Raw genomic sequence first — 72,089 nt, forward strand, 5'->3', positions numbered from 1 at the left:
CATCAACATGACGTTAGACTGACGTTGTACCCTAATGTCGTGGGGACATTTAATTTTGTTGATGTTGTCGGAAATGTCAGAACCCAACAGCAGGCCAACTTCAATGTCCAACAATCAACCTAAAATTAATCAAATACTAATGTCTAATGATGTTACAGTTTGACTTTGTGTGGACGTTACCACTATGACGTCTATTAGACATTGGATTTTGGTTGCCATAACTTAAGAATAAATGTCAGAATTTAAAGTCAATATGACATTGGTTTAAGATGTTGGCTCGATGTTGGATTTTGGTCACTTTCTAACATTTACATTTACATTTACATTTAGTCATTTAGCAGACGCTTTTATCCAAAGCGACTTACAAATGAGGACAAGGAAGCAATTTACACAACTAAGAGCAACAATGAATAAGTACTAAAGGCAAGTTTCAGGTCTGTGAAGTCTAAGAAGGGAAGTATTAGTAGTATTAGTTATTATTAGTTATATATATTTATATATATATATTTTTTTGTACAGTTAGTGTGATATTCAAAGAGGCAATTGCAGATTAGGAAGTGAAGTGGAGACTAAATAGTTGAGTTTTTAGTCGTTTCTTGAAAGTAGCGAGTGACTCTGCTGTTCTGATGCAGTTAGGGAGTTCATTCCACCAACTGGGCAGATTGAGCGTGAGCGTTCGCGAAAGTGATTTCTTCCCTCTTTGGGATGGAACCACGAGGCGACGTTTATTCACAGAACGCAACCTAACACAACCTAAAATCAACCAACTATCAACGTCATTTGACGTCGTTATTGGACGTCAAAATAATGTTGTCCAGATGCTGGCTAGACATGGAATTATTGGTCACCTGACGTCACAACCTAAATCTAACCTAATATTATTATCTTATGACCACAACAGGCTGCACTAAATCCTGAAAACTTGCTAACAATATTGTTGCTATTATATACATATACATACATACATACTCACTGGCCACTTTATTAGGTACACCTTACGAGTAGCGGGTTGGACCCCCTTTTGCTTTCAGAACTGCCTTAATCCTTCACGGCATAGATTCAACAAGGTTCTGGAAATATTCCTCAGAGATTTTGGTCCATATTGACATGATAGAATCACATAGTTGCTGCAGATTTGTCGGCTGCATGTTTATGATGCAAATCTCATGTTCCACCACATCCCAAAGGTGCTCTATTGGATTGAGAGCTTGTGACTGTGGAGGGCATTTGAGTACAGTGAACTCATTGTCATGTTCAAGAAACCAGTCTGAGATGATTTGCGCTTTATGACATGGTGCGTTATCCTTCTGGAAGTATCCATGAGAAGATGGGTACACTGTGGTTACAAAGGGATGTATATGGTCAGCAACAATACTCAGGTGAGCTGTGGCGTTGACACATGGCTCGACTGGTACTAATTTGGACTAACTACTAATAAAAAATAAATAAAAAATAAAAAACCCCCACACCATTACACCACCACCACCAACCTAAACCGTTGATGCAAGGCAGGATGGATCCATGCTTTCTTGTTGTTGAAGCCAAATTCTGACCCACCATCCAAAAGTCACAGCAGAAATCGAGACTCGGACTAGGGAACGTTTTTTAAAAATCTTCTATTGTCCAATCTTGGTGAGCCTGTGCGAATTTTAGCCTCAGTTTCCTGTTCCCGTTTCCCATCTGCCTCAAGGTTCGACGTGTTGTGCGTTCAGAGATGCTCTTCTGCATACCGCAGTTGTACCGAGTGGTTATTTGAGTTACTGTTACCTTTCTATCAGCTGGATGGTTGTGCGTGATCTCAGTGGATCAGCGGTTTCTGAAATACCCAGACCAGCCAGTCTGGCACCAACAACCATGCATGTTGAAAGTCACTTAAATCCTCTTTTAGAAATTTGTGTTAACAGCAGTTGGACAGGAGTACTTAATAACGTGGCCGGTGTGTGTGTGTGTGTGTGTGTGTGTGTGTATGTGTATACATATATTTATATATATATATATATATATATATATATATATATATATATATATATATATATATATATATATATATATATAATTGTTCATCATGCAAGTAAGTTATCAAAGTTTTATGACACTGAAACTAACTTACTGAATTCTGACGAAAACCTTCACCATAAATTTTGGAGAACTTGGCTATTGTAATTTCCTCTACTCCTGTTTGTCATAAATTGGAAATCTCGCCCTCATGCAGTAAATCCAGGGGCGGCTCCAGGAGGGCGCGGCTGCCAGTGACGCGCTCCTCTAATCTTTATATCCAAAGACTGATTTTTGCCAAAGTACAACCAGTCAAAGAGCGCTATCAGGACACTTCCAGGTGTTTGCACGTCTGTCTGTGCCTCCCTCCCTCCCCCCCTCTCTCTCTTGCGTATGTCGCTTACTTCAGCACTGTTCTTTCTGTTCGTGCGCGCAGTAAATCAGATCGATACGGCCGCGCAGCGCGTTCACGGCTGATCAAACAGACCCGAGCTCTCCAGCGCACATCACCTGCTGCCTGCTAACGGTAAGTGGCATCTGTAACACCACAAACCTGACGGAAAAGGTAACCATAGTTTCCGTTGTTGAAAATATGCTAACTTGTTCCTGGTTAACACTGTCGACCAAAATGAAAGATATTTCTAAAAGCTTCCCGCAATGTTAGAAAAAGCCCAGCAGTCACGTATCATGACTTTACGCGAGTGACTGTAACTATAGTAACTGTCGGAAGCTATGGTTACCATTGTGTTTTTAAAAATCTGAATTATGTTTATGTTAGTGTTCATTTGCTACAAAAGTTTTGATGATAAACTTTTAACACCTTAAATGAGTTACAAACGCGTCTATAATACACTAAGATGTCGCTAGGTTTTGGGGAAAACAACCTATTGTTAAATCTGCTGCAGAAGATGAATGAGGTCACAACAATGCAAAGAGTTTCAATATTCGGCATATTTAGGTGACAAGCCAAAAGTGCTTCTCTGGACTCTTGCCTGAGAAATACCACAAGGGGGTGCTATAAAATCTCATATTCATAAATGTATGCATTTTACGTGGAGTTGTGGAATTTAGTGTACTTAGGCTATTATTATGATTTTTTTTTCTTATTGTTTTTTATCATCATCCCCATCTTCTTCTTCTTCTTACTACTACTACTACTACTACTACTACTACTACTACTACTACTACTACTATTGCTATTATTATATAAAGTGATTTAAGTCTTGAAAATAACGAGATAAAATTATTCTAATGGGAAACTGTAAGCCTTATATTAATATATTATTACTTAAATAATAATGATAATAGTAGTAAGTAGTAAAACTTTAATGTCCTTGACTGGAAATTTGTTATGGATATCACCATATTGACATTCCATAAAAACAAACAATACAAAATACAGTAGTTACAATAATTATAACGCTAATTAAAATAAACTCTTGTTAAGTGAACCCACTGAAACTGCTACAAAGGATTTCTTATATCAGTTCATACACTTAGGGACTCTTTACCTCCTACCAGAGGGAAGCAATTCATAATTCTTTCCACCTGAGTGAGGACACTATACTCATATAAAACTTTAGGATTAAAATATTCATCATGCCCAACAATTTTCCATCCTGTCTTTAAAAGATGCATCAGCTATTGTTTTACAGATTAACGCTGTACAGGTAGGTTGCCAAAGCACACTGTGATATCTAACAACGCTTTCAAAAACAGCTTTATAAAACAAAATCATAAGCTTCTTGTTAACTAGAAAAAGACATAACCTCTGTTAAAATTACAATCTCTGGTGTAAACGAGAGCAAAGCCACTTTATGTGTGTTTTCCATGTAAAAGAACTGTCAATGTTAATGCCCAAGTACTACTTTAGAGTAGGTCTCTGACTGAGTAATGGTATGGTCGTGTACAACCACTTGATGATGGTCACCTATACACTTTGGGTCAAATATCATCTCTTCTGTTTTTCTAGTATTTATTTTTAATAAAAATAATAATATATAAAACAGAATATATAATAATGTATCAAATTAAAGCTAATATATGTCAAAATAAATATTTATATTATTTTTAAATAAATGCTTTTATTAATCTCCCATAAGGTTTATTTCTTTGTTTTTATTTTTGTTTCCCCAAAGGACGTTCAGGTGAACAGACCAGTCTATCTATACAGTATTGATTAGATTAAGGTAAACTTTATTCTCATTACACATTTAGAAGTAAAAGGCAACGAAATGCAGTGCAGGTATAACCAGGAGTACAATACCAGCAAGTACAAGATATAGGTATAAATTATCAAGTGCAATTATAGAAAACTATGGGTAATATTTACAGATGGATGTACTATGAACATTATATACAGGTTGTATTAACTATGGTCAGAAATTTACAATATATGTAGAGGTTACTATTAATAATCAGAAGTATGCAGATACATATGAACATAATTTGAACAAATGAACAAATGTATAAAATGAACAAATGTATATGTGCAGTTTTAATGCAACAAATTGCAATGAATATGTACAATTTTAAATGTGCAAATATTAAATAGTGCAGTGATTATGCAGAGCATTGGTTAAGCACATTTGCACAGTGTCTTTGTTAAAGCATACCTGTACAATTAAGTACTAAATTATATTATTTATTTTTAGGTTAGGATTATGTTGTGCGTAATTTAGTAATAAATATTTTTAGGTCATTGAACATGTAACCTCATGTACGTTACCTCAAATTTTATATTAAGAAAAACCCCTTTTCCTCTGTAAAGAACCTGTTCGTCCTTGGGTGTAAACTTTTTTTTAAGGATGCCAATTTAGGATTTTTGTTTTAAGAGTTCTTTGCACAAGAACATTCAAATATTTAATTTTCTATTTATCTAGACCACAATAACAGTGTAACACTACAAACAGTGCCGCTGCTGTATTAAATGATTTAACTGTCCACTAAATTTCAGGTTATTATAATGTGTCTACACGTCATGACATGTTCTAGACTTTTTGCAGACTATGTTTATTGGCTCAGCGCAAACACAGACTATTGCCTAATGTTGATCTTGATAACATTATAATGACATTAGTGATAAGAGAAATGGGAAGATTTGGCAGAGATTCAGAGAGGGGTTGAAGTGAAAGTTCAATGACGGAAGGAAATCAGAATAATGTGGAGTTTAGCCACTGTGAATAGGGCAACTGTGGAAGCAGACCAGTCATGATAACCGCTGTGTAATTTACCAATCAGATACAAAAAAGAGATAATTTGAATAACATATTCATTAATTGTGTTGTTAAACATGAGCATCTGTTGTGGTTTTGTATTCTTATGAGATTTGATACTTGTAGGCCAAGGGCAAAGCTGGCAAAATATTTTTTTTCTGTGGATACATTATCCAAAACCACATCCCCGGTGTAACTAAAATAAGTGACTACTACAACATTCATTGGCTGTTTGGCATAGACAGTGCTCAGCATATTTTGAGAACACCCCATTTTGAAAATGAATATTGTTATCCATTTCTCAGTGAATATAGGCAACAAAACAGAATTAATAAAATAATTCTGATATTTTAATTAAAATAAGAGTTTAGTCAACAAATATATTTAGAAATTGAAAGATAAAACCAATAAATTGAAGCAAAATATTGCAAAAATATTACAACCTACAAAATTTCAACAAAATTTTTCAATTGTTTTGCTTCTCTTGATTTTTCCACTTTTTAAATGTGTAATTAATATTATTCTATAGCATATAAATTTGGGTATACTAATCTAATGTATATGCAGAAATATAATATTGAGGTGTACTTATATATGTTGTTAAAACTGCCAAAGGGTTTGAATGTGTACTCCTTTTTTTACTGCAGTTGTAAAAAATATAAGCTAACCTACAACAGAAAAATAAATAAATACAGTACATACATAAATACAATACTATTATTGATAGCTTAATCACACTTCACTATTTGAGTTATACAAGATTCACATGTTACTCGTATGTAAGTTGTACATAGGGCTGCACAATATATTGTTTCAACATTGATATTGCAATGTGCGCATCTGCAATAGTCACATCGCAAAGATATGGGATGTCCAGTCTGAAATATAGTTGACCATGAGCTCCAGAATTGTATTGAATCATTGTATTAATATGAAATTTATATGATTTAGACAAAAAAACATTTCATACTTAAAAATGTTGTCTTGTTTTTAGTCCAAATATTTCAAAGCCAACGCAAAATAATTTCACTTAACCCACTGACAGATACAAATATTTTCACTTATTTCTTCTGATGGTGAAAACTAAACAATTTTTGTATTTGCTTTTCATATATTTGGACTTAAAACGAGACAAAGAAAGCTTTTTTTTTTTTGCATTGTGATTAATTAATTTCTGTACCTGAATAGTGTAAGACTCCTCAGCAAACCATTAAATAGAGCTATTCAAACTGTCTGAAACTGTATCCATATCATAATATTTATCACAGAAAAATAAAGTATCACATTATCAGATTTTTCCAATAACATGCAGCCATATAATGACTTAAAATTAATTCAACTTACTGTAAGTAAAAAAAAATGAAGGCTTTATAAAAGGTCAAATGTTTTCAAAAATGTAGTTTTTTAACAAAAAGTAAAAAAAAACTTTTAAAAATGAGATCTTCTCTGTTGTCTATAAAAGTCTGTAGACTGATATTTATATGAAAAAAAGTTTTCTAAAAGCCTGAAAGCCTCTCTTAGGCTCCAACACTTGAAATCGATGCGTTGTGAAAAAGCACTTAATGTTTTTTTACTGTATTGTCAGTGTGTCATGCAAAGAAAAGGAATTCATACAATCTCCTTTCATACATAGCCAGATCTAAATGTACTGTATAACTCATATATACTTTATAATGAAACTATTATACTGTAATAGTGTAATTTTACCCTCTGTTGGCATATTGCTGGTGAATTGCTGAGAAAACTATGGTTGAGTACCGAAACCATTATCAATATAATCTTTATGTACTTGGACCGAGTCACTCTCTTTTCAATTCCACGTACATGTCTGAACTGTTGCTTGAAATCAGTGGTGTGGGAAGAGGATTGAAAATTTTTCTCTTTATATCAAAATGTTCTTTTTTATATCAAAAGAAATATCAGTATACTACATTTTGGATCAGAAACCTGTAAATTGTAGAACTGTAATTTGTAATTATTTGTTTTAGCACATCCTAATTTTTCTAACAAAGCAAACAAGGTATGAGCAGCTCACACAAATGCTTTGAATCATTTTTTACTACATATTTCACAGCTGAACTGGACCATTGTTCATTTCACAGTCTAAACAAATGGAGAGAGAGAGAGGGAGAGAGCAACAATGAATTGACAAGTGCATGTGTAAAGAGAATAATCAATATCAGCTACTCTATTTTAATGGAGTAGGACAGTTTTACCAATCATAACTTCTGAAAAAGCACAAAAACCATTGTTTAATGTCATCAAAATATGTTTGCAGGTCTTTTGAATTCATTAATATATATATATATATATATATATATATATATATATATATATATATATATATATATATATATATATATATATATATATTAAAGAATTGATCTTTTTCAGAAATCCTAAGCATCTTGCATTGTAAACTTGCTCATGATTTTTTTCTACCTGATATTCAACACACAATTGTTGTGAAAGCACATAAATATATTTTTGGGGTTTGTTTTGTAGAAAGGAGACTTAATCTGAAGGAATTTAGATGAATGTCCTTGTCCACTTGAGCAGCAGATGAGGACTTATCCTGCACATAATGGTCTGTTTGATGCACATGTTTAAAATAAATAAATGTTTTATATTCTATTCTAGAACATTATTAATGCAAAGTATGTACTGTATTTGTGCTGTTGGCTGTAGACTGCACTCTATTGAAAGAAATATTCGTTGTAATTCTACAGGAGTCTATAGTCAATGTAATTAATATATGCAAAAATAAACTATTTACTCATGATCCCTGTAAAATCTTTCAATGCCGTCTGCCTGATGTGCAATGACTGTTTTGCATATAAAAGAGATATTGGTTTTGGACTGTCAGCAGGGTTTACCAATGTTAAACACACACACACGGGATGATTAAATTTACAAAAGTGATTTTAAAAACATAGAAAGCATATTAAATACAAGTAAACTGTCCACTTTAATGTTTAAAATCATCTGAGGTGATAAAAGAAGTTTTTTCTCAACACATTTCTAAGCATAATAGTTTCAATAACTAATTTCTAATAACTGATTTATTTTATCTTTGCCATGATGACAGTAAATAATATTTGACTAGATATTTTCAAGACACTTCTATACAGCTTAAAGTGACATTTAAAGGCTTAACTAGGTTAATTAGGTTAACTAGGCAGGTTAGGGTAATTAGGCAAGTTATTGCATAACGATGGTTTGTTCTGTATATTTCGAAAAAAAAAATTGCTTAAAGGGGCTAATAATTTTAACCTTAAAATAATTTTAAAAAAAATGTAAAAACCGAGAGAAAAAATATTATCAGACATACTGTGAAAATTTCCTTGCTTGGTTAAACATAATTTGGGAAATATTTAAAAAAGAAAGAAAAAGAAAACTCAAAGGGGGGCTAATAATTCTATATAAAGCATTGTTTTCTATCATATTTTGTATGGTGAGGTAAAAAAATTAATGGAAGTGTAATTAATAAATCTGTGCAAATGTGTACCCCACTTTTAATCATGGACCAGTCCAGAAGTGAAATCAGCAAAGATTTCATTTTAAAAACGAAAAAGTTCATTTATTAGGTTTAGTTGTGAATTCATCTTAAGCAAACAAATCGTTTTAAAAGTTTTACAAGATGCTTTACATGCTATTATTATTTTGTATTAAGATAGAATGTAGAAAAGGAGATCGAATGAAATAAGAAAAAAATAATAATAAGTATTAAAAAAAAGTACTAAATGTAATTTTAGAACTTTTGGGCCCCGTGGTTGGAATTGCTTTGGGCCCCAAAATGACTAAATTCACCCCTGGCAATATATATTATCATTTAAAAAATATGCCTGTGGCCTGACAATTTTTCTGGTTTACTTAGCAAGAATAATGAAGTAGTTTTGTTCTTAGAATGTCCAGGAAAAAAAAATTGCATTGTATACCCTTTTATTGTTTTGATTCTTGAAAGCCCCTTTTCATCTCTGACTCCCATAAATGTGAGTGGTCTGTTCTGTTGACAGGTTTGTTGGCTTTGATAAGTGATAGGAGTCTTAGATCAAACTTTATATGCTTTATCAGTCTGTCTGATTTAGTACCCCCACGAATCATGCTTTATAACTCTCTCTCTTTTTATTATTAAGAGATTTTAAAAGGCCAGCTTTTCTTATCATCTCACACTCCCTATAAAGTTTTTTCCCCTGAGTTTTTTAGCCTGTTTCAATTAGGAGAGCATGAATGATCTTGCAATTGGAGGGGTTTCAAGTGTGAAGAATGCGCATATGTACACAAATGCATGTGATTATTTGCATGTAGGTTTTTCGAATGCAGACACAAGTCTCAGTTCCTGGGGAGATGTGGACTTTTATGTGTCCAATGTGAATAAATGGAACATTTAATTCTTGTGTAAGTTCAAAGAAACCTCAAGTTGGCAGGAGGACCTTATTAGGATGGAGAAAAGTTCTCCCAGGGCCCGTTTCTGAGTGCGTGTTGTGTAGGGGTTTCTTCGTCCTGTCCTTGGCCTTTTGTTCGCTGGTATGCGTGTCTGGATTGAAGCCAATCAGAGCTTTACAAAAGTTGCTGAAGGAAAGTTCTAAATTTCCACTGGCTTCCAATGAAATCTCAGTTCAAACGTCTCTAACAGCAGTCGTACTTATAAAATCAATATAATTATTGTTATTAGGTACTTTTAAAATGCCTCAGTGTTTTTGTTGCTTGTGTGAATTTCATTTAGTGAACTACTGTATGAAGAGCTGTTTGGTTATTTTAATGGATTTTTTTTTTGCTCCTGTACTTATACCATCTGTTGCACATGTATCGTATTTCTTTGTGCTTTTTGTGTTTCAGATTTTTTCACCCTGCTAAAATGCCAGTTAAAGATTTTGTGGCGATATAACAACGATAACAAATTATTATGCCTTAAGTAAAATTGTCACTCTTTTAAAAATACTTCCCAAGTGCTGTTTAACAGAGGGAAGTTTTGAACATAATATTTTTAATCGCTCATGTCCAGGCGACACAGTGTCTAAGTGGTTAGCACGGTTGCTTCACTGCAAGAAGGTCACTGGTTCAAGTCCCAGCTGGAAGCCCTTCTTTGTGGAGCTTTCCATGCAATAATTGGCAGTTCATTCCACTGTGGCGACCCCTGATTGAGCAGAGTCTAAGCCAAGAGTCTGCTTCTTTTGCGTGACGTCAGATAAACAGCAGTCAGTGACAGAGACAGACCACTGAAGTAAGGCCACTAGTCAAAAATACCAAGTAAGTTTATTTGATGTATTTAAGGTAGAGTTTATTCAAGCCTTTCTGAAATGAGAAAACAAATGCACAAATGCCGTTTGCAATACACACACATACACATATATGTGTGTTTACTGACACCATGGGGCCATAGTGATTATAGCGGTTAAGAATTAAATAGTGATTTTACTCTCTTTACTCTCTTAAAAACGTTTTAAACTTATAATATTAATCATTGAGGTGCAACTGATCACAGATAGTTGTAACATATGTTTTAATACCAACTTCTTTGCAAAAAATGATCCATGGACATGTGTATACATGTTATGATGGAGACATGGCACCTGTCAATCAATTTGGTGGGTGGGGAAATCACACCCCTTTGTCACGTCGTGGTCAGCCTCAAAATCACTGGGATTTGAATCCTATTTTAACGTCAGTAAATTTAAAAAAAGAGACTTTTTGGTGCTCTTGCTCCAGACTGGAGCTTATGTGAGATGTTAAAGTTTAGTTTATACAATGTCTGAATGCATCAGTAAAGTTAGTAACTGTGATTTCAAGGAAATTATATAAAAATCATAAAATTTTTACAAGCCATGAAACAGAATTTTATGAATCATCACAAATCATGGAAAACTAGACTCATATTTTCCACCTGGAAATATAAGTTTATTTCTTATAAAACACAAACTAAAGGAATAATATTACTTAATAATATGACTTATATTTAAACAAATATTTATATTTCTGTAAAAAAATATATAAAATATTGTAAAATAACAGTTTGATGATATGTATTTGAAAGTTATATTTAATGCAGATTTATGTCCTTTTTAGAGAAATATTGTTCAACTTCAAGGCAAGGTTAAATGATTTGCCCAGTGCAGATGTTAAATTGAGGTTGGAATGTGTTGGGTTATTTAACACAATCTTGCAACTTCCGTTAGTTTCCTTTGGTTAAGACAGAAATCAGCTACTAAAGTACTGCAATTTCACTCTGGACATCAGTATGGATGAAATAATATGCTAATGCTTGTTAAAACCACACCAAGTTAATTGTTAAATGTTTGACATTTAAGCCTTTAAAATGATCTAATTCTGGACATGAAAAAATATTTATATATATTTATTGTTACTATTTGTTATATTGCTCAACTTTTTAACATTACTCATTCAGTAATTATAAACATCTGGTATAGTCATAGAGTGACACAGACTACCCACATTTCTGACCAATGAATATTTTGTCGCTTCCTGTCTGCTTTGCAGTTCTGTTAAAAATGTGAAAAACGCCTTAAAGTGAGTCCTGTATACTACTGTTCAACAGTTTGTGGTCAGTTTAAGGCATTTGGTGTCAGAAAGGCTTGAAATAAACTGATCAAAAATGACAGGAGAGACTATAATGTGACAGAGTACTTCTATTTTAAATTGACACCTTCAGTTTACATTGGAATATTAAAGGGAAGGTTCACATATAAATTTTAATTCTGTCATCATTTACTCACTAAAATTTAGAGTATTTTTTTCTGAAGATAATAATTGGTCAAAGCGGCACGGTGGATTAGTGGTTACCACAGCAAAAAGGTCACTGGTTTGAGTCCTGGCTGGACCGGTTGGCATTTCTGTGTGGAGTTTGCATGTTTTCCCTGAGTCTGAGTGGATGTCCTCCAGGTGCTCCAGTTTCCCCCACAGTCCAAAGACATGTGATACAGGTGACTTGACGAAAATAAATTGGCTGTAGTGGATGAGTGTGTGTGAATAAGAGTGTATGGGTGTTTCCCAGAACTGGGTTGTGGCTGGAAGCGCACACACTGCATAAAACAAATGCTGGAATAGTTGTTGGTTCATTCCGCTGTGGCAACCTCTGAAAGAGAGACTAAGCCAAAGAAAAATGAATGAAAGAATTGGTCAAAATCACAAATGACAAGTGAAAGGTGACAAAAATAATGGCCTTTTTTGACAATGTATTTGAAATAGAAATACTTGGTGAAATTATAATCTTTGCTGTCACGTTTAATCAATTTAATTCAAACCTTTCTGGCACCAAATACCTTAAACTGACAACTAATTGGTAAACAATTGTATAGAGAAATCATTGTAAGACCTTTTTTCACATTTTAAACGCACTTCAGTGCAGACCGCAAGGACAAAATAATCTGGCATTAGAAACAACTGCTCTAAATGACAATACATTTATTAGAAATTTAGAAACAAGAACAGACATTACATTAAAAAATCTGACCAACCACAAGCTTTTGAATTGTACAGTGTAAAAGAAAATCTGTAAAATGTATGGCTGAAAACGGGCATCTGAGTGGTCAGAATTTAATCGTTAAACAAAGCAAACTAACTGTAAAAGAAATGTCAAACAGTGCACACAACTGCTAAACACCACCATGGTAACACATCTAAAATTAAGGGAATGCAGAACATTATTTATCAAAATGAGATAACATAAAATTTTAAACTATAAAGAGTACTATAAGTGAAGTTTCACGAACTAATTTCACGAGGAGCATATAATATGATTGACTACAGCTGATCCTTACCGCTAATCATTAGCTAGCCTATCAGATCATCCCAAAACTACTATAAATATCCTGCCTTAACTTCATTCCTTATCTTCATTTTTGGAAAACCCCCCTCTATCCTTCCCTTCTCCCTCCTCCTCAATTCTATGATCGGGCGACACGGCGTCTCAGTGGCTGGCGCTGATGCCTTGCAGCGTGAGGGTCAAAGGTTTAAGTTCTAATTGAGCCAGTCGGTACTCTCTGCGCGGAATTTGCATGTTCTCCCCGTGTTCGTGTGGGTTTTCCCCAAGTACTTCGGTTTCCTCCCACAGTTTAAAAACATGTACATAAGCGAACTGTAATAACAGTCACAAGCACTTAACGCATACATACAGAATCAATCAGAACCACCATATTAGCCAAAGTATACAGGTAAGAAATTAACTGCGGGGCTCTCGAGAAATATTGAACTATTGCTCATTCACCAGGCGGGAACCTTGGGCTCATCTATCTCTGACAATTCCCATAGTTCTGATCAGTAGCCCAAACTGTCTGTCAACATGTAGGTTAGTACATCTGTGCTCCCCGTTCCCGCAGATCCGCAGACCGGTAAAAACAAACGCTGAATCAAAACTTTTTAAAATCCTGAATCAGTATTGGAGTTACTTTTGCACGAGGAAGGAGGACACCATGGCTGAAGCATTTTTTTAGACAGGTAATGTTATGTTTTAAAACTATTTTAGTCACACAAAGTTGATGTAGATTGTGTTGTTTTACGAGTGGGTTATATGCACAGAAGAGTTGTTCAGCCACTAAATTCTTCCGGCGAAAGGATGATGTGGTTTTCAGTGTTATAAGGGACCTTTTACAACGCCGATAATGTAGATTTTTTTTAGTTTAGCAACAAAACATCAGTAAATAGTGGTATTCTGCCTAGCCTGCTTTTTTGAGGTGAAGTTGGTTTTGTATTCACATTGTTTCATTTTTGAACAATAGCTCCCGCTATATTTACCATGCTACTCGGAATATTTGGTCTGAAATAGGATGTAAGTATGGCTTGCCGGCCAACCACTAAGCATACAGTAGTCGCTTTAGGACAAAGTGCGTAAGAGAATGAGACCAGCGATCCTTGCATCCTTGCTACTCAACTGAAAACATGCTAGATATAATAGTTTCATGTTTGGAATTGTAGTATTATAAAGTACTGTAAAGTTTTCTAGCTGGCGAATGACATGAACTAGTGCAGGGGTGGCCAACCCAGTTCCTAGAGAGCCACCTTCCTGCAGATTTCAGTTGCTACCCATATCAAACACACCTGAACCAATTAATTAGGACCTGAACACCACGTGATAATTACAGGCAGGTGTGTTTGATATGGGTTGCCACTCTTGAACTAGTGAGTCTCTGTCATCTTAAAGGGGTGCGTTCGTGATTTCAGGAGGCGTGGCTTTGGACTGCAGGAGAGGGACTGTGTTTCAAAGATAATATGCTAACGGATAGCATTTTGGCAGATCACCTACTGCACCTTTAAGGAAACTTACTGTCATCCAGCTTACAGATTTTTACTGTTTACTTATTTTTGCAGCTTTTGAAAAATTTCTATTCATCTATTTAATCCATGATCCATTTAAATAACTGCCAGTTTTTGTTTTTTTACAGCTGTCACCTGGGCAAGTGCTGCTGTCTCAATGGTTAACTGGTTTGTTTCTAATTGAGATATTGCAGTCAACCTGAATGGGTTGTGAAATTGGTTATACTAAATACAGACTTTAATATTCTCTAGCTTCCTTTTTGAGCCAGGCATTGGCGTTTGTATCCAACACTAAATAGCGGACTTTGCCTCCTGATTCCAGTAGTCGGTCACATGCTACTGGTGTGTTAATTGCTGCTGTTTGTATGCACGTGTTCTACTTACATAGTGTCCTCTGACAAGTCTCTGGACTCATACGTAATATGCAGCATAATGTTTCCGGGTATATTCTTTATGGATGTGTGTTCTTCTCTCAGGCAGAACACAATGTTTCAGGAGTTGTCTCAGTAATAGCGTTGGCACAGTGATGTCTCTCTCACCTTTACTCTTTGTGTTTACTGAGGCAGCAGGCCAGATCTCTGACCCAAGACCCACAGATGCCCTTTAGCCTAGAGAACAGGGAACTCTGGGTAATAAAGTCAAGTTTGTTGTTTTGAGTATAACATAATTCATAGTTTTTGTTGAGAATTTTAATTACTATGTTTAAATACAATTTTTCATATTTCATTTCAGTGTCTGTCCCCACTGTAAGAAATGTTTGTAAATGAGCTGTTTTTCATATTTTGTGATTCATGTTGTATTTATTTATGATTTTAAAGTGCATTATGGAACCTTGATTTTTGCACCAACAACTTTTGATAATAAAAAGTTTGAAAAAGTGACTTTTCTTTTGACATTTTTAATAGTTTGAGGTCATATTTCTATATTGATATTGTTCTCTCTCTCTTTATATATTGTTACTTATATAGTATATTATTTCAAACTACCAAAATGTCTACAAAAGTCACTTTGTTAAACCGCAGATTTGTTTTTTCAACATCAAGAGTAGACAGAGCAGAGATCAAGGTCCCATAATGCAATCCATGTTTGTAAATAAACTAAAAACACATGTAAATCATAAAATGCGGAAACTGTTAATTAATGGAATTTTTTAGCGCTCATAAAATGAAATCAACAAATATTTTCAGTTAATTCACATTTTTAAAATGCATGGAAAAGTATACTCATGCTGTGTCTTGAATCTCTGGAAAAAATTTAAGCCATAAAAAAACAAAATCCTCATCGACAACCAGAAAGCACAAAAGCATCTCATCTTTTTTGTAAGTTAGAGACTCCACATTTAAAAAGTTTTACCTATTTACTCTTTAAAAATTTATTAATTAGATTTTTGTTCAATTATTTATTGATAAAAAGTAATTAAAATTACATTGTTGATGTAATTAGAAAAATTAAAACTACATTATTGATGCAGAAACCTACACATTGGTGTTTTATGTATGTACCGTATGTATGTATGCATATATGAACAGTATGTACTGTAAAAGACTTTGCATGTTCTTTCAAAGTCCATAACTTACTGCTTTTTAGCTTGGCTGCATTGTTAACAGTTTCCGTAGAATCTACAGAAACCTTCTGGCAGCAGTTTGCCAGTAACTTACTGTAAATTAATAACGCAAAAATACTGTATTTACATTTACAGCACCATTTACCTTGCTGTATATGTATTTACAGTATTGCATATCTTTACTATAAAAAATACAATAATTCTCAGTGCAACTTTAAAATACTTTAACATGCTGCGTAACTGTCCTACAGTAAAATACAGATCATATTATAGTTAAATTCTGTGTCATTTTCGAAAATCGTTAACATGGCAGTCTCTTTTTTCATTCATATATTTCTGAAAACACAGGAGCATGATACATTTTGTCACTGAAAACCACTTCCTTTTAAAATATGAGTATTTTAAATCAGAAAATTCCACTGAAAAATTTTATTAAATGAAATGTCATAGATCGTGGGACTGAAGCCCCCTGTGAAGCCCCTGACGTGCACCTGTTAAGCTTTTGTCTCTGAACTTTTCACATATTTAACTTTTTTGGAACACAATTGTTCCATTTTGTTGTCCTTTGGTGTGAAACTGCTATTTATTGAAAATGTCTAACAAGTTTAACAAGTCATGGAGAACATTTTTTATTATTAATTTAATGTAAAATTAAATATCACTATATTGAGAGAAGTGTTCATCAATGAAGAGAAATCAGTCTTTTAGATAAATCACACTTTTTTCATAATTTTTGCTGTCACAACATAGGAGGTACAGTAAAAATGTAAAAAGCCTCAGCTGAGTCAGTTGGCTTTTCTGTGTGGAGTTTGCATGTTCTTCCCGTCTTGGCGCGGGTTTCTTCTGGGAGCTCCGGTTTTCCCCACAAGTCCAAATACATGCGGTACAGGTGAAATGGATTGGCTAAATTGTCCGTAGTGTATGAGTGTGAATGAGTGTGTATCAATGTTTCCCAGTGATGGGTTGCAGCTGGACGGGCATCCGCTGTGTAAAACATATGCTGGATAATTTGGCAATTCATTCCACTGTGGCAACCCCAGTTTAATGATGGGACAAAGCCAAAAAAAATAAATGGAATGAATGAGAATCGATTAAGTTAGTCACTCCCTATTATTTTTTCAAACATCTTTAAACTACATAAATCAGTTTTTTTCTTCAATAATGGTGTTTTATCTATTTGTCAACTACACATTTATACGTTTTATATATAAAATATTTGCCACAAAAAATCCATTTATGAAGGCAAATGGGGGTCCAACCTGATCCTAGCAATTTGTACCTAATACAGTGGCCACTGAGTGTATATTCCTGAAGCCTGTTGGTTCTGGATTGGTTTCACACTTTTTTCAGTAACACTACATAAATTTGATATGCTGGCTTGCAATATTTTAATGATCCTCAAGCGTGGTCATGCACTAACAACTCTCTCTCTCACACGCTGGCTTGCTGTTTACTTTGGCGCTCTTCATAATTCTCATAGACTGTTTGTTCATCTCTGGTTGCAGTGTTACCTAAAGCAAGATGGACTCTGGACCTTTGTGACAAACTGATTAAAAAGAACTTTCTCCTCTGCATCTCTGATTAAATAAACAGATGAATTTGGTTCAGTGACTGACCTGACTTGCCTCTACTGTACGCTCCATTAACTGGCATCTACAAGCTATTGACTCCTCTTAAAGGTACAGAGCATTTTAACTTTACAGAATGACCAAATCTTTTTAGCATCGTTGATTTTCATGAAATCACAGACATTTGTAACTAGCATTTTTAGAGAGTTATGTGTAGAATATTGAAGCCTTGATCACACAGATATTAGACTTTTAAAAAGAATTAATAATAACAAAATAGTTGTAATAATTAATAAAAAATAATTAAAGTTTTTTTATGTTTAATGAATAGAACAGTGGAGATTATTGACTGGAAATTGGTTGGAGCAGAGAGAAAGGGGAAGGATTGGCAAAGGCCCTTAGCTGGGACTCAAACTCTAGTCACAGTGAGCAGTTTGGTCCTATGTGTCAAAGAACGTAATCACTGGTCAATTGGTGCAGACACAGATATTGTAATTTTAGAGTAGCATCTGTCAACGTTAAACAACTGGTATGTCAAAGGAAAAACATCACCGGTATCTCAATTACAGCAGTTATCCTGTCTGTCTTGGTGTGATGAGTCTCTAAAGGAGAGCAATGTAACCTGCCATTGAGGCCTTTTTTTACAGTACCATCGACAGCACCAGTCTCACTTTACATCATGTGCTTCTGACAGATTTAGAAAAAATTGCATTCCAATATGTATCATGTTCTTCTGTGACATTTATCTATTTGCCAGTCATTTTTTCAGTGCATCTGTTAATGTAAAGAAAAAGAAGGCCCTACTAATGATCTGTCTTTTTGAGTACACTGAATTGTCTTTATGTAGTCTGACAAGATCTGGGGCTGGAAAAACCACGAACATCACAAAGAACAAAGAGGTTTAGAAACCATTAAAGGAAATGCAGGCAACACATTGAAGACAGAATTATTAGCCCCCTGAATTATTATTTTTTTCAACACATTTCTAAACATAATAGTTTTAATAATTCACCTCTAATAACTGATTTGTTTTATCTTTGCCATGATGACAGTAAATAATATTTGACTAGATATTTTTCAAGACACTTCTATACAGCTTAAAGTGACATTTAAAGGCTTAACTAGGTTAATTAGGTTAACTAGGATGGTTAGTAAGCAAGTTATTGTATAATAATGGTTTGTTCTGTAGACTATTGAAAAAAAATTGCCTAAAGGGGCTAATAATATTGAATTTAGAGTTTAAAAAAAATTAAACTGCTTTTATTCTACTTGTAATAAAACAAGTAAGACTTTCTCCAGAAAAACAATATTATTAGACATACTGTGAAAATTTCTTTGCTCTGTTAAACATAGTTTAGGAAATATTTAAAAAAGCGGAAAAAAAAATCAAAGGGGGGCGAATAATTCTGATTTCAACTGTATGTGACACTTGAAGGAAATGTGAAGTCTTGTGGAATATGTGCTGTTCCATTCAAACTGCTTTTTTTTTTTTTGAGAAATTTATATTACTTGAACATTACAATTACAAATAATATTACTCTACCTGACAAAAGTCATGTCACCTATCTAGGTTTTAGGAACAACAAATAATAACTTGACTTCTTATTGAACATTTGGTATCAGGAGTGGCTTAAATGAAAGGCTAAGGCCTCCAGATTACGCTTATTTTACTAAATAAAATATGATCATCACTTGATTTTCAATTATTTAATTAGAACAGTAAGGTCTGACAAAAGTTTTGTCACTTAACAGAAATAATATTCAGTATAGAGTATAAAATCATGATGCAGTGAAAAAAGAATTAATATTTAGTATGACTCCCTTGAGCTTGGAGGACTGCATCCATTCATATCTGTAATGACTCAAATAACTTATTAATAAAGTCACCTGGAATGGCAAAGAAACTGTTCTTGCAGGACGCCCAAAGTTTATCAAGATTCTTTGCATTCATCTTCAATGCCTCCTCCTTCATCTTACCCCAGAAATGCTCAATAAGGTTCATGTCCGGTGACTGGGCTGGCCAATCCTGGAGCACCTTGATTTTCTTTGCTTGCAGGAACTTTGATGTGGAGGCTGAAATAGGAGAAGGAGCGCTATCCTAAGAATTCACCTGTGGTTTGTAATGTAATGAGCAGCACAAATGTCTTGATACCTCAGGCTGTTGATGTTGCCATCCACTCTGGAGATCTCGTGCATGCCCCCAATACTGAATGTAACCCCAAACCATGATTTTTCCTTCGCCATACTTGACTGATTTCTGTGAGAATCATGGGTCCATACAGGTTCCAGTAGGTCTTCAGCAGTATTTGTGATGATTGGGATGCAGTTCAACAAATGATTCATCAAAAAAATCTACCTTCTGCCATTTCCTAAAAGTAGCTAGAAGTCTAGTTAATATTTGTTGCTCTTAAAACTGGGATCGACGACAAGACTTTTGTCAGGTAGAGTACAAATATAAATGTACCAGATGGACATGTTTAAAAAAAAAAATTATAAAATATTTTACTAAAATTTAAATAAAAACATGAAATATAGACATGAACAGAAATGCTTTTATAGAAAATCTATAACAAATTACAAGATTATACGAAACTTGGACATATATTTATCATAATGTACAATAAAGCAGTAAATTAGCAGTTCTGAATTTTCAGTGCAGTCTTCATTGTCACATGATCCTTCAGAGATCATTCAAACATTAAGAATGTTGAGCTCGATCAGCACTTAACATGTTATAAATATTAAAAACAGATGTGCCGCTTAATATTTTTTTTGGAAACCACTATACAGTACATTTATTCTAGGATTGTTTTATGACTAGAACGTTCTGCAGAACAGGATTTATTTGAAAGATAATTTTTGTAACAATGTAAAAATTAAAAAAAGCATAGTTTTGATAAGTATAATGTACTCTTTTTTAAATTTTCTTAAAAAAACCAACTAAAAGCAAAAGTCATACTGACCCCAAACCTTTGAACGCTAGTGTGTGTGCCTAACAGGCAGTGTTTTTCTTCCTCTGACACAGTTGGGCCTGAGATGCAGTAGTGTGTCAGGCCAGGGTCTCTCTTGTGTTCTCCAGCATGAGCTCCTCCCCTGGACCTGCCCCTGTCCTGGACTCCAGCAAGGCCGATCGAGGGGCCTCGCCTGCCCTCTTACCCCGGCTCTACGCCTCCCCGCTCGGCATGGACAACCAGACCGTCTGCATTCCTTCCCCATATGTGGAGGCCTGTCAGGATTACTCTCCACCGCATGGGGGAGAGTTCAACCACGGAGCCCTAACGCTCTACAGCCCCGTCTCCTCTGCAGTGCTCGGCTTCCATCGTCCTCCTGTGTCCGAAAGCCTCGTCCCGCTTAGTCCCACAATCCTGTGGCCGCCTCACTCTCTGCACTGCCCGCCTCCGCTGGCCTACAGCGAAACACGTTCACACAGCGCCTGGGAGGAGGCCAAGACACACACGCTCAGCCAGAGCAGGTGAGAATAACTCAGTCTTTAAAAATAAGTCAGACTTTTAGTCCAGACTTATAAATAACTCAGACGTTCATATGAACTCAGACATTTATTATAACTCAGACTTTCATTTAGTCTTTAGGTGGCAGCTGTCACATGTATCTTTTGGTTGCCACAGAAACAGTAACAGCTTTGTAATGACATAAAATGTTTGTTTTTTTAATCACCTTAGCTGTTTGTTTTTTAGTTTCTTAAAATGTGTTATTTTTGGTCGTTTTTTTAATCATCTTTAATCAACTTGTTGAGAAGGTTATTTTTTTTTAGGACAGACAATAAAAACATTAGGAAGACTCAGAGTCTTTTCAGAATTGCAATCCTGACTCTAAGATTTGGTCATATTTGACACTTGCACATACACCTGGCGCAGTAAGGCACAAGATGTGTTTGACGCAATTTGTTTCTATCTTCAGACCAGCTCAACCCTAATTTTCACTTTATACGTCACATTGTATAAATAGCAAATCCATTTGCACCACTTTCTGGACTCATGGGTGTTCCAGTATAAAAAGAAAGTGGGTTAAAGCACATTGTTGGCGAGTTGCTATTTTGAAGAACTGAAAAAAACTGTGCTATTGACCAACTAAAAGCTGGTCTAAAGTTCAGCACAGAGCGCATTATTTATACACACAGTAATACACACAGGATGTATAGCAATACACAAATATCTTTACAAATGAAAAGAATTAAAGGTTTAAATGTTACAAATTTATTGATTATTATTTACTACATAAGTATAAAAACTACAACCTCCATGCCTTCTTTGTGTTTTTTTTCTCCAGTTTATTCATGACAATTTGCATTTGTATAATGTTATTATTAGCAGTATTATTTATTATAAGCATATTTATATTTGTTTGAATAAAAACAAGTTTAGATTTTTCACCTGTCAGGTTTTAGAGATGTATGTATCCCCATATGGGGCATAAGAACAGGATGTGTGTTTAAATATAACTTAGTTTGTTGTCCACATTTCATTATTATTGTTCATTTATTTGTTTGCTGGAAATTAGAACTAAATTTAGAAATAGATTTGAAACAAATCTTTGCTCTTAACAAACAAAATTTAATATGTAGGCTAATGGATGCACAGCACCGTTCTCTTATCCACAAAAGTAAAGGAGTAAAGTAAAGAGTAAAAGTAAGTAAAGAGGGTGAATGGAGGAGGCTTGTTCTTTATCCTTGCGCTGCAGATGCTCTGTTTAACTGTTTTCTCGCTAGTGAAGCTTTCAGTTTTTCCACCTACAAAGTCCGCAATGTAAATAATAAATGCGCCATGGTGCGACGCAACTGACTCTTAAAGGGAATGAGAGATGAGAATCTGATTGTTTAAGTGCACGTTATGTTCAAAACACAACCATAACTCATTAGGAAAATAAGTACAACCCTGTTTGACCATGCACCAGGGTGCAAAGTGTATTTTTTCATCTTTCAAATAGCAAAAGTGGATTCAGACACTCCCTTAATTTTTCTTTTCTTTTCTTTTCTTTGCATTTTTCTTTACACTTTGCACCTAAATAGAGCCCTATAAGTCTCAGAATTGCGGTCACTACTCTCAGATTTTGTCATAGGTCTGATTTGATAGGATTACAGAAAGCAGGGAAGACATTATTTGCTCCCACTATAAGTGTTTTTAACAAGTTTATGTTAATAACAATTTAAGTAATTTTTCGGCAGTTTTTTTTTTTTTTGCTGTTGACGTAGAATACTTATTTCTGTACAAAAATAATAAAATATAATGTTATTAGAATTAAATAAATTTATAATAATAATGATAAATTTGTAAAACATAAAATGGTAAACACAGATTTAAGTCCACATGAAATCATTAATTTTATTGTTAATTTTTTAGAGCACATTGTTGGTCTTAAGGTGAACAATAAATTCATGCAAGTTAAATAAACAGTTTGTTTCGGTAATCTTTAATCAAAATCTAACTGTTTGTATCCACTCTGCAATGGCGGTTCTTCACTGATGACATCAGTTTGATGGCTCGGGCGAGATATGTGCTTAGTCATGCTTCTATAACACTTAGTTTAATGTAATATAAAGACAAGAGGAGGAATGCAAAAGTAAACCCCTGCCCCCTACCCAATATTCAATTTCAGTTGAAAATGCATCATCATACTGGAATAAAAGTCTGAATCAACTTACATTGCATACTGACTTTAAAATCAAACATTTAACTCGTTTGTTTAGATTTTAGTATAACATAGATTTTTTATTCAGCTTGCGTCATATTATTTGTAACATTGTAAGCTATGACATCGTCTTGCTTTTTACTACAAAGATTACTTTTTTGTGCGTAACATAGTAAACAATGTAAACAACGGGTCTCCTGCAGAAACGGTGACATAAACAAACGAATAACCGTCCGTAATTCAACACTATTTTGTTGTTGGACTAAATGTGCTCTATTGGATGTTGGATTCTTACCTTTCAACATAAATCGGGATGTACAGCGATGAATGCGTGTGTGTCTTGTTATGACGATGATAAGTATGCACTCCATACATGAGCGTGTTCTGACAACTTACACAAAGTTAGCAAATATATTCTTTATAAGCTTCCCATTGACTACATAAACAACTAGCAATGGCTGCTTGAGGGTTGTAGGTTTAGACTGTTGTATAGTTTGTCAAGATTACTTGTGTTTTTTTATGTAATCTATTCGTAAATAATGAAATGTTAAAAAACAGCGCCCCAGTGCTCGACATCCTGAAGCTGTTTTGCATTTATTGTACATCAAATGAACCCCTAATAACGTTCTTAAAGTAAGACCAACACCACTCATATTTTCTTCATAACATGTTTTAAAAGCTTTTCTTCTTATCCTCTTTTACTTCATCTGTACCTTCATCTTTTCTAGTTCTGTCCTTAGTCATACAAAGCTGTTAGGACAGCAGCTAGAAGGTGACAATGGCTTGAATCCCTCCGCGAGCATTGTGGGTAAAGGAGACACTCACTTCTGCGCCGTGTGCCATGACTACGCTTCTGGATATCACTATGGTGTCTGGTCATGTGAAGGGTGCAAGGCTTTCTTCAAGCGTAGCATTCAAGGTAATGCTCATGGTCAACGCATTTAACATGTAATAAGTTGAATGCATGCTCTTCTCAAATGACATGGAAGTTTTCTAGCTTTTTGAGTATTAAGGTTTTAGTTGTTGTTTTTTTGTTGCTTGAATCTTTGGTAACACTTTTATTTTGATGGTCCATTTGAGTAATAGTAGACTGTCTGCTTAATATCTGTTGATACTGCTTCTTCAACAGACTTTTAGCTTACTATAAGAAATTTTGCAAGTACACAATCTACATTAACCCTAACCCCAACCCTAACTCTACCTTAACAGTCCACTTATAATCTAATGAGAATTTGTTGGCATGCAGATGCAATGTAACTCAAATTCAGCAAACGGACCATCAAAATAAAGTGTGACCGAATCTGTAAACAATACTGTACTTGTTTTGCGTGCATGTATGTCAGGGTCAGTGCACCGCGTTCCTCATGAGACCTTAAAACAAGTTTGTTTTGACCTTTCAATCAATAGACACTACTCAAAAGGTCAGATATATAAAACGGCATGCGATTAGTACGTCTCAGTCAAAACCACTCAGTATTTAAGTCTTTTAAGGACACACAGTCTGTTACTATACACTGCATTTATTTAAGACAGAAATGTAGTCTCTGATCAGTTTGGAGACGTTCCTACAATAATTACTTTGCTTAAAAGATTATTATAGAAGTATGTTTTTTAAATGTTGTGTTCACACTTTAGGGTTTCATTAGTTAATGTATTTACTAACATTAACTAATAATGAACAACAGCATTTGTTAATCAGTTCAACATTTACTAATGAATTATAAACATCCAAATTCATGCTTGCTAGCATTAGTTACCTTAAGTTAACATGAACAAACAATGAACAACAGTATTTTCATTAATTACTGTTAACTAACATAAACAAATACTGTAATAAATGTGTTGTTAATTGGTTGTCCATGTTAGTAAATGCATTAACTAACATTAACTAATACAACCTTATTATAAAGTTTTATCAAAATTGTGTATCAAGACGTGTAGCAATTTGTGCACTGTTAAGAAATTGAGACCACTTGAAAATTCTCACTTTTCCTTGATTTACCAATGTTTATTTGTTTTATTCTCTAATAGTTTAAATAACATTACTTTATATATATGTATATATATGATTTTTGGTGACAAATCTTATTTTGACACATATTTTGAGAAAATAACAAAAAAATAAAAAATAAATAAAAAAACCTCAACCATACGCTCTGGGCAAATGTACTACAATTTTGTTGACATAGAGGTAAAAACATCAACTACTTTAAACTGCTTTAAATGCATCAGATATATTTTTTACAAATGTTTGCATAAATTTGTTAGTAAACCTCAGTCCTGATCAAAACTGCTAAATTGTTTAGAAAATTACTTGATTTTAACTCTTTAATTGCCAAATTCATAAATGATGTCACTGTGATTTGGTGAAAAAAACACACAAAATGACGTATTTTCAGTATAAAAAGTAATTATAAACAGTTTTTTTTTTTTAATTACTTTTATCAAAGTCTTGGACGTGTGAAACAACATTGCCTTTCATGCATTCTTTTTCATTGATTTAAATTTTTTCTCCCTAATTTACTGTTGGTGGCAATTTTTGCCCCATTGACTTCAATTAAAAACATATTTTTTTGATTACAAAAACCATGACACTATATAATTATGCATTTTTGATTGTTGGTGGTTTTCCCTGTTGGGAAGAGAACATTAAAATTTTTACTGTTGATCTTCAGTTGGCACTATTAACCATTTAGATAGGCATGTGCAAAAAAAGCTTAGTTTCGGGATTTTATATGGAGTATAACAGTAAATTTAAGTGTGTGTATGTCTGTCTGTGTGTGTGAGAAAGTGACCTTTACCCACTTACCTTGATGCGTCTGAGAAATGCGTCTCAGCTCTAAGAACTACATGGAGTAAACAAAAACAAAGACTGTGTATTTATGCAGCATTAAATGTGGTTATAATGGATGTCAATAAAGCAAAAACAGCCACCAACAGTAAATTTGTGATGAGCCCAAGGCTCGAACCCGGGTCGCTGGTGTAGTAGACCAGTGGTTTAACGATGAGCCACAGGGAGAGTTGGTGAACCCAATTGCTAAGGCACAAAGTCTAGTTCAAACAAAGGTGTTTATTAAGGAAATCCAAAATCATCAAGAAAAAGCCGCCAGGCAAAAACATAGGAACTCCAAAAGCTAAGCAGTTAACAAACATAAAGTTCTCCGTAGAGCAACTGGTACTATAGCCAAAAAAATACAAAAGGTAATAACAAGAGGACTTACGGCAACAGCGGTAGCACATCAAACTCAAAAACCAAGTGACAAGTGAAGACAAGAGGGTAGAATATATAGGCTAGTCTTAACAAGACACAGCTAAACCAAATTAACACAAATGAACCACAAACAGAAACACTGGGGAAAATGGCGACATCTTGTGGAGAAAACAAATAATAGCTCAGAATATGACAGGACCCCCCCCTCTAGGAACGGCTCCTGACGTTCCCACCAAGACCACCCGAACTGCGAGCTTGAAAATCCCGGATCAACTTGGGGTCAAGGATGTCCTTAGCGGGAATCCAGGAGCGCTCCTCGGGACCATACCCCTCCCAGTCCACAAGATACTGTCGAGACCGTTGCACCCTCCGAACATCCAGTATCCTGCGGACTGTGTAGGCAGGCTTACCCCCAATGTTGCGAGGAGGAGGAGGGGATCTGTCAGAGGGAACAAAAGAAGAACACAACACAGGTTTTAGGAGAGATACATGAAAGGTGGGATTAATCTTAAATGACCTAGGTATTTCTAGCCTATAAGAAACTGGGTTTACTCTCCTGATAATTTTAAATGGTCCGATGTAGCGTTGGTTAAGCTTGGGGGACTCTATCCGAAGGGGAAGGTTCCGAGTGGAGAGCCAAACCCGTTGACCAACTCGAAGGGAGGGAGCAGATCTGCGTCTAAGGTTGGCCTGCCTCTGGTACTGGTTAGAGGTTTGGATGAGTTTTCGGCGGACTACTCTCCAGGTCCGACGGCATCGATTAATATGCTGCTGTACAGAGGGAACAGCCACTTGAATCTCTTGCTCAGGGAAGAGGGCAGGGGAGAATCCAAACTGGCACTCAAAGGGGGATAACCCAGTGGAGGATGAGCGCAGAGTGTTGTGAGCATATTCAGCCCATAGGAGGTATGAGGACCATGATGAAGGGTTGTGACCCACCATGCACCTTAACGTGGTCTCGAGACTCTGATTAATCCTTTCTGTCTGTCCATTAGACTCGGGATGAAAACCAGAAGACAAACTAATGGATGCACCCAATGACTGACAAAAAGATCTCCTGAACCGGGATGAGAACTGGGGTCCCCGGTCCGACACAATGTCCTGTGGAATTCCAAAGACTCGAAAAACATGGGAAGTAATGAGGTCTGCTGTCTCCTTAGCAGATGGGAGTTTTGGTAAAGGAATGAATCGGGCAGCCTTGGAGAACCGGTCGACAATGACCAGAATAACGGTGTTTCCATGGGAGGGTGGGAGGCCAGTAATGAAGTCCATTGAGAGGTGGGACCATGGTCGGTGAGGAATAGGCAGAGGGTGCAGAAGACCTTGGGGGGGAAGATGTGAGGTTTTTCCCCGGTTGCAAACAGGGCAGGCCCTAACCAATGATATTACGTCCTTTTTAGCTGTAGGCCACCAGAAGCGTCTTTGCAAAAAGTCCAAGGTGCGGGAAATACCTGGATGGCAGGTCAGCCGGGAAGAGTGTGCCCATTGAAGAACTTGAGAACGAACAGCCTTTGGAACATACAATCGGTTAGTAGGGCCGCCACCTGGGTCTGGATCTTGAATCTGGGCTTTACGGATGGCTGACTCAAACCCCCATCTGAGGGGTGCAAGAATCTTGGATTGGGGAATGATAGCTTCTGGGTTCCTCTCCCGGGGAGTGTTACTGTATATTCGGGACAGAGCATCTGGTTTTAGGTTCTTGGATCCAGAGCGGTAGGATAGAACAAAGTCAAACCGGTTAAAGAAGAGGGACCACCTGGCTTGACGGGGAGTAAGGCGTTTAGCCTGCTGGATATACTCCAAGTTCTTGTGGTCAGTCAGTACTTGAAACGGATGCTTGGCACCCTCCAGCCAGTGCCTCCATTCCTCCAATGCCAACTTTACAGCCAGTAGTTCTCGGTCTCCAACGTGATAGTTACGTTCACAGGAACTGAGACGATGGGAAAGAAATGCACATGGATGAAGACAGTTATCTTTCCCCCTTTGGGATAGCACAGCTCCCACTCCCACATCTGAGGCATCAACTTCGACCACAAAGGGTAATTCTGGATTCGGGATAGTAAGGATGGGTGCAGAGGTAAATCTGCGTTTGAGTTCCCTGAAAGCCGCCTCAGCCTCCGGATTCCAGGAAATTCTGGCTGAACCCACTTTTGTAAGGGCTGTCAGGGGAGCCACCACGGAGCTGAAATTCTGAACAAATTTCCTATAGAAATTGGCAAATCCTATGAACCTCTGAACCTCCTTTACAGAGGTAGGAGCTGGCCAGTCCAACACTGCCTGGACCTTCTTGGGATCCATCTGTACCTGCCCTGGTTTAATGATGAAGCCCAAGAACAAGACCTCAGTGGTGTGAAACTCACATTTCTCGGGTTTAACAAATAGATGGTTCTCCTGAAGACGTCTTAATACCTTTCTGACGTGACTCTCATGCTCTTGGAGAGAACTCGAGAAGATCAGGATGTCATCTAAGTAGACAAAAACAAACTTGTTCAGCATCTCCCTTAGGACATCATTTATGAGAGCCTGAAAAACTGCAGGAGCGTTAGTAAGGCCGAAGGGCATGACCAAATACTCATAGTGGCCTGTAGGGGTATTAAATGCCGTCTTCCACTCATCGCCCTGCTTGATCCGTACCAAGTGGTAGGCATTGCGCAGGTCCAGTTTAGAAAATATGGTGGCTTTCTGGAGTAACTCGAAGGCAGTGGCCATAAGGGGAAGGGGATAACGATTCCGGATTGTTACCTTATTGAGAGCTCTGTAATCTATGCAGGGCCGGAGACCTCCATCCTTCTTCCCCACAAAGAAAAAACCTGCACCTGCCGGAGATGTGGAAGAACGGATGATCCCTGCTTTAAGGCCCTCCATGATATATGTCTCCATGGCCGTTTGCTCAGGAGGAGACAATGAAAACACCCGACCACGAGGGGGGCACTGGCCGGGCATTAGCTCTATGGCACAATCATATGGTCTATGTGGGGGTAAGACAGAAGCTTTCTGTTTGCTGAAGACCGAGTGAAAGGAGTGATACTGGGGTGGGACTCGAGAAAGGTCAACAGGGTCTTGAGACTCGGGATTATTACTAGGTGGATCTAAGCAAACTTTGTGACACAGGGGGCCCCAGTGGAGAATTTCGCCATTAGACCAATCAATGTGGGGGTTATGAAGAGTAAGCCAGGGATAGCCAAAGATCAAGGGCAGGTCAGGGGACTCAATCAAATAAAAGGATATCTCCTCCTTGTGGTGGAACACAGAGACATGCAGAGGAACAGTAAGATGGGTAACAGCTCCGGGAGCTATCGGTCTCCTATCCAAAGCGGTCACCTCCAGAGGGTTATCTAACAGTTTAAGGGGAATCTTGAGATTAGTTGCTAGTGTCTGATCCATGAAGTTCCCCGCTGCTCCAGAATCAACAAGTGCTTGAAGTTGATGTTCCTTAGACTCAAATGTTAAAGTGATGGGTAAGAGCAGACTGGAATTGCTAGGAGAGACGAATTGGGTCACTCCCGAGACAGCTCTCTCCTTACTGCCTGGGATGGTGAGTTTTCCTTCAACTCAGGACAATCAGAACGGAAATGACCAGACCCACCACAATAGAGGCAGAGACGGCTCTTCATACGGCGAGTGCGTTCCTGAAGAGTTAGCCGGGCACGGCCTAGTTGCATAGGCTCTGGGGAATCTGGTTCTGAAAACTGAGGTGACTCAGTAGCATATGGGGTATTGGGGAGGTTGGGAGAACGTGAAGGAACATAGCAGGGGGTTAGTCTTCTTTCTCTCAGGCGGTTGTCCAGGAGGATAGCTTGGTCTATTAAGGACTCAAGGGTTTTAGCTGGATCTCGGGTAGCCAACTCATCTTTGAGGGCCTCAGACAACCCATTCTGAAAACAAACGATGAGGGCCTCATCATTCCAGCCTGCTCCTGCAGCAATTGTTCGGAATTGAATGGCATATTCTGCGGCACTTTTACCTCCTTGACACAAGGTGAGTAGGTGCTTGGAAGCCTCTCGTCCTGAAAGGGGATGGTTAAATACACGCCGTAATTCCTTCACAAAAGCTGAGTAATTAGTACAGCAGGGAGACTTAGCATTCCAGATTGCTGTTGCCCAAGCAAGTGCTTTGCCAGATAATAGGGTGAGTATATAAGCGATCTTAGCCTGATCTGAAGGGAATGTGGAGGGTTGAAGCTTGAAAGTGAGGTCACACTGAGTTATAAACCCCTCACAGGTTTCCGGGTCCCCTGAAAAGCGTTGCGGAGGGGGAAGACGTGGTTCAAACTGAGGTTGAGGGGTATGAATGACAGGTGTTGGGGTTGAAGCTTCTTCTGGGGATGTAGTTGGACGTTGACGCAGACTGTCAGAGAGTTGTCGCATGGAAGTCATGAGTTCTGATAGTAACTGGGAATGCTTCTCCATAAGTGCTTCTTGCTGAATCAAGGCCGCCTCATGGCGCTTGACTGTAGCGTCATGCTGAGCAACAATAGAGACCATTTCTTGGGCAGACGCCTCAGCAGGGTTCATGTTTGACTTGGTTTTTCTGTGATGAGCCCAAGGCTCGAACCCGGGTCGCTGGTGTAGTAGACCAGTGGTTTAACGATGAGCCACAGGGAGAGTTGGTGAACCCAATTGCTAAGGCACAAAGTCTAGTTCAAACAAAGGTGTTTATTAAGGAAATCCAAAATCATCAATAAAAAGCCGCCAGGCAAAAACATAGGAACTCCAAAAGCTAAGCAGTTAACAAACATAAAGTTCTCCGTAGAGCAACTGGTACTATAGCCAAAAAAATACAAAAGGTAATAACAAGAGGACTTACGGCAACAGCGGTAGCACATCAAACTCAAAAACCAAGTGACAAGTGAAGACAAGAGGGTAGAATATATAGGCTAGTCTTAACAAGACACAGCTGAACCAAATTAACACAAATGAACCACAAACAGAAACACTGGGGAAAATGGCGACATCTTGTGGAGAAAACAAATAATAGCTCAGAATATGACAAAATTAGGGAGAAAAAATTAAAATCTAACAATGCATCAGGGCCAATGTTGTTACCAATCGTACACATGTCCAAGACATTCAAGAAAGGTAAAAACAATCCAGTCCACATTGAAAATATCTTATTTTGTGTGCTTAATCAGTGACACAATTTGTGAACTTGGCAATTAAAGAGTTAAAATCATGTAATTTTCTAAGCAGTTCAGTAGTTTTGATCAGGACTGAGGTTGATTAACAGATTTACGCAAAAACATTTGTAAAAAAAAATATTTATCTGATGCATTTTTATAACAGTTTAATTCAGTGGATGTTTTCATCCCTAACATAACAAAAGGTAGTCAACTTTAACAGTGCACAAGGGTTAATTTGTTTAAAATCTGAGTTATTCCACCAAGCGTGGATTGATTTCTTTATTATGAATTACAAAATGTATAGGTCATTGGCATCTTTTTGCAATTTGGATCCATTGTCACAATATGCTAAAATGCCCTAAATCACAACATTTTATTTTTAAATTTGGAAGAAATGTCATCTGTAGTTTACTGAATAATACATTTATGTATTTATTCAAACACAAACTGTATTTATACATCATAAATATGAAAAACTGATAATTTTCCTGTGGTTTCATAGCTCTATGTGTGCACAAAACTGTTTGACTGTAGAGTGCTCTATGTGTTTTATTATATTGCTTAAAAAATCCTTTCAAACTTCATTATTAGCATCATATTTCTGGAAGCACATCTTATACAAATAATTTTGCATAATTAAAAAGACAAATTTTAGACTTATGTAAACATCTCTTATATCAGTCAATATCTGATGTTAATTAGTTCTGACATATTGTACAATATGAATATTAGGCAATAATCTTGGATGACATTAATAATCTGGATTCACAGTTCTAGAATTGTAATTTCAGATATTGACTTTTTATTGTCTTCAGGTCACAATGACTATATTTGTCCAGCCACCAACCAGTGCACTATTGACAAGAGCAGACGCAAGAGCTGTCAGGCCTGTCGACTCCGCAAGTGCTATGAAGTGGGCATGATGAAGTGTGGTATGCAGCTGACTCTCCGCTTCTGTGTGTAGCCACATACTGTATTTATATAGAGAAACCTACAATACTGTATGCATATTTTTTAATATTGAACCTCCCTTTTAAGGCAAGACACTGCAGTTGAATAGGGTGAAACGTTTACTAATAATTACCATCATACTTTCCCACCAGACAGATTACCTGAAGAATTGCAAACATTTTTTTGTAATAAAAGTAGTTTGAATATGCAAATTAGGTATTGTTTGCTAACTTTTCTTGCTCAAACATCTCAACACTACATGACATCAGATTCAAAATTCCAGTTTCATCTCACAGGGTCGAGAGTTTTTACAGAGGGGTTTTGGGGAGTCTCTTTATCAATGTGCAATTCAGAAATGATTGCAAACATACAGTTTATTGGAACAAAGTAATATATAATACGCAAATTATCTATGGACATAAACCCTTGTTAAACCTTCAGCGTACATATAAAAATTAAACTTAAATATTATCCAGCATATGTTACAGGGGATGCCCTTTCAGCTGCAACCCAGTACTGGCAAACATCCATACATACTCATACACACATACACTATGGCCAATTTAGTTTATTCAAGTCACCTATAGTGCATGTCTTTAGACTGTGGGGGAAACCCAAGCACCTGGAGGAAACCCACTCGAATACGGCGAGAACATGCAAACTCCACACAGAAATGCCAACTTCCAAGACGGGGACAATTAAGTGTAAACAAACAAACAAACGGACCCAGCTGGGACTTGAACCAGCAACCTTCTTGCTATGAGGCAACAGTGCTAACCACTGAGCCACTAGTTCTAGTGCACATTGTTAAGGTGTTCTTAAGGTGAACAATTAATCCATGCAAGTAAAACAGTTTGTTTTGGTAATTTTTAATCAAATCTAACTGTATCCGCTTTGCAATGGCAGTTCTTTTCTGATGACATCAGTTTGACGGCTCGGACAAGATATATGCTTAACCATGACTCTACAACCCTTAGTTTGATGTGAGATAAAGAGGAGAGGAGGAATGCAGAAATAAACCCCACCCGATATGAATTAAACTGTGGAGATATATGGTTCAGCTGGTAAAAATATGAATCGTGACTGAAATTTACATACAGAAACTTACTTTTTAGTAGAACATCAAAGTGAAATAAACAAAATAAAAATAAAAAATACTGTATTTTGGAGGTTTTCTTTCAATTAAACTTATATTAAACACACTGTAAAAAAACCAAAAGCCCTAAATGTCAATATTGCCACCAGCTTCAAATGTTATCGCTCGAGTGAATGGGCGTTATCAGTAGTTATCAGCTGATAGATATGGGCCTTCTGTGCCTGCTAGTAGTCATCCATCCATATTGTTAATCGGATATACAAATAGAGAAGACTCCAGATCCAGATCTGTTTTTACATTACTGTTACGGTTGGGTTTTGGGTTGGAATAGAGTAGACGTTAATGAAATACATTTAAAAGGACATTAAATAAATAGTATAAATTCTCGTTAACTTCCAGCCACAGCTGAATGTGATTAACCATGTGTACGGATAATAACAGCCTTCTGAGCCTACCAGTAGGCACAGAAGGCCTCTATTGGCCCATATCTATCAGTAGATAATCACTGATAACGCCCATTAAATTGAGTGATAACATTTGAATAAGCTGATATTGCAAGGTGCATAAATTTGTGATCTGGCACCTCTGAATTCTGATCCGGCACCTCATTTTACCGATCCCCTTCCTCATCCGCCCTCCTCCTCCTCCGCCATCCACTTTCGCCCTACTAGCACCCACCGCAACCCTTCCCCCCTCCCGGTCTCCAATTTTATGCGCTACACCACTACATTCTAGAGTAACATGCCGCATCCGTTACCCCAATCTGTTCCGGGACCTTGCAATTCACAAATTAAGCACTGAATACATGCAAATGACATATTATAAGGATTTTTACATATCTTTTCATGTATTTCATGTATATTTTCACATTTGTGAACACGTATATAAAATTATAACTAATATATTTGAAAAATGTATATACATATATGGAATTCTAATGGTTAAAATATATTTTGCTCATATGACATATTTTACACATGCTAAATCCAAATATAAACTTGTATCTTATATATGCAATTTGCGTATATTACCACAGATCTAATTTCTATATGGGTTGTTTGGTGCAGTGTCTTCCCTTTTCTTCTCCAGATATTTTAAAGTAGTTTGACTTGAGCCTTGTGTACACTATAAAAAGCGATCATTGACTTTAATTAAAAAGATGAGTAAACACCACCCTTAAATGATTAAGTAAATGAACTATGTGCATAATTATACAATTAAGTTAAGTAAACCTAATAGTTCTAAGAAGGAACAGAAATACTTTGCTTTTTTTTACGATTGATTTTTGGCCTTTATTAGGACAGTAGTCAGTCAAGAAGCAGGAAAGAAAGTGGGGGTAAGGTCAGGAAACGTCCTCGAGTCGTGTTTGAACTCAGGATGCCCTGAAGTGCTACGGCCTGAAGTGCGACAGCGCGCTAACCACTAGGTTATTTTTATTATTATTATTGCTTTTTATAGTGTATACTTATTCTGAAGAGATGTTACAATGAGTATGTTAATGTCTTAGACCAGGGTTCACCAATCTCGATCCTGGAGGGCCGGTGTCCCTGCAGGGTTTAGCTCCAACTTGCCTTAACACACCTGTCTGCGTGTTTCAAGTATCCCTAGTAAGACCTTGATTAGCTTGTTCAGGTGTGTTTGATTAGGGTTGGAGCTAAAATCTGCAGGACACCGGCCCTACAGGAACAAGTTTGGTGACCCCTGTCTTAGACAGTATGTGTGCACTTTTGATGCGTGTGTGTTCTTGTGTGTTTCGACAGGTGTGAGGAGGGAGCGCTGCAGTTATCGAGGTGCTCGACATCGTCGTAACCCCCAAATCAGAGACAGCTCTGGCGGGGTGGTAGGACTCAGAGGTCAATCCCAGCAGCATCTAGAGTTCCCCCTCAGTCCCTCTCAGCACCTCTTTCCTTCAGGGGGCAGAGCCGAGGGACGGGGCCTGAACTATTCCCCTGAACAATTGGTTAGCTGTATTCTAGAGGCGGAGCCACCTCAAATTTACCTGAGAGAGCCGGTGAAAAAGCCATACACTGAGGCTAGCATGATGATGTCACTAACAAGCCTCGCCGACAAGGAGCTAGTGCTCATGATTAGCTGGGCGAAGAAGATACCAGGTGTGTATATGGCACGTTATGATTTTGCCAAATACGATGCAATCCTGGATTAATATCTATGTTGATTCTGGAGCATTTTTTGTTCTAAAATGTAATCCATACCTAACCCTACCTCTAAACCTAACCATAACTGTAAATTATTCCCAAAATCAGAGGGGAATAATAGTTGGGTAACAATCATCTAGAAGTGCATACACCTAACCGTAAGCCTAGACTTAACACAAACTATCCCTTAATTCTGATTGGCTGATTGGAAGTTGTTCCAGGATCAACATAGATGTCAAAAATCTGAAATATTGTGCATCAAAATGTACAATCAAAAATTAATGTACATCAAAAAAATATGTTTTAAATGCCTTCTTAAATACCCTGAAATGTGCAGCTTTTGTCAGTGTATGATGTCATTTCAGTGTGGGACATATCATGTAACACCTCCCCTGTTTTATAAATCTGCAATAGGGTTTTGTTTAGCTTGGCCAGCAGGAGTTGTTGAGCTACGGCACATTAGACTCATTACAAACAGTCTTTAATAGCAGTGCTAATTCTGTCTAGCCACTAATGCTATAATATTCATTGCCATTCAGAGGGTTCCAATATGTTTTGTGGTCTGCACCAAGCATGGATTTGATCTGCTTTATGGTTTTCTATCTTAAGGAAGTAGAGGACATATGTGGGTGTACTGTGACAGTTTGTGTGACATTGACATGAAGCCAGACTTCATTCACCTTAATGGAAATCATATTTATACTGTCGGGATTGTTTATTTAAATAGTGCACTGTATGTAACAGAAATAATCTTGGAAGCATGGTGGCTTAGTGGTTAGCAGGTTAGCTTAGCAGCAAAAAGTGGGGTGATGGAGCGCGATGTTTATGAAAAGTGGGTGGCGGCACTGGCGGGATGAGTGGTTGGGCAGGCCAGAATTGCGGTGGCAGGCCAGATAAACCGTCAGGCCATCGGGAAACACCCGGTGCTCCATATGGCCAGTCCTCCCCTGGTTCAGGCTGAGCCAGGATATCATTTTTGTGTCAGGATGCCTTTCTGTTTCTGTGTGGAGTTTGCAGGTTGTAGCCATACCTGTGTTGATGTCCACCATGTGCTTCGGTTTCCCTTAATGTCCAATGCCATGCAGAATATGTGAACTGGATATAGTTAATTGGCCATAGTGTGAGTGTGTACATGAAATGGAGAGTGTGTTGGTCTGTTGGTTACTGTCATGGCAACTGAGTAATTGAGGGTTCATTATGTTGTTGTGACCCCTGATAAAGAAGGGAATAAATCAAAGGAAAGTGAGTGAAAGTCAGAGAAACTTGATCTTAAATGTTGTGTTTTCCTGTGTGTGCAATGCATTTTTCTCCTATGGGCTTGCCATGGATAGTTGAGCGTAAAGTACATAGCACAGTGTGTTTTAAAACCGCAGCTACTGGCATTGCTTTTCTGTTTTTCATGACTAATAAACGTAGAGAATTTCAGATAAACATGTGTTGGCTCTTGTTTATTATTTTATTTTTAAATGCAAGTGTTTAGGTGAACCTTCATTATGAACGTTTGATTATATGAAACATATTTGATTGATCTGAAGATGTGATAAGAAGCTGGAGTGCAGAGTGATGTCATAAGCATCAACGATCCATACTCTGAAGAAAGAAACTGCATGTTTTGAATTTTTATGTCTTCTAGATGCTAAATTTATGCTCACTAACTTAACGATAACTGTAGAAGTAACATATTTATAAAAGGGTGCATGTCCATTTAAATGTTTTTGCATGTTTGTGTCTCACCACGCTGCTGGGGTTCTAAAACAACTAAAATAATGTGCAAATAAACATGTACACGCACTATTACAACCCCCCAAAAAACTTATATATTGATTTCAGTGAAACTTTTAAGGTTATTTTACAATTAAGTTTATAGTTAATAATATAAATGTTTTAGGTCAGTGACAGCAGGTGTGTGTAAATGTGTTCTGGAAGTCATTTGTGTGTCTGTTGCTCCTCTTACAGGTTTTGTAGAGTTGACTTTGTCAGATCAGGTGCATTTGCTGGAATGCTGCTGGCTGGATATTCTGATGTTAGGATTGATGTGGAGATCTGTGGATCATCCTGGGAAACTCATCTTCACCCCTGACCTCAAGCTCAACAGGTGAACCCTGACACTGACATTAGCTACATTTACATTCACACAAATGCGATTGATGGCTCTGTCAAGCTGAAAATACTTCCTCTAAACACCTCAAACAATCCAGCGGAGGCTGATCTTAAGTTTGAATCTCTTTAAAAAAATGTTTTTTCTAAATGATTTGTGTAAAAGTAGGATCTGTTCAGAATACATATAATGCACTTTTACTCAAATATGGGAACTAGATTGCAACTAGATGTTGTTGCTGACTTTTATTTCAGTATTTATTTGACGTATTTCCAACTGAAGTGGAATACTGAGTTGAGGACCAGTTTCATTTTTGCATACAGATATGTTTTTATTTTAGCAAACTAACACTAAAGCATATAGTATCTCACCTAACTGATCAAACCATTGTCATCAGAGAAGGACCACCAGATCAGAAGCAAAAGGGTAGACTTTGATTAAAGACTGTCCAAAACAGTTTCAGTGGATTAATTGTTCCTCTTAAGCCTAACAATGTGCACTAGTACAATAAACATTAAAAATTATAAATTTGCATATTTTAATATAAACACAACTTCCAGAATCTGAAACTAGATTGGATTCATTTTGATTGGTAAATATAAGTCATGTTGAGTGCATATATGTTGTAAACATCATTTTGGGGAGGTGTTTTGGAGAAAAACATCTCTGTTAAGACTGTTCACAATAATTTCTCAAAACCAAAATTAAAGCACAGTTCTGAGAGGATAATTCAGGAGTATTTCCACTGCAGACAGTTTCAATTAGTTTTTGAAATCCAATGATTATTAGTGACTCCCCACAATGTGCTCATATCTAATCAGTCTGTTCCAGCAGTCATTTTCTGGCTTGCTTACTTTGGTTGCTTTATTAATCATGTAGCCCTTAAAATTATGCAAAGCTACTTTTTTTTTTTACAGCAGCTGACAAATATGACTGTTGAAATGTGCTAATAGCAAGCTAGAAATTTGGCAAATGTAATACAATTCTCACTTTTATGGTATAAAATCTAACACTATGCTAAATGTGCCATTAATAGAAGTTAATATTAGAATTCAGATTTCAAATGTGGTTTGGTATGAATTAGTTCAGATCTTATGAGGGTATTTTAATTTGTATTAAATAGATTTAAAAATGTTTCACCAAATATGTTGTGTAAAATATTTTAGATTAGAGATGCTTGAAATCTAAAGGCGTCTTTCAGCAGTGGGAGTGGGATATCTTGTTTGATGGTAACATTTGAAAAACACTAGTGTTTAGTGGATTTATTCATTGACCTTCAGATAATCAGCTGTTGTGTGTCCAGGCCAGGGCACACAATGTTTTTTTTTGTGAGATGTGCATAAATGTAACTTTTTGTTAAAGGGGCAGGTTTCCATTAGTCACCCTCCACTTGTTCCAAACCAGTTTGAGCTTTCTTCTGATGAATACGAACTATATATATATATATATATATATATATATATATATATATATATATATATATATATATATATATATATATATATATATATTTTTTTTTTTTTTTTTTTTTTTTTTTTTATTAAAAAGCAGTAAACATTGACTTCCATGGTATGTCAATAGCCAATAGTTTCCAACATTTTTCAAAATATCATCTTTAGTCTTCAGCTGAAAATAGAAACTCATAAAGGTTTTGAACAAATTGATTTTGAGAATACATCTTTGACTGACATCTGAGCCTGAAAATATTACAAGTGGAAGGAAATAACCTTGTTTGTCATAGTTAACATAGGCATGTTTTTGTTAGTTTTTTTATCAGTGTGTGGCATTTTGCATGTGTGTGTATGTGTGCTTGTTTTATTTATATGTGTGTCTGTGTAATTGAATATTCCTCTTCCTTGGTGATTATCTCTAGGGTCTTAACAAACCTTGGTGTGTTCTCATAACACAAGCTTAGTTTGTACTATTAATTTCTCACACACTTCTGAGTGTGTGTGTGTGTGTGTGTGTGTGTGTGTGTGTGTGTATGTGTGTGTGTGTGTGTGTGTGTGTGTGTGTGTGTGTGTGAGAGAGAGAAAGTGTGCGAGATAGCATGTACTTCCTTTGTCTTTCCCTTAAAACTAAGGTCATCTGTATCCATTCTAAATTCTGTGATCTGTATGCTATTAACTTGCATTGTCTTTTTCTTCCTTACGTCTATACCTATTTGTCTGTTTTTTATTTTCTGCTTATTCAACTCATAACTATAGGGAAACTAATTTCACCAATAAAAGTTTTAGTGGTTCTTTGGGGGTTAAAGGGGTAGTTCACCTCAAAATGGAAAATATATGATAATTTATTCTAGGGCTGAACAATATATTAAAAAATTGTCATTATTGCGATAATAGGGTATAGTGTTTCTTCCATTACTAAAAAACTTCCGGTAAACGATTAGTGTAAATTTTATACCTTTTTTTTTACAGCATCGATGTTGTAGTATAATTAAAATATAATCAGTTAAATAGACTTCAGTGTTCATTTAGTTGTTCAAGCATAAAATGCGACGAAAAGCCGTTTACATGCCTGTCAGGATCAGTAGGCTAGCACAAAAACTCCATTAAATATATTGGGGTAAAGTAAATGTTCATATTTTAAAGACATGGCGTGGAAAAAATGGCATTTATTGCAGTGCTTCTTGTACATTCTGAGACCCACTTTATAATTTATATCAGTCAGGCAGTGAAGTTTGTGGATTTTTAAAGAAAACAGACCTTAAACACACCGATTTTGTAACAGCCTACAGTTCACCGGAAGCACTAGACCCAGGTTACTAAAACATTAAAACGTCCTTCTGTGTCAGCGCAATAGCCTAGTGGTTAGTGCTCTGACATATTTTGCAGTAGCACTTTAGGGCGTCCTGAGTTTGACTCCCGGCTCGAGGACATTTCTCGTCCTTAACCCCTGTCTCTCTCCCACTTCACTTCCTGTCTATAATACTGTGCTAACCACTTAATAAAGGCCAAAAAAAAAAAAAAAAAGTCCTTCAGTATACTTCTGCATATATCCTAGTATATGCAATATCCAGAGAAGTAGGACATTTTATGTGCCAAACATTTGTATAGTTTGTTTATCCAAATCTGACCTATCAGAAGAGACCTTTACTATCTTTTCCCCCATCTTTCTAGTAGATGCTGTTATGATGTTGTTATAAAAAACAACAAAGGTTTCCACCAAGGTTTTCAGTCATTCGTGATGTTTTAAAGTCTAAATGTTTGCACCTTGACATTATTATTATTGATTGTTTAATTAGCTCAGAAAAATATTTATTACCTGCTTATTTTAGTATGTTCATAACATAAATAAAAGATTTTTTTTATTGCTTATAAACTAGCATTTTTAAAGTTGTTAGAAATATACGTTGGAAGAGGAAATTGAACACGCTGCAATTGAAGAAAACACATACTAACAAATTGTAAACAAATTACAAAAAAGATCAGCAAAACATGCAAATAGCATGGAACACAACGGAAACCAAAAATGTGACAGACCCAGGTGGGATTAGTTTATTGTGTCGGGACTTTTGCTGAGTGAAGTTGTAGGGGATCATTAAAAGACGAGTTTTTATTTTATTTTAACATCCTGATTACACGATTCCCATGTCTTTTATTTATTATAAGCCTAAATAACCATAACCTAAATAGCCAGGTCCGTCACATTCTTTGGTGTTCTTGAAACATTTTCCTTGTTTTCCGTGCTATCTGCATGTGATGTGAGAAAATGCTAGAGGGGTCTGGATGCAGACCTGGTGCAGTGCAATCTGAGCTGCATCTAATGCTTTTTTAATGCGCTCACCTAACCCCACCCCTGACCCTACCCGTCACAGTGACGTCACTCACGCCATTGAGTGCATTGGGTCTGACATTGCATCGCTGAGTGATGCAGTCTCAGCTTGCATCATAAAGGCTGCATCCAGATACTATTGGAAAATGCAGCGCATATTCCTAATTTTTTTGCGTTGTGAGAATTTGCAACGTTTTCTAAATTTGTTTGCATTGTGAGGATTTGCAACATGTTTGCTGTCAAACCAATAAAGATCTTTTCTTAATTTGCTGGTGTTTTTTTGTAATTGCATGCGTTTTCATATCGGGGTGGTCCAGAGTGTATTTTTAGGCTTGGTTGTAAGATGCAAAACAATGTGTGCTCATGCTTCATTTGTGGAAATCACGTTACTTTTTCATATATCATACTTCAATTATATACTGCTACTCAGCTAACATGAAAACGACTGTCATATTTTATAGTTCTCCGATTGGCCCGCCCTTAAGAGGCTCTGATTGGTCAGCTAACATTATGTGCTGTGATTTGCTGATCAGCTTCAAGTCACTCAGAAAAGCATCATGCTTCTTATAGCATGCGTTGTGCCTCGGCTGTGTAAATACTGTCAGTCAGAGAAGCCGTTGGCCGCAGCAGTTTGTGCCTGAATCAGACATAAAATGAAGAGGACACAGCTGAACAAGTGCCTTTCGCATATATTCGGATTGTAAGCATGTGTAAGTAATATGAAACGTTCCCATATGTTTTGCGAGTTCCTTATTTGAGATGTAGAATGCAGGGAAAGCTGCCGCATAGAGAGACACTGCAGCGATGGTAAAAATTGTGGGTGTTTACATCGGTTTGACGGATAAATATAAATTTGTAGCTAAATTGTTAACGGTGTTAACAGCACATCGACTTCCGTAGTAGGAAAAATAATTACTGTCTTTTGTCCCAGCAACCTGCATTTTTCAAAATATAAATAGTCGATACTGTAAATCACGAGATTTATGATTCAGGTGATTGTCCATTTCTCCTTAGTTTCTTTCTCAGTAACTCTCTCTTTCTCTCTGTTTCCTTCATTCAGGGAGGAAGGGAATTGTGTTGAAGGCATCATGGAGATTTTTGACATGCTGCTGGCCACCACCTCTCGATTCAGAGAGCTGAAGCTGCAGAGAGAGGAATACGTCTGTCTCAAAGCCATGATCCTGCTCAACTCTAGTATGACACTCCTCTGATTGTCTGTGTGTACGTTATTAAGAGTATGTGTGTACTCTTATTGTGAGAGAGTTAAAAGATTATTTGCACCTTATTTCTTTCATCATGTAATTATAGCATGTTCACTATAAACTGCTACGTGTCTGTCGTAAAAAAAAAATATAAAAACAGATGCTTTTAATCTGCATAACCGGTCAGTGGTCTTCTGCCAATGACGCCCTCTTGTGTTTTAACCCTAAAAAGCCTGCTGCATTATACTTGATACTTTCATTTCAAGTCCTCTAAATTATCAGCATGATAACATGAGTTATGTTGATTTGTAAAAAAAAAAAAAAAAAAGTATGTTTTCAGTCCTCTGATTAATAGTTCATACTGTTACTGTAAATTATACTTATCTTCTGGACATACTAAATCTGTTCATCTGGAGTTATTTTATTGTAAATACAAAGTTAAAAAACGGTCAGTGATATGTTTCTTTATTATTATTAACAAATTATAGACTAAACATTATACTGTACATTACAAAAAGCTGCAAAAAAAAGTTTAGCCTATCAAAATCAATTCTCATTAACCTTTTCTTCTCTGTAAAATGTAAACATTGTGATTAAACACTGATTAAAGAACAGCAAATGAATCTCTCAATTAGATTTGTCGTTTGATCACTTTAAATAACAGAGGTGTCACTTTAAAAATGCACTGATCCATTATGAAAGCATTTGATTGTTTCCCTAACCTTTTATGCTTATTAAGACAAAATTAGTTGTGTTTAGTAGAAAAACGGGAGGGTTGACAGGTATGGTTCTGGAAAAATACTTATATTGCATAAAAACCATCCAATATTGCATCTATGACCATTTCTCAAAAGATAATCTTGTGTGATTCAGAGGGACGAATGGACAGAAAATATATTCCCTTCTAAAGGCAAAATTTCTGAATTGATGAGAATCTTGTGACATAAGATTAACATATATTTTAAATCATTATTTCAAGATGAGATTTTAATTTCAATTAATCATAATTATATTTTTGAGAGAATGAGAGGTAGTTTATTTGTAAAAACTAAATAATTATGTCAGCATCAATCACATTGCATTGTTTTCCCCTAAAATGAAAGCTTCAAAGCTATGATAATAAAACTATGCGTTAATTGAGTCTTTTTTTAAATGACACATTTCAAGAGACAGAGTGACAACTTATATTTATATGCGTTTATGTAAGTAGTCATTTATACTGTTATAATATCCTTGATTTGCATTAGAAGTTATATATAATTACTCTTTTTGCCATTTACAGTGCTCAGCATATATAAGTACACCCCCACAAATCTCTCATTTAAAATAATATTTTTTATAGGAAGCTTCACAATATTATATTTGTCCACATGTATTAGTTTAGTAAGTACTGAAGTCAAATCTGGAGCTAATCAAATAAAATAATTTACGATAATGGTTAATAAATGAGTACACCCAAATTTATATGTTAGGGAAAAATATTAAATAACACTATCAAAAATAGCAAAAATCAAGAGAAACTAAAAATATGTAAAAATTTTGTTGAAATGTTGTAGTTTGTTACTTTTTTTCTATATTTTCCATGATTGTATTATTGTTCCATTTCTAAAGATGTTCTGTGAGTAAAATATTATTTTAATAAATATATGTTTAATAAATCTGTTTTGTTCAAATCGACCGATATATATTATCCATGTTCACTGAAAAACAGATAAAAATATTCATTTTTTTAAATGGGATGTACTCATTTATGCTGAGCACTGTATATAAGCAACATATTGCATATTTTCTTGCACAATTTGGGCCTCTAAATAAGGGGGCATTTTTAAATATATTTAAAATATTTAGCTAAAATTATCCATAAAGTTTTCCATTAAAATGTGTTGTTTTTTGTAGATGTATTATTATTATTAGTTTTTAATGATTTCTTATATCAGGCTTGACAGGATTTAATATCTGCCTGTTCACTAGCCTATGAAATTTGAGTTTCCTCTGGGTGCTCCAGTTTCCCCCACAGTCTTAAGACATGCGCCATAGGCGAATTGAATAAACTATATTGGCCTTAGTGTATAAGTGTGTATGGAATATTCCCAGAGATGGGTTGCAGCTGGAAGGGCATCCGCTGCATAAAACATACGCTGGATAGGTTGGCATTTCATTCCGCTGTGACGACCCCAGATTAATAAAGGGAATAAGCTGAAAAGAAAAAGAATAAGTGAATGGTGTATGGGTGTTTCCTAGTACTGGGTTGCAGATGAAAGGGCATCCGCTGCATTAGACATATGCTGAAATAGTCGGCGATTCATTCCCCTATGGTGACCCTTGATAGATAAGAGACTAAGCTGAAGGAAAATAAATGAATGAATGAATTTCTCTGTGTCGTCTTCAACTGCATCAGGTCTTGTCCTGTTTTGTGCTGATAAACAGATAACTGTTCGAGTTTGCCACAGACTCCTGAGGATGTGGAGAGTCGCGGGAAGGTGCTGAATCTGCTGGACTCAGTGACCGATGCTCTGGTGTGGATCATCTCCAGAACGGGTCTGTCCTCACAACAACAGTCCATCCGGCTCGCTCATCTGCTAATGCTGCTCTCACACATCCGACACCTCAGGTATCACCGCACACCATACATAAATATACATATACAGTTTATATACAGATGAAGACAGAATTATTTGCCCTCTTGTGATTTTTTTATATGTATTTTTTTATATTTCTCAGATGATGTTTAATAGTGCAAGGAAATTTTCACAGTAGTTCCCATAATTTATATATATATATGTGTGTGTGTGTGTGTGTGTGTGTGTGTGTGTGTGTGTGTGTGTTTTAATGGAAAAGGCTTATTTGTGCACTTCCTGTTTGTTTTCAGTTAAATGATCAGATTATGTCTGTCTGAGACAGTCACAACTGTCAGTTTTGACAAAAAACAGAAATGATGAGGAAGAGGTGGTGTTGGTTAGGTTGTGATAACTCTCCTGAAACCCTTTTCTTGATCTTTATGATACATCCAATCAGCTACCAGTAGAAAAAAACAAGCCAAGCTCACTGTTTTTCTCATTTAGTATTTAGTTTCTCTAGGAACTGCGGCACCATACAAAAATAAAATAAAATTGTTCGCAGCTTCCAGTTTATGTGGACTTTAAGAAATACTGTGAAAAATGTAAAAGATTTAAAATGTATTTTAAGTATTGTAATATACTAACATGCAGGCAACGCATTGGCGCAGTAGGTAGTGCTGTCGCCTCACAAGCAAGAAGGTCGCTGGTTCGAGCCTCGGCTGGGTTAGTTGGCGTTTCTGTGTGGAGTTTACATATTTTCCCTGTGTCCGTGGGTGCTCTGGTTTCCCTCACAGTCCAAAGACATGCGGTATAGGTGAATTAGGTAGGCTAAAATTGTTTGTTGTGTGAATGAATGTGTATGGATGTTTTCCAGAGATGGGTTGCAGCTGGAAGGGCATCTGCCTCTTAAAACATGCTGGATAAGTTGGTGGTTCATTCTGCAGTGGCGACCCCAGATTAATAAAGGGACTAAGCCAAAAAGAAAATGAATGAATGAATACTAACACTCATTCATTTTCTTTTTGGCTTAGTCCCTTTATTAATCTGGGGTCGCCACAGTGGAATAAACCGCCAACTTAGGGCCCGATCACACCGAACACGCATTTACGTTCCAAAAATGCAGGGCGCACCTCTCACTGCCTTTTTTTTTGTCGCTAGACAATGACTGTGTAAACAGGGCATTGTGTGAAAGTGTTGCTGTCAATACTAATATAATTGTAATATTTAATAATACTGTGATATTCAAGATTTGTAAAGTCATACAGCTCTGGATAATTTAAAACAGCGACTACAAGTCTCTCCTCCATCTTCAAAAGTCTCCATTGTTGTCTTGACAATACAAAAACTGTAAGCACCTCAACAGGAACCCCGCCTCGGCTTTTATTTGATTGGAGAATAAAAAAGACTTGACTCATGTAACACGCTTTTTTCACTCAGAGTTGACTTTATTTCAACTGCGAGAGCAACGGACAAACTTGCATAATTAACCTAATTAGATCTTTAAATATCACTTTAAGCTGAATACTAGTATCTTGAATATTATTTACTGTCATCATGGCAAATATAAAAGCAATCAGTTATTAGAAATGAGTGATTAAAACTGTTGTCTTTAGAAATGTGTGAAAAAAAACTTTTTCTTTCTGTTATACAGAAATTGGGGAAGAAAATATGTAGTGGGGGCTAATAACTCAGGAGGACTAATAATTATGACTTCAACTCAATTTAAAATATGTTTTAACCAGAAAGAAAATAAATGTTTTGCAGTATGGCTTTACATGGATCGTATTCTAGTCTCTCATAGCATTTTTCATCATCTGCCAGATTGTGCCGATTCTGTAACTGACTTCTCTTGATCTCTGCAGCAACAAAGGCATCGAGCATCTGTCAAACATGAAGAGGAAAAACGTGGTGCTGCTGTACGATCTTCTGCTAGAGATGCTGGACGCAAACACGTCTCAGAGCAGCCGGATGCTGGAAGACAGACAACAGAGCCCAGAAAACCTTCACACATCCAGACCGCAGCCTGACCTGAAAGACAGCGACCAGGAGACCCCACACAGTCCACGGTGAGCAATGAACATTTATGCCATGAAAATGTACTCAGCACAAATTGGTTCCAAAGGTTTATGAGTTTCTTTCTTTCTGTTAAACACAAAAGCAACCACTTAGAAAAATGTTGCACATTGGTAGCCATTAACATCCTGAAAAAAAAAAACTATGAAAGTCAATGGCAGTTTTTTTCCCATCATTCTTAAAAAAGTCTTGTTTTGCATTTAACTGAATAAAGAAGCACAAAAAGGTTTGAAGGAAGTGGAAAGTGAATAAATGACTGAATTAAATATCTTTCCTTTGCGTATTACAATACTGTACATATCTGGTATAAAGTTTAAAGTCTGCATGAAAGAAACAGGATGTGCATTTTCAGATTTCAGTTAAAGATTACAAGGGTAAACTATTTTCTTTTCTTAATGACATGCACAGATGAATTGTTCACCACAAAATTAGCAATGCGAGCTAACAAAAGGAATATGGTTAGTTTTGATTTTACGCATAATTTAAGGAGATTTTATAACCATTTTTAGAGTTGTTGACTTTTTGCTTTGTTTCAAAACAGGTAGATTTAGGAGTTTGCTACACATTGCATTTTTGGTTAGTTTTTTACAAGGCAACATTAAAACAAGCACCTTTATGTTTATTGGTCATCCATTTAGATTGATTGACTCACTTCACTTCAACACATTGGTTATTAAAACGTTATGAAAGGTTATGTTTAAATCTAATAAGGTTAACAGATAGTTCACCCCAAAATGAAAATTACTTATCCCCCATGTGATTTTGGTTAGAAATTAGAAATTTTCACAGACAGTTACTTGAAAATACACTTTTTTTTAAAAACATAAACATAAAACTTGCTTCTAAGAGTTCCCACTTAGATATGCTTGGCATTTATAGCAGGTTTGGCATGCTGTCCCAGGAGAGAACCCTGAGCTCGGAGATATTTGAGCCCAGGGCTCCCGCCCGGTCTAGAAGCATATCAGGGGATCCGAGATCAGGTAGGTTTCGATCGCTCCCCCTTTAAAAGGGGAGAAAAAGGAGGAGATGGGGTGGAAGGGGGATTCTTCCAAAAAGAAGATAGAGCAATAAGGAGAAAGTGATCCATTTATATTAAGCTAGGATCATTCTGATTGGATTATTACTGATTACGGATGAGTGGCCAGCAGTGCACAATCATATCACATGCTCCTCTCGAAATTAGTTTGTGAAACTTCACTTCAAACAATTAGATATTAAAAAAAATAATAATAATAAAAAAAACAACGACAACAAACAACAGTCATAAAAATAATAATTAAAAAAATATAAAAATAAAATAAACTTGCACCCATGTGATTTTAAACCTTTGTTTTTCTTCTGTTGAACACAAATGAAGGTACCATCATTTTTCAAAATATCTTTTTTTTTTTTCGCTTTAATAAATCATAGGTCTAAAACTTGATTCCTGGAGGGCTGCAGCTCTTCACCGTTTTGCTCCAACCCTATTCAAACTCCGCTGATCCAACTAATCAAGCTGTTCAAGACTACTAGAGACTATTAAGCAGGTGTGAGCTGGAGGTGGTTGGAGCTAAACGATGCAGAGCTGCAGCCCTCTAGGAATTGAGTTTGAGACCACTGCAATAGATGAAAAGAACACAAAAAGGTTTTGAACAAGTCAAGGGTGAGTAAAGGATTGCAGAATTTTTTTTTCAGGAATGAACTTTTTAAATATGCATTATAAATTAATTCAATTCAATTTTATCCCTGAAAATAATCACAGTTTGTACAAACATATCAAGCAGCAACACTGTTTTCAGCATTATGAAGCAAAGAGCAGCAAATCTGCATTTTAGAAGGATTTTGTTAGGATCAGTGGGGGTTCAGACACGCCATTATATAATACAGAGGCACATTTTTTGTGGCAGATTGGCTTCAGTTTAAGCTGTTTACAAGATTGTTTTGAGATCTGAAACTTACAGGATGTTTTTTTTATAGCACAATGGCCTCTTAGATGTCAATAGAACAGGGGACTTTTAATTTTTCAGTTCATGACCTGTTTATATTTACACATTCATTTAGCAGACACTTTTATGCACAGTGAGGAGAACAGAAGCACTTCAGATCATAAGAGAGCAGTAATATATGAACACTATGAAAAATGCAAGTAAGTTAGTATAGATTTTTTTTTTCTCTAAAGAGAGTCATGAGTCTCCTGCAGTTGGTTTGTCAAACCCACTCGCTTGTGTAGAGCACTCTTAGAATCGCACAATCAATGTTTTTAGGAAACATGGGGTGCTTATTAGAATGTGTGTAATAAAAAGTTGTGTCTCTACCAGGTGGTTTGTCAAGCCCAGAGAAAGAACTAAATATACTCATAGATTGATTAATATACTGTGTCTCACTGGAGCACACCCATGTTTTCAAGAAGCATGAGGTGCTTATTAGAAAGTGTCTGGTGCATATGAAGAGAAAAATAGTGTGTCTTCTACAAGTGGTTTATAAAGCCCACTCACCTGCGTCCCCCTCTCATTTAGAAAAAAACTAAATCTACTCATAGATTGAATAATATACTGTTTCTCCCTAGAGCTCACTCAATCGCACAATGTTTTCAAGGAGCAGGAGGTGCATATTACAAGGTGTCTGGTGCATACAGAGGAGATAAGAGTGTGCCTCCTACATGTGGTTTATCAAGCCCACTCATCTATGTACTCCTTTAATTTAGAAAAGAACAAAATCTACCCATAGATTGATTAGTATACTGTCTCTGCAGAGCTCACTCAGAATTGCACAATGTTTTCTAGAAGCCAGAGGTGCTTATTATGCTGCCTTCACACGAATAGACATCCTGCGGCGCGATACGTGCAAATGAGGCAGCGCAAATGACACTATTTGCGCAAATGAAATGGCTTGAGTTAAGCGTTTTGCAGGATTGCAGGATTGACATTTTGCAGGATTGACACGACTGACTAGCGTTTCGCGCGAATCTTTTCAGTTGGAAAAATTTGAACATCAGGGGACATTCGTGCCGCATTAACCAATCAGGAGCTTTCTCTTGTAGGGGCATGCTTATGACATAACGCGTGTTGTTGGTGTCCCGCGGAGAAATCCTCCTGCCGACACCGGATAACAGTTGATCAAACTGGGCTCGGCTCAGTCAGAAGCACCGCTGAAAGCTTCCATCATCCAGGTATAGTTTCTGAGTTTATGAACTCACAGAGCTGGGTGCACCTCTGAAAGGCTCTAGTGGACTCCCCCGAACGAATTGATGCTGTTTTTCAGCCTTCATAAAGCACATAAACACAGCTTTTCTCTTAATAAAATCAATGTTAGCCATTTAGCAATGAAGCTAAAGTCATCAGGCGGACAGAAGCCCTGCCCATGACACTATTCCGCGTCTTAAGTAAAGCAGATTTGATGCGCGACTCTGGTGTGAACACAGCATTAGAAGGTGTCTGGTGCATATGGAGAGAAAAAGAGTGTGTCTCCTAAAGGTAGGTTGTCAAGTCCACTCACCTGCATCCCCTTTAATTTAGAAAAGAACAACATCTACTCATAGACTGATTAATATACTTTGTCTCTCTTAAGCACACTCAGAATTACAAAACATCAATGTTTTCAAAAAGCATAAGGTGCTTATTAGATGCTGGCTTGTGCAAATGGAGAGAAAAAAAAAGTGTGTCTCCTACAGGTGGTTTATCAAGCCCACTCACCTGTGTGAAGCATATTCAGAATTGCACAATGTTTTCCAAGAAGTATTTGGCGTTTGTAAGGTGTCTGATGCATATGGAGAGGAAATGAGGGTCTACTACAGTTGGTTTGTCAAGCCCACTCACCTGTAAGGAGCACACTCAGAATTGCACCAGGTTTTTCAATGAATATTCGATGTATATTAGGTGCCTGGTGCATATGGAGAAGAAAAGAGTGTCTTCTACAGGTGGTTTGTCAAGCCAACTCACCTGCATCCCCTTTAATCTATTCATCGATTGACTAATAATCTGTGTCTCTCTAGGGCTGAGGAGACGGTGAACAAGACATTGCATTCTAGTCTGCTTCGAGAGGACATGGACACAAACTGACAGTCACAGACTTTTGTGGGGGGGGGGGGGACTCTGGATCTGGCATTTCATTCATCCATCCATCAGTTTTCCAGTCTGCATTTTTTGCATGTGGGATTAAGACATGAAAAAAGGAACATCAGGTGATCGACGACAACCTGAACCAAACAGGGCTTTCAAACAGCACTCAGTCCTGCTTCAACACAATGCTACTACAACACTACATTGTTTTCCTTTAACAGAGGAATCATTCTCATCTCATTTGTTCAAGAAAATCTTCAATGAAACATTTTATGGCTCTATCTGGTTCTGTATGTGGTAAAGGTGAAGTGTGTCATTTCTGTGCCGCTAGAAGAATGAAAACAACAACAACAACAACAACAACAACAAGATTCAAACACTCCCAAAGTCTGCCATTGCAACCAGGAAGCCCAGCCCCAAAAATCACACCATTGGCTGAGACAGTTACATAGCGTTTATTTTGTTTTAATCAAACTGTAAATGTTTCTTTTGCCATCCAAGATTTCAGACTGAACTATTGATTAACGAAAACGGTGCGCACACTTCTAATAGTTTATGCATTTTGTACTTTGTGTTTCTGTAAGTCGTTGGAATGTCATTTGCTGTCCTGTAGTGCTTTTCGTGGTTTATAAAGTACTTGTCATTGACAGTAAATATGTCTTTGTGAGTTGATGCCTCTTTTGGCTCCAAAACCCAAATGATACACACAAAAGTGTGTAGCTCTCACTCTCAGAAACACACTTGTTCCTAAAGGGTCTATAATGGTAGCCTAAAAATGCTAATTAGAATTTTGAAAGCTATGTACTAATATTTACCTTGTGGTATTAATATGGACTCTTTAAATACAAATGTGTATGTTTTGAAGAGGTGCCACCCCAGTGATTGCTCTCGTAGCTTTTATGTCTGAGAGTGCTGGAAAGATGTCTTTGTAGTGTAAAATTGCTGAGGCAGTTGAGGGTTTCTCTGGTGCTACAAATGTTAGCAAATGTCAATTCTGATTTAACACCTCGCATAATTACTACAACCTGCATCTGTTCTGAGCAACTGCAGTTGCATTAAAGCTGGAGTTTATGATTTTTCCAATGTCATCTAGTAATATATTTTCCCAAAACACTCTCTCATCTGCCTTTAGTTGAATGGAGTCCTAATATAGCGCAATTGTCTGTGTTTTAAAATATTAGGTCTCATTCTGTGGATTCAGATTTGCTTTCAGAATTAAAATCTGCCCGATTCCTATTTTTTTTTTCTTAAAGGTGCAGTGTGTAAATTTGACATCCAGTGGTTGAACTTGTTATTGCATTCCTGGATAAAAACAAACGCAAGCGCAGGTTGCCAGATTGACAACAAACAGCGAGACCATCAAACCCAAATTCTGATTTAAATCATGTTCTAAATCAGTGGTTCTCAAACTGTGGTACGTGTACCACTAGTGGTAAGCAGGCTTCCTTCTAGTGGTACGCGGAGGAATTAAATATGTCATGTACATGCTACACACATTTAAAAATGTATCAAAAATGATGTACATAATAAGCCATATATGACATATAGCCTATATTTCTAAGGTAATCTGCCACATTTTTTAACTGTGGAGAGTTGTAGCTGCTTTACTTGGCCTACTACACTACTATATTTCAATACTGCTCATTTTGGTAGTACTTGAAGAGACAATTTTTTTCTGAGGTGGTACTTGATGAAAAAAATTTGAGAACCACTGTTCTAAATAAAAGCAATGGCACGCGATTGAAGGAATATTTTCTATATTAAAAGAAGTTTTTGTTTTAACCAACACCTCGAATGGGTATGTTAGAAACGGCTTCTATTTCTCACAGGTGAACAACAGGATAAACTGATCACCTCAGGTACACCTCATGTGCTTTATTCAGTGTTAAAGGCTTACAATGTGAGTTTGAATGTCATTTTACATAACATTTATTGCCATACTACTGAAAGCAGCAACAGCAGATAAAATAAAGCATTTGAAATTAAACTTTATAACTGTGACTCAGTAAAAACCAACACTTATCAGTCATTCAGCGTCTACATATAATAATTTTAAAGAGGTTTATTGTATTAATTAGATTATAAACCTTAGCATTTAATGAGTGTGTGCATAGTCTGTGCTTCTGAATGACTGTGCTTAAATTTCTGTCATGTTTCATCTGGTGCAAACAGTCAAAATTCTTACTGCAAATCTTGTCATGTAGTGTGTTAGGACACGGGGTTACAATGTAACCTGCTCACCTAATGTTTACGCTCATAATATTTATATTGCTAATTAATAACCTCATGTGGAATTCTGAATCTGTTTCTCATTTCGGAGTCTGCTACTGTCCACCTGAGGTCGCATTTCAGTCATGAGAGCATGCTTTAAGAGCCTTTCTGAATGAATGAATGAATGAATGAATGAATGAATGAATGAATGAAATATGCTATTTCCACCAAGGCAACCCCGAGTGCGGAAATATAATTGGCTAAACTGGCATTAGGCTGGTTAAAAGAACCAAAACAAAGACACCTTCTGGCACAAAACACATTTTCAAAGCAGAATATCTGACTAGTCTATCTGACTTGTTTTTTAGATAACCAAGAAGGTTCACTTAGCATTTTTCTTAAATATCTGCAACATATTATGGTATTTTATGCTTTAGAGGAGTCAAAAAATGTACATACAGCACCCTTAAGAGGATTGTTTTCTTAAATTTGCTGAAATTCATGTTTTCATCCAGCAGAAGAGTTATGTTTTAAGAATTAGATTTTAGCTGCAATTTTATTTCATTGTGATTCAGAAAATGTAAGTTGGAGGCTACCAAAACACAAATATACACTCAAAAACCACTCAGTTTTGCAGTTTGTTCAAACTAATTATTTAAAATGAACTGAAACAAGACAATTCTTATGTTTTGTTTTGATAACTTAATAGTTTTATTTTCAACTCACTTCAGTTTGTAAAATAAGTTAATTAAATTCCTTCATCGATTGTGTGGAACCCAGCATTTTTTACAGTAAAACTATTTTTGCTGCTTGTTCAAAAAACTTTTTGAAATTTGGCTGAAACAACAATTCTTAAGATTGTTTTTGTCAGGCTTAAATGTTCTATGTTTAATCCACTTACATTAGTAAAAATTAACTAAATTTGTTTGTATCGTGACAACATGACGAATAGTGGAACCTAGGTTTATTTTTTTTTTTACAGTGTATTCAGGCAAAACAAAAATAAAACCCGTAATAAGTATTTTAAAGCAGATTCAGACCATAATTTTAAAATCACTAGTACCCTAATTCAACATTTCTTGCCTCATATGTTTTGGGTGATTCATGAGTCCTATGCAGACTCTGTGAACCTATTTCTGCGTAGTGCATAAGACCCACTGTTCTGAGCGTTGCACTGTGTTTACAGGTTTTGGGAATTAAACAATGAACAGCTTCAATATGTAGCAAACAGTATGTCATCGCAAAAAAAAAAAAAAAAAAAAAAAAAATTATATATATATATATATATATATATATATACAGACCAGCTTTAAACAGAAAGAAATATACTTGATACAGTTGAAACTTTCTAAAGGTAGTTAAAACATTTACATCTGGATCAACAAAATCTGAAAATAAATAAACTTGGAGATCAAATTTGTACATGACGTTTATTTGTTGTAAAACTGACTTGAAACTCAAAAGGAAGCACAAACATCACATCTAACTTTTTATTTTCTTCAACCAGTGTTTGACGTTGGCAGTGCAAGGTTTCCTGCAAAATAAATTCATATTAAAGTGAACGCTTCTCTGATTAATCTGGATATTTATACCTTTGTTTCGGTTGACCAATAACGTAACCCTTAAACCAATAACAATTAATAACAAACACATCAAAATCAAACAGCAGCAGGACAAATAACATATATATATATCTTTAAAAAGTAACCGTGGTGAATTATAATAAAACATACAGAATGACGTCTGACACTTTGGCAGTTAGTACAAGTGAGAGCGACTAATGGCTTTTCACCATGTTATTACCATCATAACTGTCTGTCACAGACTAAAAACAGCCACATCCAATCGTGTGGATATTTCTGAAATGTTTTAAAGAGACGCACCTCAACCGTCTAGGAAAATCCAGAGAAAACTAAACAACTTCTGCAGCCTCTTGCCGGAGAACTTCTAGCTTAAGGAACACCATTTGTATCTCTGCTGAGATTGTTGACTAATTACAATTAAATAACTTCAGTAGCTTTACATTATTCACACATGAAAGTTGACAGCTGAATAAATTACACAAACAGACATTTGCACGCACCCTGACGCCTCACTGTTTCTCTACTCAATGGCTTTGACCAAAGAAATGGCAGTTAAAAGAGCTACAAATAAAATATATTTAACATCTCAAATCATTTCATATTAATTTCCCTGTAACAAAACAGTCCACCTTTTTCTAACGACACATTTAGTGTATAAATTACAGAGGCAACTTCTGATGTGGCATTATTATTCTCATTAATCAAATATTAAGGGAACACTTTTTTTTTTTTTTAGAAAATAGACTAATTTAAAAACTCCCCAAGAGTTAAACTGTTGAGTTTTACCAGTTTTAAATCCATTCAGCTGATCTTCGGGTCTGGCTGGAGCACTGTTAGCTTAGCTTAGCTTAGATCATTGAATCTGATTAGATCATTAGCATCTTTTTAAAAAACGATTTTAGCTCACAATGTAACTACAGAAGAGTTCAGGAAAAATAGGAAATAATGGTAAACTGTTCATTTTTGAGATGCTAATGGTCTAATCCGATTCAATGCTCTATGCTAAGCTAAGCTAAAAGTGCTTCCGCCAGTCATTTGACAACAGAGTCAAGCTTAAAATATGAAAATTATGGCAAATTCTTAGTTCATTTTTGAATGAGATGCTAATGGTCTAATTGGATTCAATCATCTATGCTAAGCTAAGCTAAAAGTGCTCCCGCCTGTAATTTGAATACAGAAGATTCAAGCTTAAAATCTAAAAATTAAAGCAAATTCTTTGTTCATTTTTGAGCGAGATGCTAATGGTCTAATCCGATTTAATGCTCTATGCTAAGCTAAGCTAAAAGTGCTCCCACCAATAATTTGACAACAGAGTCAAGCTTAAAATAGAAAAATGATGGCAAATTCTGTTAAATTTGGATTGAGATGCTAATGGTCTAATCAGATTCAATTATCTTTTTTTTGAGCGAGATGCTAATGGTCTAAACTGATTCAATGATCTATGCCAAGCAAAGATAAGCTAAAAGTACTCATGCCAGCAATTTTACTACAGAACAATCAAGCTTAAAATAGCAAACTTATGGCAAATTCTTTATTTATTTTTAAGTGAGATGCTAATGGTCTAATTCGATTGAATGCTAATGGTGTTATCCGATTCAATGATTTATGCTAAGCTAAGCTGAGCTAAAAGTGCTCCCGTCAGTAATTTGATTACAGAAGTCAAGCTTAACATAGGAAAATGGTGGTAAACTCTTTTTTTTTTTTTTTTTTTTTTGAGCGAGATGCTAAGGGTCCAATCTGATTCAATGACCTATGCTAAGCTAAGCTGAAGTGCCAGATCTCCTGAATACATCAAAAAAAGGCAAAACTCAACTGTTTTTCTCAAGGGGAGTTGTAAAATGCTTAAAAATGTGGTGTTTCCTTAACATTAAACTGATCACAGTTAACAAATTACATTCAGCAGACCATAAATTACTTCAAAAACTTGAAAAAGAGCATTTCATGAAGCAATATTACGGTCGTATGTTGAATATGTATGTATTGTAGGAATAGAAAATAGAAAATAATCTGATGTCATTCTTAAATAAATTGTTATTAATGACGAATAAAAATTATGACCTCACTCAGTTTAACCTAAAGATATCTATTATTCTATTATTCATAGCACGACTTTATTATTCAAGATAATACATTTCAGATTTTTTGAATGGAAGTTCCACAAACCGGAAGTGCGACCCATAATCTAAAACACAATCTAAAAAAAGGTGGATGACTGATATTCCGGTTCCATCGTTCAGACACACAAACAGGGTTTCTACTTAGAAAATACAAGCCATCTCAAGAGTCGATCTATCGCTTAAAATATGTCCTTAAATTTCAAAAATAAATACATTTGTGTGGCGTTTTCCCCAATGCGCTGCTACAGAACATTCTATACAAGTCTTCAAATATACAAACGTTTCCCAGAAATCCTCAAATCCACTGATTGTTGCAGGTAAATGGTTAAACTTGCAGACATTGCTGTGAAGGGTTCGAGTGTGTGTGTTTTGGAACTCATGTTGGCGGCGGTCCGTTGGTGTAGAGGAGCATGGGATAGAAGGAGCGGGCGAAGTTGTTGGAGAGCGTGCAGCTGTAATCGTCCTCTGACAGAGGCACCAGACAGGCCACCACCAGCAGCAGCAGCAGGAGGAGATGCAGAGGAAAAGCAGCCCGCAGAACACGATACAGAAACGGCCTCGCTGGAGACGACTCGCGCTTCTCACACCTGCACAAACATAGACGTACACTTATTAACAACTTCATCATGCAGGTGGGATTTTGCGCACTCAATACTGGCGGAAGACACAAAGTGTTTTGAGTAAAACCTTCTGATAATAACTACATAATCCATTCATTTCCTTGTCGGCTTAGTCCCTTTATTAATCCGGGGTCACCACAGCGGAATGAACCGCCATAACTACATAATGTGCCTTCAAAAATGTTTGATATTAATATTAGCATTTAAAGCAGGGGTGACCACCCTGTTTCTGGAGAGCCACCTTCCTGCAGATTTCAGTTGCAACCCATATCAAACACACCTGCCTGTAATTATCACGTGGTGTTCAGGTCCTAAATAATTGGTTCAGGTGTGTTTGATATTGACTGCAACTGAAATCTGTGGGAAGGTGGCTCTCCAGGAACAGTGTGGCCACCCCTCATTTGAAGCATTCGTTTGGAAATGACTGAAGGTCAGTATTGATTATTACATTTTCAGACTGTAAATATTCGGGTGAAATAAGGAGTTGAAGTTATTAAACCCCCTTTGAATTTAAAAAAAATATTTTCCAAATTATGTTTAACAGAGCAAGAAAATGTTCACTGCATGTCTGATAATATTTTTGCTTTTGGAGAAAGTCTTGTTTGATTTTTTTCGGCTAGAATAAAAGCAGTTTTAAATTTTTTAAAACCCATTTTAGGGTCAAAATGATTAGCCCCATGTTGGCGCCAGTAGCCTAGTGGTACTGTGCGCTGACATATAGCATCAACGTGCTCACGGCAACCCGAGTTCCATTCCTGGCTCGAGGTCCTTTGCCGATCCTTCCCCTCTCTCTGCTCTCAATGATTTCCTGTCTGAATTCTCTTTTGTCCTGTTATAGTAAAGGTGAAAAACCCCTAAAAAAAATTATAAAAAAATACCCTAACTTGCCTAATTAACTAAGCCTAGTTATTTAACTGCATATAAATAAATAAATAATTGAACAAACTATAAAATATAGACAGACAGACAGACAGACAGTTAGACAGACATAGATAGATAGATAGATAGATAGATAGATAGATAGATAGATAGATAGATAGATAGATAGATAGATAGATAGATAGATAGATAGATAGATAGATAGATAGATAGATAGATAGATAGATAGATAGAGTACATGTTCAGTGTGTGCAGGTGAAAGTGGAGCAGATGTGTGACACTAAGAATAAGAGGGTGTGAAGAAAATACTAGAAGACTGCAGCAAGATCATATGATGACACACACACACACGCACACACAGAGAGACAGAAATCAGTGTGTACCTGACACTCGCTGGAGATCCCTGTGTAACAGCCTGAGCTCCTGATGCTTCCTAGAGAGACAAAAAAAATCAGTGTTTGTTACAAGTGGTGATAATAATAAATCATCATCATAAAATCGCATTCTTGGAAACCTCTCATTCACTGCCAGTCAAAAAGCAAAAACTCACGAAGAGCAGCATCAGCAGCAGTTATATTTTATTTGAAAAACTGTATGAAGTATTATTTAAAGGGCTAGTAAATCAAACTTTACTTGATACTTTGAAATAAAAAAACTAAATCAACAATGATTTATGGACTATATTAAACACAATACAGAGTAAGTTAAATAGCCTTTGTTTATTCTAGAATACTGTTTCACCTTATTATTATTATTATTATTATTATTGATAAGAAAAAATTTCAAAGCTAAATCATATAATATTCTTCTTTTTACTACTACTACAAATAACTTTTTTACCATCAATAAGAACCAATAACACCCGTTTATTTCAGTTAACACCAAAACTACCTCTGCTAATTTCACAGAGAAGAAAACTGGAAAGTGGACAGTAGAGAAAGAACAATCTTGAAAAATAAAGCAAAACTATTACTTACATATGACTAAAAGAAATATATATATTTTTTATTCTACATTTATCTTAATGTGTAGAGCAGTGCTGGACAAGTTATTTAAAAAAGTAATCAATTACTGATTACATTAACGTTGTATTTAAACTACATCTCTAATTCTTTTGTCTAAAAATCTTAAATCGCTGTAAATCTCAACAGAAAAACAATAGAAATCAAACTTTTTATTAATTAAACTTGAATCAAACATGGCCTTTTAGGTTTTTTAAAAATGTAACACTTACTTAAATGTTAAATGACAAACATTATACTGTGTGTATCAACAACATGTTTCAGTAATGACACTATATTCCATACATACCAAATATTCATTGTTTCCTTAACGTGTGCAGTTGTCAGAGAAATCTAACTTTCTTTAGTTGAGTTTAGTCGTGTTATTATGAAAAATATTGATAACAAAAATATATACACCTATTACCCTGCTTCTCTGAACTCACACCATATATTTTCATTAATTTGTCACTCAGTTAACTTGTCTTAAGCAGCTTTAATGCTCTTGATAAATGTAACCTAGTTGAAAAACAAAATGCCTAAGTAAAATCAATTTGTCTAATAAAAAACACTTTCTCTGAATGATTTATACAAAACTGAATCATTTTTACAGTATTTTATGCAAATTAATTATAATAAGTGTAACTCTTATTGTAGGCAACTGTAATTGAATACCTAAAATGGAAATTAATCCATTGCTTTACAGCAAAAAAGTAACTGAATTAGTGTAATTAATTACTTTGTAACTGCCAACAAGTCATGTAGAGCATACCTCAACACTAAATATTGCACAACAAATTGTCAAACATCTTGTACCAGTAAAGGAATAAAAGAAAAGGATAAAAAAGCTGGATGTGTTTCTGTACCTGTTGTTGTGTTGATGCAGTTCTGTCCACATTAGGACCTGATGAATCCTGCAGCAAAACAGACAAAACATCAGTGTGTGTGTGTGTGTGTGTGTGTGTGTGTGTATGTGTGTGTGTGTGTGTGAAGGTAAAACATACCAGTGGCCAGAAACTCTGTGCGCGTGAGACATTTACATTAAGTCATATAGCAGACTGAATATATCTTACCAGTCTGCTATGGAGTGTGTTCAGGTCGTGTGAGATCTGTCGTATGAGCAGCCGTAACTTATTGCTGATGACGTGCACCTTCTCTTTAGCCTCAAGGGTGTCTTCACCCTGGTCCTGTAGGAGGATCTGAGAGGAGATATCCTGTAGAGAGTTCACCTCCTGTTCACGAGACTGTAACTCCTGGTGAACAGCCTACAAAACACAACAAACTATCAATCAAATAAGTCTAACGAGTATATTTAAGGAACAGTTCACCCCTAAAAGATGACTCACAAATTCAATTCACGCAACATGTTTCAGTAATGACACTATATTTCATAAATACCATTATCATTCATTCATTTTCTTTTCGGCTTAGTCCCTTTATTAGTCCAGGGTTGCCACAGCGGAATGAACCGCCAACTTATCCAGCACATGTTTTACGCAGCGGATGCCCTTCCAGCTGCAACCCATCTCTGGGAAACATACATACACATTCATACACTACGGACAATTTAGCCTACCCAATTCACCTGTACCGCATGTCTTTAGACTTGTGGGGGAAACCGGAGCACCCGGAGGAAACCCACGCGAAGGCAAGGAGAACATGCAAACTTCACATAGACACGCCAACTGAACCAACCGAGGCTCGAGCCAGTGACCTTCTTGCTCTGAGGTGACAGGACTAACTACTGCGCCACCGCGTCACCCTACAAACCATTTTCTAATTATGTGCACTCGCCCTCACTATTTACTCACCCTCAAGCCATCCTTGCATCCTGCATCCTAAGTGCATATGACTTCCAGCTTTCAGACAAGACACAGACTAGTTTTCATTGCTTCCCATTCTGTAGATTGGTGTTGGATAGTGGCTTTTATTTTGTAAACCACATAAATCCTTTGTAAAACTTGCCCATATGCTGCCAGGGGGTTACCGCTTATCATATGAAGCTGATTGAAAGGTTTTTCCTGCCAAAATATTTCATGTTTAATTTATAAACTCCAATCACTGACTCCCGGCGGCTTCCGAATTCATGGCATATGAGTTTAGACAGGTAAAAACATGTAAGAGTAATATACTGTATAACATATTACAGTAAATTCAAATTCACATACAGTACAGAGTCATACACAGTTTGATATGCAGTGAAAAGTTTACACAACCACTTGGCACTAGGAGGATCTAAATTAATTGTTTCTTCAATGCACTGTGATGCAGACGCGAATAATTCGGTAACGGTTCAGTAATAATCATAACCGGTTATGTTGTGATGTCATTTATCACATACAGTATGCATCATATGGCTTACTATGGTGAGGGAGAAGACCACAAGTAATTACTACCTTAAAAGCAGATAACTGTGCATAATTCCCTGCTTGTCAGTTTGCTGGACAGCCTTTCACTGACAGGGAAGTATATCAGAACCCAGCAAAAGCAAAAATAAAAGCTGTAAACGCTCTCTCCCTCCCTCCTCTTACTCTGTGGCCTCTTTGACCTGCTGGCGTGTTCGTGAGGTAACATTTTATATCCTCTCTCGGATGTTACAACAATACCGTTACTTGTGGATACAGACACCAGTGTGTCTGCAGAGCAAGTTTTCTCCACTCCGTCGCCTTCTATAATGGATCAGCTGATTGCCGCTGCCGTTTAACATCAGTGTTTGTGCCACTGTTTGCTGAACAGCGCCAGAGCAGCGCTGACTATTAGAAACAATTGCAGCCTTTTCTGTTAAGCACTTGACCAATCATAAGCATTTAAGAACTCGCTCAACAGTGTTCAAAAAGCAAGCAGGATATTATTTACACTTGTTTATTTGCTATAAATGCTTATGTTGTTCAGTGCATGTACTTGACTTTTGTTAGACAGATTTAAAAAAGTGTTTTCTCTGAGCAAGTAAAATTAAAGCTACAGGTTGTTCATCTGACTGCTTGTATTAAAGGACAAAATTGTATAACAAATAATATATAAATATAAATATATTAATAAATTAATAAATTATTTTTGTTGCTAAGTAAAATATTAAACTGTTTATGTAAAGCTTCGTCAATGCACCTTGAGGCACTGAGATATCATATTGAACTGAATTGATGGTATGATGATCGAAACCGATCCAAACTGTAAAACCAGTGCAGGTTCAAACCCCTACTCGGGACCTTGAAAACAATATCAACAATAACAAAATAATAATTTTTTTTTGTATCCTACAAGCGGTTTGAGCCAAACTCATTTTCATGTTTAGATTTCAAGTTCATCGTTTTCTGTGATGAACAAACTGTGTGGTAATTGGTTCCTGAAAGACCTGTCAGTTCCTGAAGCTTCTGCTGCGAATCCATCTAATATCTAATATATTCAGTCGTGCATAACATAAATTCAGTCGCCACCAAAAGTCTGAGTCTTTTACTTGAACTTTTACACTTCTTTGTCAAAAAAAAAGACTACAAATCACCCACTGATGGCCTATGTGTTAGTTTTACGATGGTTTTATGTGCTTTTTGGAGGCTTCAAAATAAAAGTTACTATCCAACACCATTATACAGCGTGGAAGAGTCAGGATAAAATTTAAAATGACTCTGACAGTGTTCATCTGACAGAAAAAAGTCACATGCACCCATAATGGCTGGAAGGTGAGTGAATTATGGGGTAATTTTCATTCCTGTGTGAACTATTCCTGATAGATGTGAATGAAGACATTACAGTTCACACAGAATTGAAAATGACCTCATTTATTCTCCCTCATGTGGTTTTAATGTGAGTTTCTTTCTTCAGTTAAACACAAAAGAAGATATTTTGAAGAATGCTAATTTGCTGGCACTCTTTGACTTCAATAGTCAATAATATAATGGGAGTCAACAGGTGCCAGCAACCAGCATTTTCCCAAATATCTTTTGTGTTAAAAGAAACTCATAAGGGTTTTGAACAAGTGAAGGTAAATGCTGGCAGAATTTTCATGTTTGGCTGAACTATCCCTTTAATACCAGCAACCATGATCAAATCAGATTCAGGAAACCATTCTCCAACAGTATTGAACAAAAAGCAAGATATTGTAAAGAAAGTTGGACATTTTTGTTTGATGAAACAGAAAAAAGAAACTCTCTTAATTATAGTAAACGGTGAGCATTTTTTTCATTTTGCGGTGAACTATCAATTTATAGTTATTGCTATAAATCAACAAATGCATTTTTTATCATATTTTGTAAGGATATTTCAGAATAAGATCAGAAGCTGTCGAAAAACATACCTTGAGTGTGTCTTGATGCTCTTGAAGGATGTTGAGGTCTGTGTTTTGGTCATGGATGTTCACCATGTAGCGTTGGCTTTCAGCTTTAGCTAACCAGAGCAGCAGAGAGTGAAGAGTCTCGTGAAACTCCTGCACAAATAGATAAACATAACACCAGAGCTTGTGTTTATAACATGCTGCTTGTGTTTACTCAGTTTAGACCAGAGGTATGTTAAATGAAGCCAGATTAGCTGGCTAGCCACTTACGTTTCAGTTTATTGTGCACCATTTCTGGGTTTAGCTACCATTAAAACAGCTCAGCTGAGCAAATACCACAGCAACAAAGAATGATTTTGAAAGAAGTCGAGCTGCAATCATCTTACCTAAAACCCATCTTTGGTGCAAACTAAATTAAAAATTAACTGGTTAGCAAGCTAATCCTGCTATACATAGCCCCAGGATATTTTTAGAAAAAGCAGAAGGTTACAGGAAAATGTTGAACATGTATTTACTATAGGTGGGCATTCGGTAGATACATTTTTTATCTAGATTTATCTCACTGTAATCTTGGAATGAATCTAGAATTATCTAGATTAAAATGGCTCATTTGAATTCTGCCGAAGGCATACAGAACATGTGTGCTACCCAAATAATGACTAAACGCGAAATGCTGAAGTTTTTTTCTTTCCATTATCCGTGTGTTATCAAATTCCATAACACTCCCACCAGTCCTTACTACTAATTTGTGTCTAATACCCCAGTTTGTCACGGGGGCATGAATGAAATTTAAAAAAAAAATTTTTTAAAAGCACCTGGGGCCTCATGTATCAACGCTGCGTACGCACAAAAACTTTGCGTACGCCAGGTTTCACGCTCAGAATCGCTCACGTTTGGATTTACTAACAATGAACTGAACGTGGGAATGTGTGCAGGTTCACGGCAGCTTTTTGGCAGGCGTACGCACATTTTTTGTGCGTGTCTGTTTTATTTCCATTGGCGACTCCTAGAGGCAGTTGTGTTAAATTCTTCTCTACAAAGTGTCTGATCCTTGCAATGGCAGCTGTATGAGACGGGTTCATATAGTAGGTATGTAAGATTTCCATACCATACAGTTGACCAGCTAAACATTAAAGCACAATTTGCAGCAGTCGCCTGTTTTCCCAATGTAATCTGAACTATCTACTGCACGCACATTGCTATAAAGACACTATCAAAAGATGAATTTGCATGCGTGAATCAGAAACATTTCCATTCAATAAATGTGCATATAAAATATGATGCACAAACTTATTGATGATTCCTACTTGTCTTTCTCTTGATAAATAGTGGGCAAAATCTGATATGTAGCGGGGAAAAAAAGAAGAAAGAGTTAATCGGACGCTGGATTCGAGCCGAGTTTATGCCTGAACATGTCAGTTCATGATTACATGCTTCTTATGAGGTGCGCCACTGAGACTGCTAAGGGTGCTGCAACATTTTACAGATATAAACCACACTATTTCTTTTTTAAATGCACTCAGTGCGATGTTCAGACCCAACTGTGTTAACTGCATCAGCTAAACTCTCCCACTCTATTTTTTTCTTTTGTTGTTAATTCCGGAGAACAAACTTGCAAATAACACCGCTTTTCTCCGGTCTACCTCCAAAAGCAGCACCTCCAATTCACATTCTGTTCAAAGTTTCTCTTCTTGCTTGCTTTTGCCATTGCTTTTTCGTTGGGTTTTGCCATTAGCATAGTCATTAGCATATTCATACGGGGGAGGAGGCAGGGAGGGGTTTTGTGCTCGTGCATGTTGCGCTCAGTTTTACGTTCATTCAGATGTACAAAAGAATATGCGTGAGATTCGGCGTACGCAGTGTTTCATACATCTGAATTTTTTTCTGCGTACGCACATTTACAGCTTTGTGCGTACGCAATGTTTTAGTAAGATTTCCACGCAAGTCTTCGTACATGAGGCCCCTGGTCTATTTTATTTGTATATGTTTTACTCGAAAGTATAAACTCTACAGGTGCCTGATAGTTAGATGTGGAGCTAACATTAATCAGATTCACTCTACTGAACTGCATCCATGTTAGCACGTAGTAATTTCACTTTAGGAATGCACACAGGTTTGAAGACTCGTTCTCGCCCCCTACAGTGCAATTCGGCCAGGTATATATTGTATCAGCATCATATAATCAAGGTGAACGTCTTCACAGCTTGCGTAGAATAGACCCAGCTCCCAACCCAACTGTGAGAATAGATTAACGACAATATTTTTTACAATTGCCTGATAGAAGTCTTGCATTAACGCAGCACGTTAACGCCGATAACGGCCCACAACTAGTATTTACTAACATGAACAAACAATGAACATTGCCAGTTCATGTTAAATTACAGTGCATCGACGAACGTTGACAAGCACAATTTTTTATTTTAATAACGCTGAAATTTAATAACATTGATTGTTTGTTCATTCATTCATTTTACTTCAGCTTAGTTTCTATTTCAGGGGTCACCACAGTGCAATGAACCACCAACTATTCCAGTGTATGTTTTACACAGAGGATGCCCTTCCAGCAGCAACCCAGAATTAGGAAACATCCATACACTCAAGATCATTTATACTTAATGTTATTAGATACAATAGCTAACATTAACAAATAAACCATTATTGTAATGTGATACTAAATCCTCATTTGTGACTAAATGTTTTGCAAATATGACTGAAAACTCACCTGACCGTTCAAACTAAAAGCAGAGTGAAAGTTGTTTTTTTAGAAACACTCGCATTCAAGAGAACACCTTTGATACGACTCGGTCACGGTAAGCTGTGGTTTCAAGAACAACATGTACCTAACATTTCTGCAACCTTTATACACAAGCAACCAAAACATCCCTTTTGTGGTTTTGTATACTCAGATAAAATCTTCAAGCACCCAGAAAGTCAGTGCAGACAAGTGCAAACGTGTGAATGTGCACTGAAATATGACATGCCAAATATTTGTATGGCTGCACAACAAACATTCAATCATTCAGTCACACTTTATCTTATGATTAAGACATTCTGTCGACTAAGTAAATTTGCAACCACACAGCAATTAGCAGTCATTAGAGTATCGGTAGACTGTCTGCTTAGTATCTCCTAACAATTTACTTTAATAAGTCGTAAATAGACCTTTAATGACTGTAAGTAGTTTTGCAAGTACTTGTTGGCTGGGGTTGGGCAAAAAAGAAGATATTTTAAGTAATTGTTTTCAAAGTTTGTGGATACTTTTTTAAATATTCTGTACTCCAGGGGTTTAAGTGTGCTGATATACTGTCATTATATGGTTCTAAATAGTCTAAATTAGTTTTAACTAGGGTTACTACAGGGCTCATCAAGTCAAATTTAAGACTTATGGCCTTTTAAGAACCATTAGGAATGAAATTGCAGATGGCTAAGGAGGATTTTTGGAAAAGTATTTGCCCCATAAAAATTCTGATTTGCTTCTTAATATATATATTTTTTAAAGTTTAAATAATTCTAATAAACCAAATGTATGCACAACAGTCTGTCCAGGGATGCATTTCCGAAAACCATCGTTAGCCACATTAAGTTGCAAGTTCCCTCGTTACAAACATAGTTTGTTGATTCGGCGTTTCCCAATTACATTGTTCCAACAAACATTCGAAAACTGCTTCGCAAACTTGTATGCTTGCAACTACATCTCTGAAGCTGTAGTTAGAAACATAGTTCCTGGCATAAACATAGTTTATATAAAATATAAATAAACAATATCCTACATAGTAATAATAATAAAAAAAAAAATAATAATAGTAATAATAATAATAATAATAATAATAATAATAATAATAATAAAAATAGGGCGACGCAGTGGCGTAGTAGGTAGTGCTATCGCCTCACAGCAAAAAGGTCGCTGGGTCGCTGGTTCGAACCTTGGCTCAGTTGGCGTTTCTGTGTGGAGTTTGCATGTTCTCCCTGCTCGGTTTCCTCCGGGTGCTCTGGTTTCCCCAACAGTTCAAAGACATGCGGTACAGGTGAATTTGGTAGGCTAAATTGTTCGTAGTGTATGAGTGTGTGTGTGAATGAGTGAGAGTGGATGTTTCCCAGAGATGGGTTGCGGCTGGAAGGGCATCCACTGCGTAAAAACATGCTGGATAAGTTGGCGGTTCATTCTGCTGTGGTGACCCTGGACTAATAAAGGGACTAAGCCGACAAGAAAATGAATGAATAATAATAATAATATTAATTAAAAAAGAATTAATTAATAATAATAATAATAATAATAACAATCATCATTATCATTAATAGTATCAATATTAATGTATGATTTTTTTCTTTTCCTATAATAAATAATAATTATAAAAAACATTTCTTAATAAAGCCTCATTATTTATTTATTTATTTATTTATATGATTTATATATGATATTATAATAGCTTTTGTAATTGATTTTATGTTTTAGAATATAATGTATTGTTCTATTCCAAAAGGAACACAGGTTCTATATGTGCTGTTTATTTATATTTCATTTAATATTGAAAAAGAGTGCATGTTTTTACCAAAAGTAATATTGGAATTTTTTTTTAAATGTGTGTGCTTGTAAAAGAATATAATTTGCACAAAGAAATGATGGGGTTCTTCTCTAAAGTAGTTGTTACTCCACCCCATTTAGAGCATCATTATGGGCGTTTTACAATAAAAATAATGAGGTTCAAACAATGAATCTGCGACAGAGAAACTAGGGGCTTTTGGGAAACACTCGTCACTACATCATTTTTTTCCCAAATGATGCATCTTACTATTATAGTTCACTCGCGAATTATGTCGATGTTTGGGAAATGCACCCCAGGTCAGTGTCATCACCAGGTAGGTATAAATACATGGAGAACTTTGAAACAAATGTTATTGTAAAGATGGTAATTAAACCATAGAGGTAAAAAGTAAAAAATATAACTTTTGATAAAAATTTCATTGACTTGCATTGCTGATGTTTGGATGGGTTTTGGGCCGACTGGGCAACTTTACATGGACATAGGAAAATTGAGACCTATGACCCAATATTTCAACAAATGTAAGGATTTTATTAGAAATATTAGATATTTAAAGACTTTTTAAGACCCTGTTAATTGTAAACTTACCTGTCAGTTTCTATATATCTATATTTTGTTTTAATGTAACCAAATTTGTTTTTAAAAATATCACTAATATTTGCATTAAAGGGATAGTTCACCCTAAAAAGAAAGTTCTGACATTGTTTACTCATGCTTGACTTGTCCCAAACCATTTTTTTGCGAAAATGTGGAAAGCCTAAAACCATTGACTTCCATAGTATTTATTTTTCCAACCATGGAAGTCGATGGTTACAGGTTTCCAAAATTCTTCAAAACACATTGTTTTATGTTCCACAGAACAAAAACCCTCAAACTGGATTGAAACAAGTCATGGGTGAGTAAAACGATGACAAAATGTTTATGTTTGGGTGAACTATCCCTTTAAATCTACATTTACTAAATCAAATCAAGTACCAAAACTGAATCAAATCGAATCAAGATATCTAAATCGATACCCAACCCTAATGTCAGCCCAATCCCAATGTGTAATCAATAGATTAACAGGTTTGAAATTAACATACAGTTGAAGTCAATTATTCACCCTATTTTTTTTTTTTACAGTATTTCCTATAATAATTTTTTTCTTCTGGAGAAAGTCTTATTTGTTTTATTACGTTTTACAGTTTTTAATTTAAAAAAAAAATTTTTAGCCCTTTTAAGCATTTTTTTTTATTGTCAACAAAACAAACCATTGTTATACACTGACTACACTTTCTTGCCCAATTAACCTAATTAAACAAATTAAGTCTTTAAATGGCACTTTAAGCTGAATACTAGTATCTTGAAAAATATCTAGTCCAATATTATTTACTGTCATCATGGTAAAGATCAAATAAATCAGCTTTTAGAAATGAGTTATTAAAATTATTGATCAGAAATGTGTGGATAAAATCTTCTCTTCATTTAACAGAAATTGGGAAAAAAATAAACAGGGGGGCTAATAACTCTGGAGGGCTAAAAATTCTTACTTTAACAGTTTATATAAAACATAAAATCTAAAATTTGACAGTCAAATTAAACCCTAATCAAACATTAAATAAACTGAGGTTGTTTTCCTGACCTGACACTCCATGAGTGCTCGATGCAGGCGATGCTCCCAGCTGTCTAGCGCCGCACAGGCTTGAGTCCACTTCTGATTGACCCGCTGGAGAGTCTCACGCAGCTCCTGGAGTTCAGCGCTGTCACCGTGCTGGAAGCTCCGTCCGCTGAGATTCACACCGATCATAACTGATTTGTAGCCATTGAAAGTTCTCTGCATATCCTAATGATAGAGAAAAAGACAACATGACAACTTTTACAGTATATTCCTACTTTAAACACTAGGGGCTCTATTTTGACTATCCATGCGCAAAGTCCAAAGTGCAGGCCGCAAAAGCATTAAGGGTGTGTCAGAATCCACTTTTGTTATTTTAAGGATGGAAAAACCGCCTTGCGCTGTGGCGCATGGTCTAAAAGGGTTGAGCTTATTCTCTTAAGGAGTTATAGGTGTGTTTTTAAAATAAACCAATCAGAGTCTCATCTCCCATTCCCTTTAAGAGTCAGTTGTGTTGCACCATAGCGCATTTGCTATTTACATGACGGACTTTGTAAGTGGAAAATCTGAATGCTTTACTAGCAAGAAAACAGCATGTACAGGCGAGAATGAGAAATTAGCTTTTTTTATTCTTTACTTTCGCTTTCACTCTCCTGGAAATGAAAACTTGTTGTACGCACAGACATCCCTTAGCCTATAAATAATTAATTTATTATGTTAAGCGCAAATTATGCGCTTAATAATTATATGCGCATATAATTGTGGTAATATTTTAATCCTTTTTCATTTGTAAATATATTTTTGTATTGCTGTACATCTTGTGTGTATTAAGCAGTGTGTAAGTGAGGCGCACCACTAACGCGCTCTGCGCTGGTCTATAGACTGGCTTTGATCCGGTCTATTGAACAGTCTATTATAGTTCCTCAAAATAGCAAAGCGCCAGCAATGCGCCTAAACACGCATCCTTTTTTATACCAGAACGCCTATGGGCGCACATATGAATGCACATGCATTTGCTATTTAAACAGCGTGACACAAAACATCAAAACGACTCTTGCGCCAAGCTGAAAGTAGCAAACAACAATTGCGTTGCGCCTTGAGCCGTATGATAGGGCATTGGTGTATGGTTAAAAAAAAACTCTAATTATGAAAACTAGTGTTATATTATGTATGATCTTGTAAAATACTTTAGAAAGCTGCATTTTTTTTGATAAAAATAGAGAATATAAAGTGATATTATACTAGTACTCTTATACACTCATTTATTTGCAACCTAGCTTAATTCATTTATTTGATTTATTTTCTCTTTTTTAGAGATTATCTGAGTTTTTAATTAAATTTTGATTTAATTTAATTTAATTTTATTTTAAGGGGATAATGGGAAAGTTAAAAAAACGAAAAAAAGATAGTCTGTAATTTTTTATTCTGTGTTATATTCTATTATGTTTGGTCTTGTTAATGGCAATTAAAAGAGTGATATTGTAGAAAATAGAAAATAAATGTTTTCAATTCTATTATATTAATCAAGTCCAGTCAAGTCGAGCTTTATTATCATTCTGTGTGGACTAACAGAGGAACAAAATGTTGTGTCTCGCAGGACAACAGTGCTACATAAATTAATCATAAATACAAACACAACACTGGACATACGAGCTATTTAAAAAAAAAAAACCTACTCATAACTAATATAAACTTTAATATACTTATATACACACAAGACAGATGATACTTTTACAAGAG

At 36.1% G+C, this 72,089-nt stretch overlaps 2 protein-coding genes across 27 annotated transcripts in view; one reads left to right on the forward strand and one right to left on the reverse strand.

The window, feature by feature from the left end:
* The first annotated feature begins 2,427 nt into the window (after nucleotides 1-2,427).
* On the forward strand, nucleotides 2,428-52,400 carry esr2b (estrogen receptor 2b). 7 transcript variants are annotated; one of them, XM_073919307.1, is made up of 11 exons: nucleotides 2,428-2,521; nucleotides 7,716-7,797; nucleotides 20,638-21,084; nucleotides 23,987-24,177; nucleotides 32,404-32,544; nucleotides 35,396-35,746; nucleotides 37,748-37,886; nucleotides 42,727-42,860; nucleotides 45,296-45,479; nucleotides 47,289-47,492; nucleotides 51,470-52,400. In XM_073919307.1, exons 3-11 carry the CDS (start codon nucleotides 20,693-20,695, stop codon nucleotides 51,534-51,536), a joined length of 1,803 nt encoding a protein of 600 aa, XP_073775408.1. In that variant the 5' UTR covers nucleotides 2,428-2,521; nucleotides 7,716-7,797; nucleotides 20,638-20,692; the 3' UTR covers nucleotides 51,537-52,400.
* A 2,758-nt stretch (nucleotides 52,401-55,158) lies between these two features.
* Nucleotides 55,159-72,089, reverse strand: part of syne2b (spectrin repeat containing, nuclear envelope 2b) — a 195,197-nt gene continuing 178,266 nt past the window's right edge. For all 20 annotated transcript variants that reach the window (XM_068213093.1, XM_073920199.1, XM_068213088.1 and 17 more), the window contains 6 exons: nucleotides 70,377-70,577; nucleotides 64,239-64,367; nucleotides 61,021-61,212; nucleotides 60,814-60,861; nucleotides 59,330-59,379; nucleotides 55,159-58,034 (listed from right to left, as the gene is read on the reverse strand). In XM_068213093.1, coding sequence (XP_068069194.1) covers nucleotides 57,824-58,034; nucleotides 59,330-59,379; nucleotides 60,814-60,861; nucleotides 61,021-61,212; nucleotides 64,239-64,367; nucleotides 70,377-70,577 — 831 coding nt within the window. In that variant the 3' untranslated portion in view covers nucleotides 55,159-57,823. The remainder of the gene's footprint in view (nucleotides 58,035-59,329; nucleotides 59,380-60,813; nucleotides 60,862-61,020; nucleotides 61,213-64,238; nucleotides 64,368-70,376; nucleotides 70,578-72,089) is intronic.

This window comes from Danio rerio, chromosome 13, assembly GCF_049306965.1.
Source record: "Danio rerio strain Tuebingen ecotype United States chromosome 13, GRCz12tu, whole genome shotgun sequence".
Taxonomy (NCBI): Eukaryota; Metazoa; Chordata; class Actinopteri; order Cypriniformes; family Danionidae; genus Danio; species Danio rerio.

Coding starts and splice junctions, on each gene's coding strand:
- esr2b (XM_073919307.1), top strand. CDS start 20,693: ATGAGCTCCTCCCCTGGACCTGCCCCTGTCCTGGACTCCAGCAAGGCC. Junction 32,545..35,395: donor GCAGCTGACTCTCCGCTTCT/GTGTGTAGCCAC, acceptor GTGTTTCGACAG/GTGTGAGGAGGGAGCGCTGC. Junction 47,493..51,469: donor GAGACCCCACACAGTCCACG/GTGAGCAATGAA, acceptor GTGTCTCTCTAG/GGCTGAGGAGACGGTGAACA.